We start from the raw sequence: 72089 nt of genomic DNA on the forward strand, positions 1-72089 counted from the left end.
AAGGGAGGAAGATGGGATGTTATATGAATTTAACATACATAATAGACAGTCCCTAGTGTAAATGTAAGAGATGATGATTTGCAGACTAAAGGGGTGGATAGTTTGTTTTAGCTGAGGTATATGTTCAAGATGGTTATTGAATAAAACATGTTGAAAACTCATGCCTGTTTCGTGTTATTAAAATACAAACAAAACATCTGCTAGATCATGTATTATATGCAGTTTTGTGTAACTGTTTTGTACCCTAATATACAGAAATAAAAATCAGCACATTATGGCATTAAACACAGATTTCTTGTTTTTTGTGTGTGTGTGTGTGTGTGTGCGTGTGTGTGTGTGTGTGTGTATAATCAAATTTTACAATAGAAGCAAAACAAAGTATTGAAATTACAGAGAAAATTGAAACAGGCTTTAATAAAGTCTACAGTAGTACTACAATGAAACTTCAGAGTGTTTTGGGAGATTCACTCCATTTGTTACGTGGATTATGCAAATTATGAAAAACCTTTCACCAAAACATTGACTCTATTTATTGTATTCATGCAGAATCCACCAACGTGTAGAAAACAACTGATAGATCAGCTGCTCAACATATAAAGTGAAGCCCTTCATTTACAGAAGAGAGCCCAACTGTAGCATTAACTACATAACCTTCGTTATTATTACATACACTGACCGCTGAGCTGCTAAATCTATTATATACACTGACCGCTGAGCTGCTAAATCTATTATATGCACTGACCGCTGAGCTGCTAAATCTATTATATGCACTGACCGCTGAGCTGCTAAATCTATTATATGCACTGACCGCTGAGCTGCTAAATCTATTATATGCACTGACCGCTGAGCTGCTAAATCTATTATATGCACTGACCGCTGAGCTGCTAAATCTATTATATGCACTGACCGCTGAGCTGCTAAATCTACTATATGCACTGACCGCTGAGCTGCTAAATCTACTATATGCACTGACCGCTGAGCTGCTAAATCTACTATATGCACTGACCGCTGAGCTGCTAAATCTACTATATGCACTGACCGCTGAGCTGCTAAATCTACTATATGCACTGACCGCTGAGCTGCTAAATCTACTATATGCACTGACCGCTGAGCTGCTAAATCTATTATATGCACTGACCGCTGAGCTGCTAAATCTACTATATGCACTGACCGCTGAGCTGCTAAATCTACTATATGCACTGACCGCTGAGCTGCTAAATCTACTATATGCACTGACCGCTGAGCTGCTAAATCTACTATATGCACTGACCGCTGAGCTGCTAAATCTACTATATACACTGACCGCTGAGCTGCTAAATCTACTATATACACTGACCGCTGAGCTGCTAAATCTACTATATACACTGACCGCTGAGCTGCTAAATCTACTATATACACTGACCGCTGAGCTGCTAAATCTACTATATACACTGACCGCTGAGCTGCTAAATCTACTATATACACTGACCGCTGAGCTGCTAAATCTACTATATACACTGACCGCTGAGCTGCTAAATCTACTATATACACTGACCGCTGAGCTGCTAAATCTACTATATACACTGACCGCTGAGCTGCTAAATCTACTATATACACTGACCGCTGAGCTGCTAAATCTATTATATACACTAACCGCTGAGCTGCTAAATCTATTATATACACTGACGCTGAGCTGCTAAATCTACACATATACCAGTTAATCTATAGATTTACTGATTTTACACATGAACTGTAACATCTACATTGATAACCGTGTGCTCCCCAAGATAGACAATAGAGTTAAAAAAATAACCCAAAAGTGTTCAAGTGACGACATCAGAAAGGGATAATATACAGAATGAATTTAGTTACATCATACAGTTTCATAATCATTTAGTAGTTTTAAACTGAACTTAAATCTGCACTTGTTGAAACTTGACACCCATAGTCTCCTTCCCTGAGTCACTGTCCCAAGAACGGGAAACTCTCCAGTTACCGAGGGATAGCTGCACAGGCCTCCAAAAACAGGATACTAGCTGCCGCTCCCACCTCCACCGCTAGAGGGAGATTACCCACTGCTTCCGCTTCCACCAGCGGCAGTTTCACTACAGGATTTTCTGTTGCCAGAGCCCAAGAGGGAGCCGCCGGCTACAGAGAGGGGGTGGGGGGTGAGGAGACCACCACCCCTGTGCCACAGCATGGCACCTGGGCGTTGGATCCCTCGACTTGGGCTCCAAAATATCCGACCTTCGTGTGACTCCCAGGTCGCAGCACCACCACTTGCCTAGTCTCCTGCTCTACTCCCCCTGGTAGCCCAGATGTCGCTGCACAGTCGCCCGGGCTTGCACTTCTGCCTAGGGCTGCAGTGAGCTGGTTGCCTGCTTGTGCTCCTGACGCCCCATCCACTGCGCCCAGGTTTTACCTTGGAGGTGCCAGACTGTGGATCAACCCTCCCTCAAGGATGAAAGAAGGACAGAGGACTTGAGGGGTGGTTGTGTTTTAAGGGAGGGGGGAGGTGGCCGTTTGGGCATGTGTTGTGTGGAGGGGGGGGGGGGGGGGGGGGGGGTATGTAGCTGGGCGGAAGTGGGCGGAAAGAGAGTGCACGTAATGACTGGGGCAGGGTAAAGACATTCTGGAAATGTAATTTACATAATTTAACCCTACATTATTTTTGTTAAAAAACACATTAATGTAACATATTATAAAAAATAAATGTATTTGTTTGGGGTTAAAAACTCGATGTATTGGTTGAGCTGATTAACATTTGCTTAACTTATGTAAAACACAAATAAAATTTTTGTATTGTAATCAAGCAGCGTGGAACCGTCGCAACTAAAGGAGGAAACAAAGCCAGTTAAAGTCCCTTCCCTCTAAACTCATGTGGAATGCTGCCATCTGCAGATTGGTTCATTTATTGCTAATCCAGAGATGGTCACATGTATAAAAAGCTGGTCGGTGGGTGTTTGAGAGGAGGAACGAAAGCAAGAGAAAGCAGGTTAAACAAGCAAAAAAGAAAACGAGATTATAGGGTCAGTGAAAGTGACTGCCCAGCCTGACCTTGTTTTGTTTCTGTGTTTGTGATTTGTTTTGTTTAATCAGTTTATTCAGCTCTGTGAGCAGTGTTTTTGTCACACTTTTTATTTATTATTGTTTGAATAAACAAACCCACAAGTACCTGCCCGTGTCTCTCTGTCAGCTTCCTGGTCCAGGGCCATCACCACTCAGCCATCCTGCCACAATCATATTTACAACCCTTTCTTTCTTCCAACAAACATAAAAACAAGTGAAATAAATATACAAATAACAACCTCAAATACTGACCCAAAACAGTGTGCAAGTATCTCACCCTGTGTGGCACAATGCTGTGGTAATCTCCTGGTTCCTGACCTCCTCCTTCCCCCATTGCTGCAGTACAGGTTGTGTTGCATAATAATGTGGGAGCATCAGAACACTTATGAGGGGAAGGTGAAAACATTTATAAATTATTAAAAAACAACAACAAAAAAAGGAAATACATAATTATAACATTTAGGCTAATAATACAACATATGAAAAAGTATGCATACATGGGAAATTGATGTGTGAATATGTATAAAACTCAATACTACATACCAATTAATGTATATTAAAATGTATTATTATTTGTTTACCCAAGGTGACTTACAGAGACTAGGGTGTGTGAACTATGCATCAGCTGCAGAGTCACTTACAACAACATCTCACCCGAAAGACAGAGCACAAGAAGGTTAAGTGACTTGCTCAGGGTCACAGTGAGGCAGTGTCCGAGCTGGGATTAGATACTGTAATCACTTACTACATGTTTACATTAACTAAATATTTTATTGGAAATCTGAACAATGATAATAATAAAAACAGAAGGTCATAGACCAGCGACCCTAGTCTAGATATATATTTTTTCAACCAAGTGCTAAATGAGTTCCAGGGAAAAATGTTGAGACCCATTGGTTTAGACTTCAAAAAAAAACCAAAAAAAAACCCCATAATCTTTCATAAAACATGAAACTCGCAAATTCTTCTGAGGCTGGATCATAGTAAATATTCTGGAAACTATTATCACGTCGAAGCTTCCCTCTGCCGCCGTGTCCTGAGTTGTATAGCTAGCTTTGATGACAGTGAGGATGACAGGTAAACGAGTCGAAGGTCAAGCCACCTCGCAGCCTGCCGTGGCTGTCCCATACACCAGCATTCAACAGAGCACGCCATGCGAGCTGAGAGATACCCGCAGGGCTGAACAAACCCACATTTCAATCCTGGGGGGACGCGCTGTCTAAACGTTACTCTGCAGCTCGACACAACCTACTCACTGCTGACTCGGGTACAATAACACAGAGGCAAGAAACGAGACGCACACGCAGAGCGCCGTGCAGCGCGCTGGCCGTGCGTGTGAGCGGGTAGGCGAGCCACGGCCAGACCTGCGAATCACGAAAGCGCAGATTCTAGTTGCCACTCTCGGCGACCAATGCCTTCATCAATTAGCAGTCCTGAGGGAGGAGAGACCGCATTTGGAGTTGTTGATTGGACGGCGTTGTTTGAGCGGCGGCCGCTCTGGCCAGTGAGAGCCTGTGAAGGGAGCAGGGCAGTGAGTTTTCGGTGGGTGTCGGGTTGGTTTGTTTGTTTTTAGTTTGCAGCTCAAGTGGCAGGGTTTGGTGCAGCATTAGCTGCTGTTTACGCGGAGGATTCTGATTTTATTTTGGGCTGGCGGTTGGTATCTTCGCGGTTCTTTTTTTAGGTGAGTTTGCATTTGTTTAGGTTGTCAATGAGAAGGCGGAGGAGAGAGCACGGAGACATTTTGTAGGACAGCTACAGTTTATAAAAAATATGATCCCACCAGACCAGACTTGCTACGCGAAACATAACATTTTAATGAATGACAAGAAACACTGGCATGCATATATTTCGCTTGGGTTGCTCCGCTATGGACAGTCGGGGCTGGATTGAACAGCGTGTGTGTGAGACATTTATTTACAGCCACGCGTGTGTTTGCGAGACCCAACTTGTGATGGTGGAGGCATGTGTAAGTGAATAACGCTGACGACCACATGACCTCCGTGTATTCAACAGAGAAAACGGAATCGTACACAGTAAATGCACACGTATAGTTAATCACGTTTTAGTTATGTGAGTTCAGACACACACACACACACATAATTACGCATCCATGTAGGGTTGTCATAGAGCTGGTTGTGCAAACAATTTCTGTTTTATATGTTTGTTTGTTTTTTTTCTTAAAATGGTTTGTAACGCTATTGTCCTTTAACTTTTTTGTGAGTGCCTCTGAAAAAATATTCTTTCAGACGTCTGTATTTACAGGGACTGTATTACTTTGTAACAGCGAGGCCCTGTGTGTGGTGTGTGCGTGAATGGCGGCATGGTCATTTTGTTCTGTCACGTTTTATAGGTTAACAGTTTAAAGGACACGTAACCTTGTGTAAATACTCATTTCGGTGGTACTGTACGCGCTGCACAGTTTCAGGGTTTCGAGTGAGCGACGTGTCCTTCTGGTGTTCGTGGCGTGGACCATACAACCCACAGCTCGTCTTACACGTGTGGGTGACTTCATTTGAATTCTCCCAACTTTATGAAAAGACAGCGTGAAATTTGGCTGTCATCTAGTATTTTGTCACAAAGAGGCCTCTTGTGGAAATTACACAACTCCGACACGTTTTAATTGACCACCTTGTTTGAACAGTAGACGGTATAACTTGATAACGCAGTAAGTACAGTGTATTTACTTAACCCCTTAGTAACACAGGTAATTGAGAGTCGCTTTTTTTGTTTTGTTTGAGAGACTCGATTATCGCGTGGAGGAAACGGATAGTTTGGGTGACCAGATGCAACCTATCTAAATGTTAAATCGTGTTTCTGCATCTCATTGCAAAAATGTTAGCCGCATGTATATTTGTGGGACGCATGCCCCATTCTATCTAAATGGTTACATTATGGTCTGTTAGTACGTGCAGAAAACGTAAACTACCGCGGGGCTGGTTGAGAGGCCAAATTAAATTATAACGTGGGAAACGTTACATTTGTTTACATTTTCTGATATTTTATAATATACTTTAAATGCATTTCTAGTCTGTTTTATAACACTTTTTTTTTTTTTTTTTTTTTTTTTAAACATTGGTTTTAGTGATGACCGAGGGGAATTAAGGATGATTACGTATTGTGTTACAGGAATTACTTCTTTCCCACTGTAAAGTATTTAGAAATATGTACTAGAGATTTAACAGTTAATCTTGTATCGGTGAATCATGACTGTACTTTCTTTAAATGATGTATCGCATCAAGAGCTATGTATGTGATCTTGGACCAGAACTCAATGTGTCTCACTTCAGTTGACCAAGTGGTTCTCGAATGAAGAATAAGTGTTATTTCATAGTTGGTATGGATGCATGTGACAGGGATAGGACCCTGCGCACCCCACAGAAGCAGTGTCTAAACCACAATGCAAAAGAGCAGAGATTTATAGCTTTTAATGTCATCTCACCGACAGAATCCGTAACGGCAGTGTATTACACATTACCCGTTAGGCACACTTTCCAGAAATGTAATTTGAATCTTAAGCTGCCATCATTAAGTAAGCAGTCGACCCTATTGTGCACCCTGTAAGTAGCCCACCATTACCATCACGTGCATTGTGGTGTATATGTTCTAAATGGATTAATTTAGCCAATTCAGTCTCTATCCAGGCCCTGAAGTAGTTCATTATCTCAATACCTGTTAAACCCGGAATGGGATTGGACACTGCAGCTGTACAGTATGGTCTGGCAAAACGAAGGACTGGGAATAATTAAGTAAAAGCCATTGTTTAGTTAGACACCAGCTTTTGATATCGGTCATTGTAGGGAATTTGTGTCTTGTGAACTGGTCCTGTGTTTGTGTATCCTGGCCTGTCATGTGTGCACCCTACCAGGTAATGCACATGGAACTACTATTTTCTTGTTATGGGAGAAATGTTTTGGTCGCAGGTGTATAAAGAGCCTTGGATTCTGCAATAGTGGAAGTAAAGGTATTTGTACAACAACAGGATTCATAAATGTCAAGAGGCTGCAACACGTGGCATGCTGGGACAGTAATTGGACAGCACTGCTGTATTGTCAGTTGTCACCCCACTCTCCTTTCTCTTTTTGAATCCTCCTCTAAAGTGGTCCTGTGCTTCACGTAACAGCCCCTGTTTCACACTATGAAACACACAGCGCAAAAGAAGCATGATGACTTTGAGAGTTTTTATAAAAATGTATTTTAACAGTACCTTATACCTCTTCTCCACTGGCACGTCCGACCCGTGAGGGCTCGGTACGGTACGGGTGCTTCTCCACTGGCACATCTGACTCGAGGGCTCGGTACAGTACGGTACGGGTGCTTCTCCACTGGCACATCCGACTCGTGAGGGCTCGGTACGGTACGGGTGCTTCTCCACTGGCACATCCGACTCGTGAGGGCTCGGTACGGTACGGGTGCTTCTCCACTGGCACATCCGACTCGTGAGGGCTCGGTACGGTACGGGTGCTTCTCCACTGGCACATCCGACTCGTGAGGGCTCGGTACGGTACGGGTGCTTCTCCACTGGCACATCTGACTCGAGGGCTCGGTACAGTACGGGTACGGGTGCTTCTCCACTGGCACACCTGACTCGTGAGGGCTCGGTACGGTACGGGTACGGGTGCTTCTCCACTGGCACAACCGACCCGTGAGGGCTGAGAACAGTGCGGGTGCTTCTCCACTGGCACACCTGACCCTTGAAGGCTCGTTATGGTACGAGCCGAGGCAGGGCTGGGTTAAGGCTTTCCGTAATTACGCAGCATCAATGTGATGAGAGAACAATACAGCCTTGGGACGCTGAAGAAGTGCAGGCTCTAGTTTCTCTGTGGACAGAGATCTGGAGTCGTGCGTCAGAAATAAAGTTTCTACTGAATTTCTGATGATTTGAAGCAATTGGACATAAACCTGGGTACGGTACACATCACAACATACTCAAACACAATTCTACCACATTTCCCATCCTTGACCTTTATTATGTTAATGTAAAGAAGAAAAAATGCAGAAAACAATTCTAAACTTATTTACAAATATAGTCAAAGTACTGTACAGCTGTACCATGCATACAACTACGACTCTCGTGTCTTTTTTGTTTTTTTAAAGCACTCAAACAAATATATAGATAGATATTTTTTTTAACCGTTCTTTTCCCTCTTTAACAGGAGTAACTGAACGTTATTAAGTCGATATAATCGGTACAATTTGTGGATTTTATAAAGAAATTCTAAATATATTTACAAGATATAGCAACACAAGATACAGCTGTACTGTTGGTCTATTCATTTTTGAACACGGCACTGTGGGAACTCTGTACGGTCCCGGTATGGCTAAATAATTCAATGTGAATCTAAAGTTAAACCATTTCAGTGACAGTCAGCAGGATTTAGAACAATCTGTAAAACTTGAAGCCTTGTACTGGCACCATATTACCACAGCCTGCTCGAAATGTCTGAACCCAGAAGATCTCATGGTAACAGGCAATGTTTTGCACAATTAACCTGGCTGTTTTAAATAATCCTCTTTCTGTTTGTGAGAGAGATATCACGGTATTGAGTTGATTTATCCATTTATTTTCCTTTTATTCTTCTGTATTGTACATTGTCTAATTGTATTTTTTCTAATTGTAGGTAGCGGTGGCCGATCAACATAAAATATATCCTGACATTTTAGATGTTCTGGAATGAGAAGTACTTTAAAAAGCTGCTTTTCTATAATGCTACAGGCCTGTGTAAATCAATAGTAAGTTACTTACTCTTTCACCATGGACTGTATAGAACAAAGTACGTTTAACATACAGCAACAGAAACGTTGGGCAAGTAAATTCATATTCAATGTTAAAAGTAAATGTATTTTTAATATAGCTAGTGTAACGAGGTGCACTCTGCAAGTGACAGCGAATTGACACAAGGCACTTTACTGCAACAAAATAGTAATACCAGTTAAACATACTCTAAATAACAGACAGGGACGTTCACACTGTTAATAAAATAAGGGCAGTTACTTACCAATACTAATACTAGAGTTGCTCTGGCTACTTTATTAAAGAGTATGATTATTTTCAGATGTTAACATTGCCAATTTTTTGTCATTATCATCCTGTAAGGTGATGTATAGTACATAACTATACATATGCACCAAAGAAAAGTGTTCCTTTTGTGGTCATGTCATAACAATATGTACCCAGGTGCTTGTCAGAGATACTGGGGGTTCATGTATAGAGGCTGTACACCTTTAAGAAAGGCATGATGGGATATCTGGTGCTATAACAGTGCTTTTATTTAATATCGAAAATATCAGAACGAACATTGCAATTTTTAAACTTGTTTTTACTGAACATTAAACGGTAACATGTAGTCAAAAGAGCTGCCTGTGTTACAGTGCATGTTGTGAGATCAGGACTTGACCGATGCTGAGCATAGGAGCTGCAGCATGCTGTTTCCATGTTACAGCTGGACACAGTCACCAGTTCCACTGTTGCAGGGGCCTTGATGCTCGTTGCACTTGATGCTCGTTGCTGTTGATGCTCTTGCCTAGCTATGAGCAGTCCTGAAATAAAGCTACTTCATTGCTGTAAGAGTACTTTGCAAGCAGACCGCTACTAGTCTAACACATGCTTAAACCACCCAACAGTGCACCAGAATGCACCATTAGAATGTATATATGTGTATCTGTGTGTCAATCAATCTATCTCTATCTGTCTCTAATAGATATAGAATAATAGAAGGGCTTCAGTGAGTTACAGGAGAATAATTCCATCTAGGGTATCTGTGACATCCGTTCATGGAGATGTTATTTATATTTGTTAGAGAACTTGAGTAATAAATTAGTGCTCAAGTAATTCTAATTGTTTAGAGTACTCTTACTCTAACCCAGGGGTCTCCAACCCTTGTCCTGGAGAGCTACTGTGGGTGCTGGTTTTCGTTTCAACCAATCTTTGTTAGTTAATTGAACCAATTATTGGCTTAATTAGTCGAGATTAACGGGTGTTCCAGATCTTTAGCCATTGATGATGTAAAGACGCCTATGAAACCTTCTGGATAGGGTCTCTCCAGGATTGGAGACCCCTGCTCTAACCCACCCCTAGTTTTACAACAGTCACACAAAAATAACACTTTGCATTTGTACTAGTAAAAACACTTCTGTAGAAAAAAAGATATAATGTGTCATTTAACTTTTATAGCCACGTACTGTCAAACATTGCGTATTATAACTTCGACCTATACTGTCTACAGTAGAAGAGAAACGTAGCCTACACAACGTCTACAACTTTTGTTGTAGTTTAAAAATACAGCACAACTTAAATTGTTCACTTAATAAAAAAGTCATAAAAATATTAAATTTCCGGTTTCCAAAATTCAGTCAAACGTTTTTTTTTACTTAACAAAAAACAGGACAGTAATCAATTCCTGCTTCAAAGTGCCACCGAATACACCCGCAAGCAAGATAAACAACAATTACAAAAAGTCATTTAAATACATTGTATTATTGTTATTATTGTTATTTTGTTGTTGTTATCATTTAACTTTAAACCCTCAGTGTTATTTAGGATTTAACCTACATTATGTATTTTTGTTTATTTGATTTTATTTTTTTAAGCATCAGAATGATATTCTACTCAGTTCATGGTTGGATGTAATGCAGCATCAAGCCTGTTTTGCTGCACACAACTCACCATCCTGTTCCGAACACCGCATGTTTCCTGCAGGTCGATCACACGTTACAAAGCACTGCAAGAAAATGACACTGTCTGTGTTCTTGTGTCATTAGTAAGCGCGCCTGACCAAACATTACATTCTGTGCTGGCAGGAAGTCAGTCATGAATATCGGTGTGCGTTATTGGCTGCAATAGCAAAAACTGCTGATTTAATCGATTGGTTTTTTTCTTATATTGTTGCCATGCCATGCCATGCTACAGCCATGCTACAGGTTATCAGTGCACCCCTACTTGTAATGCTCAAATCTGGATGGGTTTCATATTTAAGAAGGCTGTTAGCCTTTCCAGCCTTTTTCACTAATCGTCTGTGAAGGTGTTTCCTGTAGAATGTGCTCTGTGGGGGTGAGGACTAGCTTCCTGAGCTGTAACAAAGCCTAGAGATATACGACTCAAGTCACAAAGGCAACGCACCAGTGACAAGCAGGCTTGGAGGGGACAAGGCCCTCCCTTCCTGGAATGCAGCTGTAGCGATGACATGCTGCATTTGCACTTTTTCTGTTTGCACTGTGTGGTTAGAGTTTTCTTTAACTGTTCCTTTTATTTTTTGTAAAGGTCACCCCACATCCAAGCCTGTGATTTGTTTCTGTCCTCCTGGGCTGCCAGCAGTAGAAGCGTGTGAAACATTCTGGGGTCAGTTCTGACAGAGGGGTTCAGCAGTGACAATGAGCAGTGAGTATATCTGTACCGCCTTTTCATTTTCTCCTTTTAGTTTAGGGACCCCATGCATCGTTTTTTCAGAACGCAAAAGAAACATGTAACAGCAACCAGGATAGATGGGGGATTGGGGGATTGGGGGGGACGACAAAAAACGGGGAACACAAGAATAGTTGTTTACAAGTCCATCGTAACAAAGTCTGCTCTCTCCAGAACTTATTTTCTGTTTCTATTCACAAATATTAAGGCATCCACATTCTCCAGTTTCAAAGAATGGAGTTTGCTCACAAGCATCCCTGCTTTGCTGAACATGCGCTCGCTCGGGACCGATGTTGCAGGGATACTTGACATGCTCTTTGCCAAGGCTGCTAGGTTGGGAAAGCGTGTCTGCTTATTTTTCCACCAAATCAGGGGATCATCACTGATGTGTAATCGGTTGCTGGAAATTAAGCGGATTCCTCTGGCTATCGGCTGGCCAGTCAGTTTCCTGCAAGCTTCACTGACGGTTGCAAGAGTGATGTCATTAAAGCCGGAAAATGATAAAAACTGAATCGTACCTTAATCTGACGGGTTAAATGTGTTGAAGACTGACACTATGGGATTCTATACTAAAGTAATACAAAAATGACTACAAAAGGATTTAGAAGTGAGTAGTTTTTCGAGATTTACAATTACACTGTAAATTTACAGTATAATCGTACGTCTCGAGAAACTACTCGCTTCTGAATCTTTTGTAGTCATTTTTGTATTACTTTAGTATAACTACATGTTAATTTGGATTCATATGTTGTTTTTTTCTGACTTTATGTGAACGAAACGACACAAAAGCTCCCTTTTTCTCATTGGAAATAGTGATATTTTGAAATATCACTGTCCTGGTCACAAAAGCAAAGTTTGTGGGGAATAATAGCCATTTTCTATACTTTTGAGGCACAAGCAATTAGGAAATAACACTTACTACCCAGGAACAAAAAAAAAAAAAAAAAATTGTTACACGGTGTAATACAGGGCAGATTCACACCTGCAGTATTGCTCATGATAATACAGGACAGATTCACACCTGCAGTATTGCTCATGATAATACAGGACAGATTCACACCTGCAGTATTGCTCATGATAATACAGGACACATTCACACCTGCAATATTCCTAATGATAATACAGGACACATTCACACCTGCAATATTCCTAATGATAATACAGGACACATTCACACCTGCAATATTCCTCATGATAATACAGGACAGATTCACACCTGCAGTATTGCTCATGATAATACAGGACACATTCACACCTGCAATATTCCTCATGATAATACAGGACAGATTCACACCTGCAGTATTGCTCATGATAATACACCTGCAATATTCCTAATGATAATACAGGATACAGCACATTCACACCTGCAATATTCCTAATGATAATACAGGACAGATTCACACCTGCAGTATTGCTCATGATAATACAGGACACATTCACACCTGCAATATTCCTAATGATAATACAGGACACATTCACACCTGCAATATTCCTAATGATAATACAGGACACATTCACACCTGCAATATTCCTAATGATAATACAGGACAGATTCACACCTGCAGTATTCCCCATGATAATACAGGACAGATTCACACCTGCAGTATTCCTCATGATAATACAGGACACATTCACACCTGCAGTATTCCTCATGATAATACAGGACAGATTCACACCTGCAATATTCCTAATGATAATACAGGACACATTCACACCTGCAATATTCCTCATGATAATACAGGACAGATTCACACCTGCAATATTCCTCATGATAATACAGGACAGATTCACACCTGCAGTATTGCTCATGATAATACAGGACACATTCACACCTGCAGTATTCCTCATGATAATACAGGACACATTCACACCTGCAATATTCCTAATGATAATACAGGACAGCATTCACACCTGCAATATTCCTCATGATAATACAGGACACATTCACACCTGCAATATTCCTAATGATAATACAGGACACATTCACACCTGCAATATTCCTCATGATAATACAGGACAGATTCACACCTGCAATATTCCTCATGATAATACAGGACACATTCACACCTGCAATATTCCTCATGATAATACAGGACAGATTCACACCTGCAGTATTCCCCATGATAATACAGGACAGATTCACACCTGCAATATTCCTCATGATAATACAGGACACATTCACACCTGCGGTATGCCTCATGATAATACAGGACACATTCACACCTGCGATACAGTGCTCCCTCGCTGTAAGGCTCTCTATTTATAATGTGCCTCGTATGTAACGCTCCCCTAATTCCCTATACTAATGATTCATGCAATATTTCTACAGGAAATACAGTACCGGTGTTCAAACTGTAAACAACTTCTCGGTCTAACTTCCATTTCTGACTCTCCCTTTTGATACAGTATCTGAACTGAAGAACAGCTGCGCTGGCACTTCAACACAGACATCTTATTCAGCATTAATTTTATAACTAAATAAATATTAGGACTATTGCTTGGTTATCTTTCCTAATGTATGAGGAGCCGCAGCTTTCTCTGGGAGACGAGACGCTTCAGCCCCACTCCGGCAGCTGAACCTGGGGCAAGCCCATTCCCTCTTCCCCTCGCCTGACCAGATTCCCTTCTCGCACTTGGTTTGCTTGTCTGTTACTTCAAACTGAACTGAAATCATTAAAATGATCCACGAGTAGGAATGTTGGTGCTTTTATGCATGGTTAATTCACAGAAATTTACATTTTTGCTTCACTATACATGTGTTATAGAGAAGGAGATATTTTAGTGTGTTGTGTCCCGCGGCGCCCCCCCCCCCGTTTATAACACTCTTCTGTTGCAACGCTCATATTCTGTGTCTTTAGAGACCCGCGTTCTAGCGAGGGAGCTCTGTATTCCTCATGTGAACTGAACACAGGCCAGATTCATACCTGCCTTTTTTAACTCTACTTTCTCAAGTCCAATCCAGTGTTTTTGTTTTTACAGTGCTTTTCCCAATGGCCATCTGGCAGATGTAATTGCATCACAGCTTGCTGTTTCTTTGTGCCTTGTACAGGCGTAACGATTGTCATAGCAGCCACTGGACACGCATCTCTCTTGATAAATCTGAATAAAGATGAACCGCACAGTAGCTTCTGAAGTACCAGAACTGACAACTGCTATCCTTTCAGCGTGCATACAGTAATTGCATGCTGTGTCCGATCAGTACCGTCTCCAGGATCGATCCTGAGACCCTGTTCTGTGTGATTGATTCCCCCCCCCCTCCTTGTCTGACATCTACACGCTGGGACTGTGCCGTTCTTGTGAAAGAAGGATCTCTTGGTAAAATCCAGCTGCTTTTTTTTTTTTTGTTTTGTTTTCTTTGTATGTAGGTGTGAGGTGGGTGTAATTCTGTCTGCTTTTATTCTGATTTCACCAAGGGTGGGGTACCGTTCATTGTGAATTTTCTTAAAATAGTAATAATAATAATAATAATAATAATAATACATTTAAAAGACTTTCTTTTTTAAATCAACCAATACTTCTGACACTGCATTGAGTAGCCAGATCTGGCCAATGTGCAGTTGTCTGTGGGTGTTGGTGTTAAGTTTAACTTCTTAAGCATTTAAACTTAATTTAAATTGAACAAATTGTACTAATCAGAAAAGCCATCCTAAGAATCATTATTTATAAGTACTTTAACATGCATCTGTGTATAAGTCTGTGTTTAATTTTACATGGAAAATGCTCTGAAGAAATGCTGAATATTAAGAGAGAAATAAATAAATAAAGGTCATGTTGCACTGTAGGCTGGCTTAAGAAAATGTGACTATCTGGAGTTGCTGAACTGCGTGTATGCCTTGGTCACCTGATCATTAACTGCCAAAGTAAAGTTTGATGTTTGTGTGCGATGGGAGGGAGAATACCATACCATAAATGTATTCATACCAACAATTATAAATCTCACCCTGCCCAATGGTAATTTGATTGTCGGTCACAGCTTCTTTTATTGTTTTGTATGTTTTTTTGAATGCGTTCCCCGTACAGATGGTTTTTAATAGATACCCTCTACTCAAACCTGTTCAAACGGTCACCATTTGCCTTTTGATACAACGACAATCGGGGAGAGATTCCTAGAGTTCCCCTCCTGTCCCCACCTTTATTCTCCCTCCCCATGTGTTATCATCCGTTTCTCCTGATCTCCGGGTGGTCTGTCTCAGAGTGTGTGTTTTTTAAAGCTGGTTGTTTCTGTGGTGTGCAGATCCGTCGAAGATGAACGGTCCCAACGTAGCGAAGCTGACAGGGAGCAGCGCTCCGGGGAAGGAGGAGCCGGCAGCCAACAGACACGGGGAGGGCGATGCCAACCCGTTTGCAGACTACATGTGGATGGAGAACGAGGAGGAGTACAACCGACAGGTGAGCAGCTGATCACACACAAGTATACAGGGCTGGCTCTAATGAAACCCTGTATGTGCAGAACGCAGGATAACCTAACTGCGAAGCCTGATTAACCTTGTGATATAACAGAAACCAGGAGTGGAGATAAGAATCCCATTGTATAGCAGTTTGATTCATTCCCAGTTTCACTCTGAGATTTAAGACGACACACCTGCTCTTGTTATCTAGACAATATGGCTGATCAAGCTTGTAGCAAAACCTGGACTGGGTGAAACTGTTATGCAGTATGAGTCTTATTGCCATTCCTGTCATTGTGTGACAGTACCAATGTTTAACACGAAGTGTGCTGGATTCAGCACTCCCAAGCTGGCTGGATAAGCCACAGCATGTGTACCTATAAGCCACATTTCTAAATATTTAACCAGGACAGGGTCCAGGCCTAGCCCTACATTACAGAGAAATGGTGGCCCAATTACTGTGACCCTTGCTTTTAACACCAGCTATTGTTAGCAGAGTCAGGGGGTGTATGGAAGTGCATTGCTGTGACTCTTGCTTTTAACACCAGCTATTGTTAGCAGAGTCAGGGGGTTTATGGAAGCGCTTCATTTTTATTTTCCGTGCTTGATTCTGCCAAAGTTGCTGAAGTAATCGATTTAGTGTTTTTAATTTGACCAGTTGCATTTTAAACCGTGCATCTCAAAATGCAACATAGGTGACTTTGGGTTGGGGTCAATTCCTTTTTTTCAATTCCTGTTTAAAATCACAATCCCAACACATCACCGAGCATTACAATCAGCAGTGTTCTGTTAAAATGAGCTTTTCACAGTGACAACACCTTGCTGTTTGTTAGTGAATTACATTGGCTTCAAATAAACAGTTGAACAATTGTCAAATGTCAATTCCAGTTCCTTTTGATTTTAAACGGAATTGAGCCTTGCCCTGACTTGCACACACTCTGTACTTCGACACTCTTGTAAGAGTGCAGCCCATTTCATTGTCATTGCAGGGCAGTTTCTTCAAACACTGCATGCAGTGTACGGCACTCCACACTTGTTTCTAAATATTGGAAATACATTCGCCACACTGATGCCAACATTTTCTTTCATCGTGTACAAACTGCACTCTGCTCTTGTTCCAAATCCCTTGCCCTACAAACAGATTACTCAGGGTCTAAACTGCATGGGTTGACCTCTCTTCACAAAAGACCCTGCACACCACCGAGTAACATCTCGTATATCTCTTCACAAGAGAGCCTCTGCACACCACCGAGTAACATCTCGTATATCTCTTCACAAGAGACCCTGCACACCACCGAGTAACATCTCGTATATCTCTTCACAAGAGAGACTCTGCACACCACCGAGTAACATCTCGTATATCTCTTCACAAGAGAGACCCTCCACACCACCGAGTAACATCTCGTATATCTCTTCACAAGAGAGACCCTGCACACCACCGAGTAACATCTCGTATATCTCTTCACAAGAGACCCTCCACACCACCGAGTAACATCTCGTATATCTCTTCACAAGAGACCCTCCACACCACCGAGTAACATCTCGTATATCTCTTCACAAGAGACCCTCCACACCACCGAGTAACATCTCGTATATCTCTTCACAAGAGACCCTCCACACCACCGAGTAACATCTCGTATATCTCTTCACAAGAGACCCTCTCCACACCACCGAGTAACATCTCGTATATCTCTTCACAAGAGAGACCCTCCACACCACTGAGTAACATCTCGTATATCTCTTCACAAGAGAGACCCTCCACACCACCGAGTAACATCTCGTATATCTCTTCACAAGAGAGACCCTGCACACCACCGAGTAACATCTCGTATATCTCTTCACAAGAGAGACCCTGCACACCACCGAGTAACATCTCGTATATCTCTTCACAAGAGACCCTGCACACCACCGAGTAACATCTCGTATATCTCTTCACAAGAGAGACCCTGCACACCACCGAGTAACATCTCGTATATCTCTTCACAAGAGAGACTCTGCACACCACCGAGTAACATCTCGTATATCTCTTCACAAGAGACCCTCCACACCACCGAGTAACATCTCGTATATCTCTTCACAAGAGAGACCCTCCACACCACCGAGTAACATCTCGTATATCTCTTCACAAGAGACCCTCCACACCACTGAGTAACATCTCGTATATCTCTTCACAAGAGAGACCCTCCACACCACCGAGTAACATCTCGTATATCTCTTCACAAGAGAGACTCTCCACACCACCGAGTAACATCTCGTATATCTCTTCACAAGAGAGACTCTCCACACCACTGAGTAACATCTCGTATATCTCTTCACAAGAGAGACCCTCCACACCACCGAGTAACATCTCGTATATCTCTTCACAAGAGAGACTCTGCACACCACCGAGTAACATCTCGTATATCTCTTCACAAGAGAGACCCTGCACACCACCGAGTAACATCTCGTATATCTCTTCACAAGAGACCCTGCCACACCACCGAGTAACATCTCGTATATCTCTTCACAAGAGAGACCTGCACACCACCGAGTAACATCTCGTATATCTCTTCACAAGAGAGACCCTGCACACCACCGAGTAACATCTCGTATATCTCTTCACAAGAGAGACCCTCCACACCACCGAGTAACATCTCGTATATCTCTTCACAAGAGAGACCCTGCACACCACTGAGTAACATCTCGTATATCTCTTCACAAGAGAGACTCTGCACACCACCGAGTAACATCTCGTATATCTCTTCACAAGAGAGACCCTGCACACCACCGAGTAACATCTCGTATATCTCTTCACAAGAGAGACCCTGCACACCACCGAGTAACATCTCGTATATCTCTTCACAAGAGAGACTCTGCACACCACCGAGTAACATCTCGTATATCTCTTCACAAGAGAGACCCTCCACACCACTGAGTAACATCTCGTATATCTCTTCACAAGAGAGCCTCTGCACACCACCGAGTAACATCTCGTATATCTCTACACAAGAGACCCTCCACACCACCGAGTAACATCTCGTATATCTCTTCACAAGAGAGACTCTGCACACCACCGAGTAACATCTCGTATATCTCTTCACAAGAGACCCTCCACACCACTGAGTAACATCTCGTATATCTCTTCACAAGAGACCCTCCACACCACCGAGTAACATCTCGTATATCTCTTCACAAGAGACCCTCCACACCACCGAGTAACATCTCGTATATCTCTTCACAAGAGAGACCCTGCACACCACCGAGTAACATCTCGTATATCTCTTCACAAGAGAGACTCTGCACACCACCGAGTAACATCTCGTATATCTCTTCACAAGAGAGACCCTCCACACCACCGAGTAACATCTCGTATATCTCTTCACAAGAGACCCTCCACACCACCGAGTAACATCTCGTATATCTCTTCACAAGAGAGACCCTGCACACCACTGAGTAACATCTCGTATATCTCTTCACAAGAGAGACCCTCCACACCACTGAGTAACATCTCGTATATCTCTTCACAAGAGAGACCCTCCACACCACCGAGTAACATCTCGTATATCTCTTCACAAGAGACCCTGCACACCACCGAGTAACATCTCGTATATCTCTTCACAAGAGACCCTCCACACCACCGAGTAACATCTCGTATATCTCTTCACAAGAGAGACCCTCCACACCACCGAGTAACATCTCGTATATCTCTTCACAAGAGAGACCCTCCACACCACCGAGTAACATCTCGTATATCTCTTCACAAGAGAGACCCTCCACACCACCGAGTAACATCTCGTATATCTCTTCACAAGAGAGACTCTGCACACCACCGAGTAACATCTCGTATATCTCTTCACAAGAGACCCTCCACACCACTGAGTAACATCTCGTATATCTCTTCACAAGAGACCCTCCACACCACCGAGTAACATCTCGTATATCTCTTCACAAGAGAGACTCTGCACACCACCGAGTAACATCTCGTATATCTCTTCACAAGAGAGACCCTCCACACCACCGAGTAACATCTCGTATATCTCTTCACAAGAGAGACTCTGCACACCACCGAGTAACATCTCGTATATCTCTTCACAAGAGAGACCCTCCACACCACCGAGTAACATCTCGTATATCTCTTCACAAGAGAGACCCTCCACACCACCGAGTAACATCTCGTATATCTCTTCACAAGAGAGACCCTCCACACCACCGAGTAACATCTCGTATATCTCTTCACAAGAGAGACCCTCCACACCACCGAGTAACATCTCGTATATCTCTTCACAAGAGACCCTCCACACCACCGAGTAACATCTCGTATATCTCTTCACAAGAGAGACTCTGCACACCACCGAGTAACATCTCGTATATCTCTTCACAAGAGACCCTCCACACCACCGAGTAACATCTCGTATATCTCTTCACAAGAGACCCTCCACACCACTGAGTAACATCTCGTATATCTCTTCACAAGAGACCCTCCACACCACCGAGTAACATCTCGTATATCTCTTCACAAGAGAGACCCTCCACACCACTGAGTAACATCTCGTATATCTCTTCACAAGAGAGACTCTGCACACCACCGAGTAACATCTCGTATATCTCTTCACAAGAGAGACTCTGCACACCACCGAGTAACATCTCGTATATCTCTTCACAAGAGAGACCCTGCACACCACTGAGTAACATCTCGTATATCTCTTCACAAGAGACCCTCCACACCACTGAGTAACATCTCGTATATCTCTTCACAAGAGAGACCCTCCACACCACCGAGTAACATCTCGTATATCTCTTCACAAGAGAGACCCTGCACACCACCGAGTAACATCTCGTATATCTCTTCACAAGAGACCCTCCACACCACCGAGTAACATCTCGTATATCTCTTCACAAGAGACCCTCCACACCACTGAGTAACATCTCGTATATCTCTTCACAAGAGAGACCCTCCACACCACCGAGTAACATCTCGTATATCTCTTCACAAGAGAGACTCTGCACACCACCGAGTAACATCTCGTATATCTCTTCACAAGAGAGACTCTGCACACCACCGAGTAACATCTCGTATATCTCTTCACAAGAGAGACTCTGCACACCACCGAGTAACATCTCGTATATCTCTTCACAAGAGACCCTCCACACCACCGAGTAACATCTCGTATATCTCTTCACAAGAGAGACCCTGCACACCACTGAGTAACATCTCGTATATCTCTTCACAAGAGAGACCCTCCACACCACTGAGTAACATCTCGTATATCTCTTCACAAGAGACCCTCCACACCACCGAGTAACATCTCTTTGCCCCCTCTGTAGAGCTAAATTCTCTGCCTGGCATCACAACGTTTCAAAGGGTTTGATCTGAAAGTGCGTTTGTAGAAATAAGGAATTAAAACAACAACATGTTTGTTAATGTTCTTTTTCCTTTGTGCATCTGTGTTCTGAACTCTGTTGTAGATTTCAACAAAAATATTTTTACAGTACAGCAACTGGGTACCCTATTTTCCTTAAGCACAAGTCGGAATAGAATCAAAGCTAGATAGACATGCTTGTAATAATATAGCCTCCCATATGACATTACCCCTTTCTTCTTAACCTAACAAAAGACAATTGCATACTGATGCAAGTTTTACAAGCCTCCTATCAACCAATAATATTACTGATCACATGGGGCCCACTTTTATAAGTTAACACAACTTCAGAACATCCAAAGGTGTTTCTCTCACAAGGCAATAAAACTATAGTTGAAAGGGGAAGAAGAAAGATGGAATCAGCTTTTTGCCTATTTCCTTTTGAAGTTAAAACTGTGGGACAGGATGTTTAGCCAAAGGTGTCATTTCCCTAAAACACTGAATACAGTGCAATCCCCTTTTAAGTTGTCATAACATTTAGGAACACTAAAACTTCTCTGCTGTCTGGCTGCTTCACTTAATATTAAACCCACATTGTCTTCAGATTAGCTGAGTGTATGAAATCTAGCTCATTTTTAAACTTTCCGGTTTCTCTAAAGTATGTTTATCCAACATTGACCCTAGCAGGTAAGTAACTCGAACAGGAAGCACAGTCTGTGACTCTGTGTGCATTCTGGCCTTGATCTGGTGTAACTTTGCAGGGACTCCTGTTACAAACAGTTATTGTATAGAAACAGTCATTCACATACTGTGAGTGTTGGAGTCATATAGCAGGCTTCAGAGGTTCTGACCATTAGTTTTGGACTACTTTATTCTCCATTTGACATGGTAGCTAATGGGCTTCAGTGAACCCTGCCAACGGAACAGCCGGTATCAAGCGGTGGTCGGAATAGTTATCAAGTTTCAGTCTTCCCAGCGACAGCGAGTGGAAGCGACAGCGAGTGGGAGAAGTACAGGCGTGGAAAAGTACAGAGCAGTTTCGAAGCAGAAAGGAGAAATTGCATCTTGAATTGCTTTAATCGGAAAACAGAGGACATTGGGGAAACACAGCCGCGTGTGTTTTTCTGATAACAAACAAGCTGAAACTCGGAGCAGCTGATTCAAATTCAGCGCCGTTCTGAGACACGGGCGAGGGGAGGAGCCAACAGCACAGCAGAACAACGCAGTTAAACGAGGCAGTCTTCCCAGCGACAGCGAGTGGAAGCGACAGCGAGTGGGAGAAGTACAGCGTGGAAAAGTACAGAGCAGTTTCGAAGCAGAAAGGAGAAATTGCATCTTGAATTGCTTTAATCGGAAAACAGAGGACATTGGGGAAACACAGCCGCGCGTGTGTTTTTCTGATAACAAACAAGCTGAAACTCGGAGCAGCTGATTCAAATTCAGCGCCGTTCTGAGACACGGGCGAGGGGAGGAGCCGACAGCACAGCAGAACAACGCAGTTAAACGAGGCAGTCTTCCCAGCGACAGCGAGTGGAAGCGACAGCGAGTGGGAGAAGTACAGGCGTGGAAAAGTACAGAGCAGTTTCGAAGCAGTTTGAAAGCAGGTTGACGGCTGCAGAAGAAACTAAACTTCAAAAAAAAAAAAAAAAACCCTCAACATGGTCTTCAAGCCAGTAATCTGTGACACCTGCTTGATGTGGGAAATCCGAGAAAACCCAGCGGAGCTAAACCAAGTGTGCGTAAAGTGCCGCGCGATCCAGGATTTGCATAAACTAGTAAGCATGCTAGAAATGGAGCTGGAAGAAGTGAGACAGCAACAAGATCTTGAGGAACTGGCACACCCACAATTCATGGAAGTCTGCATCACCCCTAACAGACTGAAAGCCACCAGGGAGATAGAAGGTCAGAACAGCTGGGTTCAGGTAGGCAGAAGCAGGGAAAAAAAGAAACTTCGTCAAACACAACCACCAGAAATCAAAACAACCAACAGATTTGAGTCACTTCAGAATTGTGATGAGCAGAACCAACAACAAGAGAATGAAAGGAACAACATCCAGGACCCCATTGACAGTGGTGACCAGACAGCAAAAAGAAGGGAGGTCATGATTGTTGGGGACTCCATATTGAGAAACACAGCAAGTTCAGTTCGCAGTTTGGACCCCCTTACTACAACAGTGTGCTGCCTTCCGGGAGCCTCGGTCAAGCACATCACTGAGAACGTGGACAGGCTCCTAGAACGAACAGGAGACGACCCGGTAGTAGTCGTCCACATCGGTACAAACAACATTGGAAGAGACAGACCAAAATCCCTGCAAAACAAATTCAGAGAGCTAGGAAGGAAATTAAAAGAGAAAACCAAAACTGTGGTATTTTCTGGTATACTACCCGCACCTTGCAAAGGACCATATGGACAGCTGGAAATAATAAATCAAAACCAATGGTTGAAGACGTGGTGCACACGGGAAGGCTTCACCTATCTTGATCATTGGACCACTTTCTACAACGAGGACTATCTGTATAGACGGGACGGACTGCACTTAAATAACAAGGGAACTAGTCTACTTGGAGAAAAGATCCTCGAGCAGGTTCGGAAGCATTTAAACTAGAAAGGAAGGGGGGAGAAATCAACAAAAAAACAGAAGGGAGACCGCATCAAAACAAGAACAACAACTCAGGTAAGACAACCATTAAATGTATTTATCTAAATGCTAGAAGTATCAGAAACAAAATTCTAGAACTTGAAGCTACTGCACTAACAGGTAACTATGATGTGATAGGTGTTACAGAAACGTGGTTATCTGAGAGTGATGGGGACGAATATAATATTTGTGGGTATACACTGTATAGGAAAGACAGGCAGGACAGAAGAGGAGGAGGGGTAGCGCTATACATAAGAAACAGTCTTGAAGCCCAGGTGTTAAACCTGGACAAAGAAAATAAAACCGAATCAATATGGGTCAGAATAACAGACAAAAATTCAAAAGGCATAATAATAGGAGCATGCTATAGACCGCCAGATTCAGACGGTGAGCAAAATAATCTGTTATACAATGACATTAGAAATGTGTGTAGCAAAGGAGAAGCCATACTAATGGGGGATTTCAACTTCCCCCAAATAAAATGGGAAAACCCGGTGGGTAGCGCGAAGGATGAAATAGAAATGGTGGAAATGACAAATGACTGCTTCCTAACACAATTTGTGAAGGCACCCACTAGAGGGGAGGCATGCCTTGATTTAGTCTTTTCAAATAACGAAGATAGAATAACTAAAACAGAGGTCAGAGAACCACTGGCAAACTCAGACCACAACATGGTCTCATTTGAAGTGTTTTTTAAAACCTCAAAAGTAATGACTAAAGCTAAGGTTTACAATTTTAGAAAAGCAAACTATGAAGGCATGAAACAGAGACTAACAGAAGTAGATTGGAGTAAAATAGAGAAAACACCCACAGAAGAAGGATGGTTGTTCTTCAAAAATGTAGTACTAGAGGCGCAAAACAATTATATCCCTAAAGTAGACAAATCTAAATGTAAAACTAAATTGCCAAAATGGTTTAATAGATCAATTAAAAAAAATATTCAGCGAAAAAAGGCACTTTACAGAGCATTAAAAAAGGACCAAAAAGAAAGTACACAGAAAGAGTACACAGAACTGCAAACGCAAGTCAAAAAGGAAGTTAGAAAGGCCAAGAGAGAAATAGAAATGAACATTGCTAAGGGAGCTAAAACCAATTCCAAAATGTTTTTCCAATATTACAACAGCAAGAGAACATTCAAAGAGGAGATTAAATGTTTAAGAGATACAAATGGCAAAATCGTAGAGGAAGAAAAAAAAATAGCAAATATGTTAAATGATTACTTTTCACAAGTTTTTACAAAGGAAGATACTGACAACATGCCCCACATGTCATCCAGTTCCTATCCAGTTTTAAATAACTTTAGCATAACTGAGGCAGAAGTGTTAAAGGGACTAGGAGCTCTTAAAATAAACAAATCCCCTGGGCCGGATGAGATCCTCCCAGTAGTACTCAAAGAAATGAAAGAAGTAATTTACAAACCGCTAACCAAGATCATGCAGCAGTCTCTTGACACAGGGGTGGTACCGACAGACTGGAAAATTGCAAACGTAATACCGATCCACAAAAAGGGAAACAAAACTGAACCAGGTAACTACAGACCAGTAAGCCTGACTTCTATTATATGCAAACTTATGGAAACTATAATAAGATCCAAAATGGAAAATTACCTATATGGTAACAGGGTACTGGGAGACAGTCAACATGGTTTTAGGAAAGGGAGATCGTGCCTAACTAACTTGCTTGATTTTTTTTTGAGGATGCAACATCGATAATGGATAATTGCAAAGCATATGACATGGTTTATTTAGATTTCCAGAAAGCTTTTGACAAAGTCCCGCACAAAAGATTAATTCTCAAACTGAACGCAGTTGGGATTCAGGGAAACACATGTACATGGATTAGGGAGTGGTTAACATGTAGAAAACAGAAAGTACTGATTAGAGGAAAAACCTCAGAATGGAGTGTGGTAACCAGCGGTGTACCACAGGGATCAGTATTAGGTCCTCTGCTATTCCTAATCTACATTAATGATTTAGATTCTGGTATAGTAAGCAAACTTGTTAAATTTGCAGACGACACAAAAGTAGGAGGAGTGGCAAACACTGTTGCAGCAGCAAAGGTCATTCAAAATGATCTAGACAAGATTCAGAACTGGGCAGACACATGGCAAATGACATTTAATAGAGAAAAGTGTAAGGTACTGCACGCAGGAAATAAAAATGTACATTATAAATATCATATGGGAGATACTGAAATTGGAGAAGGAATCTATGAAAAAGACCTAGGAGTTTTTGTTGACTCAGAAATGTCTTCATCTAGACAATGTGGGGAAGCTATAAAAAAAGGCTAACAAGATGCTCGGATACATTGTGAAAAGTGTTGAATTTAAATCAAGGGAAGTAATGTTAAAACTGTACAATGCACTAGTAAGACCTCATCTTGAATATTGTGTGCAGTTCTGGTCACCTCGCTATAAAAAAGATATTGCTGCTCTAGAAAGAGTGCAAAGAAGAGCGACCAGAATTATTCCGGGCTTAAAAGGCATGTCATATGCAGACAGGCTAAAAGAATTGAATCTGTTCAGTCTTGAACAAAGAAGACTACGTGGCGACCTAATTCAAGCATTCAAAATTCTAAAAGGTATTGACAGTGTCGACCCAAGGGACTTTTTCAGCCTGAAAAAAGAAACAAGGACCAGGGGTCACAAATGGAGTTTAGAAAAAGGGGCATTCAGAACAGAAAATAGGAGACACTTTTTTACACAGAGAATTGTGAGGGTCTGGAATCAACTCCCCAGTAATGTTGTTGAAGCTGACACCCTGGGATCCTTCAAGAAGCTGCTTGATGAGATTTTGGGATCAATAAGCTACTAACAACCAAACGAGCAAGATGGGCCGAATGGCCTCCTCTCGTTTGTAAACTTTCTTATGTTCTATCATGCTTGTTTCTATTAAAGGATACTACAGAGTCGCTGTTAATACCAAACCTGTGTAGATCTGGATTGACACAGCTGAACTGAACAGATATAATATTTCTCCTTTTTAAAAGGATACATAAATAATTACCATGCAGGGCAAAAGCGTGAGGGCATGTTTGTCGTATTTGTGTTCAAAGTCTACCTCTACTCGTGTTGAGTGTGCTTCTTGTGTGTGTGTGTGTCTCTGCACTGCTGTAAGCGTGCTTTGACTGTGTCTCTGCACTGCTGTAAGCGTGCTTTGACTGTGTCTCTGCACTGCTGTAAGCGTGCTCTGTGTGTGTGTCTGCACTGCTGTAAGCGTGCTCTGTGTGTGTATGCTGTAAGCGTGCTCTGTGTGTGTGTCTGCACTGCTGTAAGCGTTCTCTGTGTGTGTGTCTGCACTGCTGTAAGCGTGCTCTGTGTGTGGGGTTGTGGGGATAGATGCGGTTGCAGTACTGTAACTCCTTTGTCCACTCTGCAGGTGGAAGAGGAGCTGCTGGAGCAGGAGTTCTTGGAACGCTGTTTCCAGGAGATGCTGGATGAGGAGGATCAGGATTGGTTCATTCCGTCGCGGGACCTCCCCTCGGGGGTGGGGCCGCTCCAGCAGCAGCTCAACGGGCTCACAGTCAACGACAACAACAACGCCGACGAGATTGCGGTGAGTGGCTGGCGCAGAGACTTTCGGGGTGCTTGCTCCCTGCTCCTGTCCTTCTCCAGAAAAACACCATGTTCTCCCTCACCTGTTCTTATATTTAACGCTTTGCCCATGTGCATTCGTTACTTTGTGCGATTTAGGCTTTATTTTAATTTATTACTTGCATCCTAACCTCTCTACTATTTGCAACCACGTTTTTGGAAGCTTTGCCCAGCATGGAACCAATCAACAGAACCTAAACCATTGAATCCTTGCATCCTCCCACCTTGAGATGCTTGTGAATTGTGCTGTACCTGGATTACTATAGAAATGAACTGTGCTGTACTGGGATTACCGTAGAAATGAACTGTGCTGTACCCCAGGATTACTGTCAAAATGAACTGTACTGTATGGGATAAGAATCCCCCCCCCCACTAAATTAAAAAATTGTTGGTTTAGAACTAAATGCATCTGAAACTGATATTAAAAATAATCGCTAGTTTTGAGTTACGAATCGCAAAAACACTCCTGACTAGTTTTAAAAACTGTGTTTTTTTTTCCTGCTTTGTCTTTTTACAGCGGAAGAGCAGTTTAAACCCAGAGGCAAAGGAGTTTGTGCCGGGAGTGAAGTACTGAAAAGAGACTCTGTCCGATGCCACGTCAGACACGCTGCTCTCACTCGGGACTGTGAATCGAGGGAAATTTATTATATAAGCTTTTTTTTTTTTTTTTTTTTTTTTTTTTTTTTTTTTTTTTTTGATGGAGGGGCAGTATTCTTAAATACTGTAGTTACTTTCAAAAAACAAAAAGATGCAATTTACACACAGACTATAAATGCTTTTTATGGACAGCGAGTGAATAATGATGCATCATGGGGAAACGCTGGATGACTGCAGTCCAGTAGTGTGCAACCTCTAAGGATAATCGGATCATTTTTCTTTTTCTGGGGGGGGGGGGGGTGGATTTACAGGAAATCTGTGATTTAAATGTCAATCCTAAACTTGGAGTTGAATTGGTTTAAAAAGAATAAAAAATAGTTTGTAGAAAGGTACTTCTTGGTGCTCTCTCTCTCTCACACACTTTGAATTGCAGTTGCAGGAGATAGCATTAAGCCCTGGGTGTGTTCGTTTGGTCTCGCTGGAGGAGACAGCGATCCACTTTGACACAATCAGTCAGAGGTATTCAACACATTTCCCGCAGCGCACTTTTTCAGTTTGCTGCAATGTCATTGGTGCTGAAGCTGATTTATATTTTCAGCTGTCTGGGGATCTGAATGGTCAAACCCTTGTGTTTTCCAAGTTCAAATCAGATTTAGGGTCTTTGGTTTTTATTTAATGCACAGCTTGGACGGGTCAGTTAGTGCCAGAGATCCAAACCACAGTAACTCGGCCCACCCTACATGTGCAGTGTTGCCCATGCCAGCTATTCAGGTTTCTGCAGAATCTCGTCGGTGGACTCCTGTGTAAATGGTGTTTTAGAACCCAAAAGAGGGCGTGGCTTCATCTCCTAGATTACAAAGGGTCACTGTAAAGTGGATTGAGTTCTATCTTTATTTTTTGTTCTCCACATGGGAATGGACCTCAGTGTGAATTTCTTACAATAGAAAAGAAAATATTGTAATATTTCAATGAAATGTTTAAGTAACGTATGGTTACATTTATTACCTTCAAATAATGGTGTTAAGTTGGCATATGGATTGCTAGTGGTGAAGTCCTCCTGGCAATGTGTTTATTTTTTGAATGGGTGAGTGTAGAGACATGGTTCGCACAGGTCCTCATTCTGCTTCGAAGGCGCTTGCACTTTTTGATTATTATTTTTTTGCCGTGATTATTGTCATTTTAAGTTGTGATGTTTTTATTATCATTCTGTGTATATCATTTTACCCTTGGTATCTCGGATTCCATTGTTGACAGCTCTCTTAGCCCAAGTTCAGGAAGTCCAGATCTGAAACAAGGCTACATGTTTCATGTTTTTACAAGTTCACATTGTTAACAAGAGAACAAGTTTAAAAAAAAAAAAAAAAAAAAAGCAAAAAGACTCTTTCCCCACCTCATAATCACAGACACAGTGTCACAGTTCAAGCAGTGTTCAGTGGAGTCACTGTTCACAATAGCGCAATGCAGGTAATGTCTCAGTCCCGTGAACTGAAACATTACTGTAGTGAGATTTTGGGGTTAGGGCCGATCTTACTCAGTCCTGGACTGCCACATGCCTTGAACAGAGGAAGGAAGGTGCAGTATGTAATGTGGAAAGACATCGCGGGAAATCACGAAAGGAGGGCAAAGGCCAGCCCTGCAGATGTCTGCTCTGAGCTCAGTGGGTGCCTGGCGAGCAGGGTTTGCTGTAGAGCAATAAGGAGAAGCAGACAGTTTTACTTACTTTAACCCACCGGAGCCCCCAGCGCAGACGGCCTACTGCTTTAAAATGATGTATTGCTCTACCATATTTTTCTTTCAAAACAACAGGTCTGAGGTATATGTAGCTAATAGAAGTGCAAAGTAAGACTTGTGGAATTATTTTGTTAGCTACAGTTGCTTTAGGCATCCTCTCTAGTAGGACATGGGTTAGGATTCAATAGAAGCTCCCATGTGTTACTAATCACAGTACACATTATGATGCAAAACTTCCCTTGATAAATGGTCCTGATGTGTAGTAAGATTAAAAAATACCCTTTCACTGCTCTTCAACCAATTCCCACCCTGAACAAAGTATAGGACAAAACTGCTGTTTATTCCTGTGGGTTAGCTGTTATTACACTGGTGGTAGTCTGTTTAAAAAAAATAAAAAATAAAAAGGTATTCAGATGTTGTTCTTATGAAAGTGAGTTCACAGTATGGAAATTACACCTGAGAAAAGGGTAAAACAGTAAAGCTTTGAAAACTGACACGTGATCTGTGAGGGAGTTTGACTTTAACCTAATGTGTCAGAGGCCCTGATCAGTACTACATAATGTAGGGGACTACTGTAACAAGCAATGAACAATGGGACAGACCTCTATAACAACTGAATCCCATGTATTCATCATTCCACAGAATCATCTGTGGTGCAGTTATTTTGGTTGCACTTGGTCTGTATAATCTAAGAAAGCAGCACGATGCAGCGACTCGTTTCACCCCGTCTTATGAAAACAGCACCCATGCTGCAATAAGTTATAAGAAATGAAGAGGTAAACGTGCAGGGTTTTGTCTTTCTACAAGGTTTGTTAGGCAGTAATGTGTATTGAGGTTTAGAGATACTGCTGTAACGGGTCTGTCTCAAGAAGCAGTGTGCTGGTATCAGATCAGTGGAATATACTGGGATGGGTCCTGCTGTCATGCTTCAGGCATTTGGCAGCAACAGTTAAGCTGAAAGCAGACAGACACCAGATCCAGCATAAACCAGAAAGAGTTCAGCTGCCCCTTTGAATGGAATGTAGAGTAGCTGTTGCTGTGGGATTATATGGAAGTGTGCTCGGGTGACAAGCAGCTGTCATGTACTGCACAACCTTCCTTTTTCTTTATTGTTTGATGCATGTGAGATTATTGAGGAACAATTGCACTGGCTACAGCCAGCATCATAACTGCTTCCCGGCACACTTCTCGGAATAGACCATCATTAAGCATTCCGTCGCTAATATCTCACAGCATTTAAGCTGCCAACTTCATGTTGACTGCTATAGAAATCTAACAGCACCCTTCAGTCTGACTTGATACTGTGACTTCGTTAGAGTTTACACACTGGAACGCTGTGTGTATTAACACTCCATTAGAACGTTCAACATATACATAGCTGACTCCCCAGCCCGCCACTGTAGCTTTCAAATGCTCACTTAATAACATGCTGGTTACCCTTACCGAAACAAACAACTAAAGAATCATACTTTTCATTTAAATTTCATTTATGTTTTGATTTCAATCAGATTTCTACTGACACCACTGAGATGTACTTGTGGTCTGATTCTGTGAAGTTTATATTTTTTCCTATTCATTTTTTTCAATAAGTAAAACAACCAGTGCACTGCATATCTGGAGTGCTGTTGGCAGTTATCCACGAAAGAGCTGCCAAGCACTCGCCAAACACTGAAAATCATGCTTTCATATTTCACTCACAAATTTGTTTGGCTGGAAAGTTTGAAATGGGCTCTATACAAAAAAAGGAGACAACTCCAGGTCAAAGCAAAAGTGCTGCAGCCACAGACCTGCCTATCTTTTAACTATTAAAGGGAATTCCCACAATGCACTGCAGAGAGGCAGCACACAGTGGGAGATGGACGCATTTCTATGGAAACAAGCAGGTAGTGTAAGAAAAACGATTTTAATATGAAAACATAAAATAAAGGTAAGAGTAATAGTCTCAGACTGAAACGAAGGGGTTTTAGTTTTTGGTTCACAACAGGTTCTGGATTACAATACCTGGCAGATTTGTATTGGCTGGTACTCAGCAATCCTGTAGATGAGCGAAGGTTTTGTCTCCGGTAATTAACACGTTTTTAATTTGTATTCCATTTTAATTAACCCCTTAAGGTAAACAAGGAATCACGCGGTTTCTTCTTAAAATGCATTTGCGAAACAACTCAAGTATCACGAGAAGGAAACCGACAACCAGATCCAACCAAACCCTGTTCCGTGCAGCTCATTGCTAAAAGAACATTCAGCATCATTTTATTTGTGGGACACATATGTTCTTAATGGGTTAATACATAACACTTGAAAACATGTTAAAGGGAATTACGCAGAAATTCTGAGTAGCTGCACACTCTCATTAACCATGCATCCTGGGATAGAGTTTGGTCAGTCGCCATCCTTAGGGATGTAAAACTGAAAGAGCAGACAGCAGCCTCCACACAACACTCAATATACAGGTTCATACTGCCGAGTGAACTTCACAAGTTCTTACAAAGGAGGATACGGACAACATGCCCCACATGTCATCCAGTTCCTATCCAGTTTTAAATAACTTTAGCATAATCGAGGCAGAAGTGTTAAAGGGAGTAGGAGCTCTTAAAATAAACAAATCCCCTGGGCCGGATGAGAGCCTCCCAATAGTACTCAAAGAAATGAAAGAAGTTATTTACAAACTGCTAACCAAGATCATGCAACAGTCTCTTGACACGGGTTGTACCAACAGACTGGAAAATTGCAAACGTAATACCGATCCACTAAAAGGGAAACAAAACTGACCAATAAGCCTGACTTCTATTATATGCAAACTTATGAAAACTATAATAAGATCCAAAATGGAAAATGACCTATATGGTAACAGTATCCTGGGAGACAGTCAACATGGTTTTAGGAAAGGGAGATCGTATCTAACTAACCTGCTTGATTTTTTTGAGGATGCAACATGGATAATTGCAAAGCATATGACATGGTTTATTTAGATTTCCAAAAAGCTTTTGACAAAGTCCTGCATAAAAGATTAATTCTCAAACTGAACGCAGTAGGGATTCAATCAAACACATGCACATGGATTAGGGAGTGGTTAAGATGTAGAAGACAGAAAGTACTGATTAGAGGAGAAACCTCAGAATGGAGTGTGGTAACCAGTGGAGTACCACAGGGATCAGTATTAGGTCCTCTGCTATTCCTAATCTACATTAATGATTTAGATTCTGGTATAGTAAGCAAACTTGTTAAATTCGCAGATGACACAAAAATAGGTGGAGTGGCAAAGGTCCAGCAAAAGGTCATTCAAAATGATCTAGACTAGATTCAAAACTGGGCAGACACATGGCAAATGCCATTTAATAGAGAAAAGTATAAGGTACTGCATGCAGGAAATAAAAATGTGCATTATAAATATCATATGGGAGATACTGAAATTGGAGAAGGAATCTATGAAAAAGATCTAGGAGTTTTTGTTGACTCAGAAATGTCTTCGTCTAGACAATGTGGGGAAGCTATAAAAAAGGCCAACGAGAAGCTTGGATACATTGTGAAAAGTGTTGGATTTAAATCAAGGGAAGTAATGTTAAAACTGTACAATGCACTAGTAAGTTCTCATCTTGAATACTGTGTTCAGTTCTGGTCACCTCGCTATAAAAAAGATATTGCTGCTCTAGAAAGAGTGCAAAGAAGAGCGACCAGAATTATTCCGGGTTTAAAAGGCATGTCATATGCAAACAGGCTAAAAGAACCGAATCTATTCAGTCTTGAACAAAGAAAACTACGCAGCGACCTAATTCAAGCATTCAAAATTCTAAAAGGTATTGACAATGTCGACCCAAGGGACTTTTTCGACCTGAAAAAAGAAACAAGGACCAGGGCTCACAAATGGAGTTTAGACAAAGGGGCATTCAGAACAGAAAATAGGAGGCACTTTTTACACAGAGAATCATGAGGGTCTGGAATCAACTCCCCAGTAATGTTGTTGAAGCTGAAACCCTGGGATCCTTCAAGAAGCTGCTTGATGAGATTCTGGGATCAATAAGCTACTAACAACCAAACGAGCAAGATGGGCCAAATGGCCTCCTCTCGTTTGTAAACTTTTTTATGTTCTTATGTCATTCTGAAATCAGTCTTTAAATCCAGTGACCGAATGACTGGGCAGATTATACTGTGCTGCTACACCGATGTGGAGCTTGACCCAAGGACAGTCTTCCAAACCCAACCATTTAATTTAGGGTTACACAGATTTTTATTTCCATACATTGCACTTGCTATATAAACAGACCAGTCTGTGTTTGTTTATCATCAATTGCTTTTCTTCTGGTATTCAGGGCAGCTCTGCAACCTCAGCATGGTGGCCTGAAGGAAGATACAGATTAGTGTTCACTGCAGTTCGGACAGTATAGACAAACAAACAATAGCTAACAAAAAAATCTCATGCACTTTCATTCCTTGTGTTGGCCTCAAAGTAGGGCTAGCCATGTTCTGGCTCCAGGACCCTGGAGACAGCTCCAGAGCAGGAGCAGTGCTGGAGCTGGGTTACTGGAGTGCTCCGGAGCATGGAGCCGGAGCGAAGCTTGCCAGATTTCTGAGCTGAGCCCCGGAGCCAGAGCAGTGCTGGAGCTGGGTCACTGGAGCTCTCCGGAGCATGGAGCCGGAGCGGAGCTTGCCAGATTTCTGAGCTGAGCCCTGGAGCCGGAGCAGTGCTGGAGCTGGGTCACTGGAGCGCTCCAGAGCATGGAGCCGGAGCAGAGCTTGCCAGCTTTCTGAGCTGAGCCCTGGAGCCAGAGCAGTGCTGGAGCTGGGTCACTGGAGCGCTCCGGAGCATGGAGCCAGAGCGGAGCTTGCCAGATTTCTGAGCTGAGCCCCAGAGTCGGAGCAATGCTGGAGCTGGGTCACCGGAGCGCTCCGGAGCATGGAGCCAGAGAGGAGCTAGCCAGATTTCTGAGCTGAGACCCAGAGACGGAGCAGTGCTGGAGCTCCGGAGCATGGAGCCGGAGCGGAGGTAACAGAGCAGCTCCACTATTTTATGCCTTTCACATTTAAAAATATCCTTCCTAAATTATTCAGTTCTACAGAACCCCTAAAGCAGGGGTGTTCAGTCTCGGTCCTGGAGGGCCATTCCACTCCAGATTTAACAGATAACGAGATAATTAACTACTTCAGGGTCTGGACAAAGGTTGAATTGGCTCAATTAAACAATTTAGAACAGGGTTGGAACAAAGACCAGGAGTGGGCAGGCCAACGTTGGACACTCCTGCCTTAAATGGACAGTAAGAATACAATTTGATGCAATAAATAATACCGTGAATCTAAAAGCACACCAGTTTTGCATAGTTTTTATGCCAAGAGGAGAATACGGTGATTGTCTCCTAACCTATCCATCGAGAACACCTGGTGTCTGCTGCAGCCAGGAAGACATGAACTTGTGCCCACAAGATAGTAACAGGTGAGAATGAGATAGTAACTGGGTTCTGTACAGTTCAAAACATTTGAATGAACAAAATAAATAAGTATATAAAATACCTAAATGCAACCCCACACCCCCATACCTCCTCCACCCACACCCCCATACCTCCTCCACCACCACCCCCATACCTCCTCCACCCACACCCCATACCTCCTCCACCACCAGCTCCTCCTCCACCCACACCCCCATACCTCCTCCACCACCAGCCCCAGACCTACTCCACCCACACCCCCATACCTCCTCCACCACCACCCCCATACCTCCTCCACCCACACCCCATACCTCCTCCACCACCAGCTCCTCCTCCACCCACACCCCCATACCTCCTCCACCACCAGCCCCAGACCAACTCCACCCACACCCCCTACCTCCTCCACCACCCCCATACCTCCTCCACCCACCAGCTCCTCCTCCACCACCACCCCCATACCTCCTCCACCACCACCCCCATACCTCCTCCACCACCACCCCCATACCTCCTCCACCCACACCCCATACCTCCTCCACCACCAGCTCCTCCTCCACCCACACCCCCATACCTCCTCCACCACCAGCCCCAGAACAACTCCACCCACACCTCCTCCACCACCACCCCCATACCTCCTCCACCCCACCCCCATACCTCCTCCACCCACACCCCCATACCTCCTCCACCCACACCCCCATACCTCCTCCACCACCACCCCCCCCATACCTCCTCCACCCACCACCCCCATACCTCCTCCACCACCACCCCCATACCTCCTCCACCACCACCCCCTACCTCCTCCACCACCACCCCCTCCTGGGAGGAGCCGCGGAGGTCAGGGTGGTGGGCATCTGGAGGTGGTGGTGGGGTATGTGGGGGAGGTGTGGCCCCCATACCTCCTCCACCACCACCCCCATACCTCCTCCACCCACACCCCCATACCTCCTCCACCACCACCCCCATACCTCCTCCACCCACACCCCCATACCTCCTCCACCACCACCCCCATACCTCCTCCACCCACACCCCCATACCTCCTCCACCACCACCCCCATACCTCCTCCACCACCACGCCATACCTCCTCCACCACCAGCTCCTCCTCCACCCACACCCCCATACCTCCTCCACCACCAGCCCCAGACCTACTCCACCCACACCCCCATACCTCCTCCACCACGAGCCCTTAAAACCAGATTACACATTATCATCTCTCAAAAATAAATGTAACCCGATTGACAATTAAAAGAAAATGTAAACAGGTTGTTACACACCTACCTGGGTCACAATCTGGCTCAGTATGAAACCACATAATTGGGTCGTTACTGGGTTGACCCAGATCGCAGCGACCCACCTCAGGATGTTGGTCGACACGCTTTGACCCAGGTTGAGTGAGACAAAAAAGGCCGTTCGTAAGCTGACGAAATAGCAAACAGTCAGGTGAGGGTTTCACTTCCACAAGAAACATTTCTGTTCCTCCCCCTTAGTGACCAGCTACAACATTCTTGTGGACTGTCTTGGACTCTTTCAATCTATCAACATTCCCACTCACACCCAAGGACACACCCTGGATCTGCTCATCACCAGGGGCCTTGATAGCTCCAATCTCTCAGTCTCAGATATCTCTCTCTGACCATTTCTTAATCACTGCTAATATTAATCTCCGTGCTCCTTCCTCTGCTACCGATACTGTTATCTCCTTCCATCCCAAGAATCTGCTGAATCCTCTGAAACTCTCTGCATCCCCTCTAACTGGTACTCTGCTGTCCTCAGTTGATGATGCAGTGACCCTCTACAATGCCACCCTTACTCATATCATCGACACTGTTGCCCTGCTTACAACCAGAATCATCAAGATCTAAACTGCCCATGGTACACCCTCGATTTTCGAGTGCTTAAGTCTGCCTGCCGCAAGTGGAGGTAGTCTGAACTAACAGTTCACAGAGAGATCTGGACTAACCATCTCATGGCCAGGGACTATGGGACACGGTAAACCCAATGCTCTCTTTAAGACCATTGACCAAATCTTACATCCAGCCACCAACAGATCAATCTCCCGTTCATCCTCCTCTCTTACCTGCCATGATTTCTCCTCTTTGGAACAAAATTGAAAACATCTATTCTATGCTCTCCCACCACAAACCCAGTCTACTATTTGACCACCTTGACGCTCCTCCAGTTGCTCCTCCTACCCTCTCCTCCTCCTCTCTTCTCTCCGTTGCTGATCTCTCCGGTTTACTGTTGAAATCAACTACTGCCACATGCACCCGGGGTCCCTGGCCTACTAACCGTGTCCGTCTCTGTGCTTCTGATCTTGCTCCCTCCATTATGCTCACTCTCAACCTGTCCCTGGACTCTGGCTCCGTTGCTGTTGCCCTTAAGCTTGCCCAAGTTACGCCGGTACTCAAAACCCTCCCTCGACCCGGCTGACTTATTTAAATTCCATCCCATGTCCAATCTCCCTTTTCTCTCCTAAACTCTCGACAGGGCTGTAGCCAGGCTGATAAAACATCTCACGGATAACAATCGGCTTGAGTCTCTGCAGTCTGGCTTCCGGCCGCATCACAGTACTGAAACTGCTCTGCTCCGGATTGTGAATGATCTCCTGCTTAATGAAGATGCTGGTGCTCCCTCTGTGCTTGTCTTCCTTGACCTAACAGCTGCCTTTGACACCATAGATCATTCTTCTTGACCGCCTTCAGAAGTATTTTGGAATCTCTGGAACCTGTCTTTCCTGGGTGTCCTCTTACCTATCTGGACATGCAGTCTGTTTTCTATGCTGGATGTGGTAGTGGTACAAACCCAGTCACTTGTGGTATCCCCCAAGGATCTGTTCTTGAGCCCCTTCTCTTCAAGATCTCCCATGTTTCACTCCTATGCTTAAAACTCGATCCTGGAAGCTCTTCTGCCATGGTCCTGCTCTCAGCTTGCATTCAAGACATCAAGGCCTGGACGACTGCCAATTTTCTACAGCTGAACCCTAGCAAATCTGAACTCCTTCTAGTAGGATCTAAAACTCAACTTAAGAATCTCAATATAGCTGCCCTGAACCTCAGAAACTGCTGCTGCCTTCCACCACAGTACGAAGCCTTGGTGTACTTCTTGACAGCATCCTCTCCTTTGATGCCCACATCTCCTCCGTGGTCATATCTTCCTTCTACCATCTTCAAAACATCTCCAAAGTCCATCCCTACCTTTCCCTCCTGGATGCGGAGATACTTTTCATGCATTTGTCTCTTCTTGACTCGACTACTGCAACTCTCTATATGGTGGTCTCCTGGCACTCACCATAAACTGACTGCAGCTAGTTCAGAATGCTGCTGCCAGGATCCTTACCAGATGTAAAAAACGTGATCACATCACACACACACCTCTACTTTCAAAACACTCTTGCTCACCTACAATGCCCTTCATCACATGTTTAGCTTCACGGCTCAGACTCTTTGGAACTCTCTCCCAGCTGTGGTGCTGCTGGAGCCAGCCTGAGGCTGGAACAGAGCTGCTGGAGCAAGTGGTGCTGGAGCCAGCCTGGAGCTGGAACACTGTCTGCTGGAGCTGGAGCAGGGGCTGCTGGAGCCAGTCCAGAGCTGGAGCAGGGGCTGCTGGAGCCAACCCGGAGCTGGAGCAGGGGCTGGAGCAGGGGCTGCTGGAGCCAGCCTGGGGCTGGAGCAGGAGATGCTGGCGCTGGCGCTGGAGCCAGCCCGGAGCTGGAGCAGGAACTGCTGGAGCCAGCCTGGGGCTGGAGCAAGCCTGGGGCTGGAGCAGGGGCTTCTAGAGTCAGTCTGGAGCTGGAGCAGGGGGTCTCCATTAGCTCTGGAGCCAGCCCAGAGCTGGAGCAGGGGCTGCTGGAGCTGGAGCAGGAGCTGCTGGAGTCAGCCCGGAGCTGGAACAGGGGCTGCTGGAGCTGGAGCAGGAGCTGCTGGAGCCAGCCCAGAGCTGGAGTAGGGGCTGCTGGAGCCAGCCTGGGGCTGGAGCTGCTAGTGTTAGCCTGCAGCTGGAGCAGGGAGTCTCCATCAGCTCTGGAGCCAGCCTGGGGCTGGAGATGAGCTATCAGAACTGACAAAGCCAGAGCACCACCAAATGAGTAGTTTGTAAGAAATAAATGCAGTATGTTTATAAAGCATGACACCTGGTGCTACACTAGGTTAAATAAAGCTCTGAGTTTCTGAGAATTGTTACACTTGCCTGCAGTAAGTTATTTGATCTCAGCAAAGCATATTAATCAGGGATCAGTAGTTAATAGAGGAAGCAGCTTGGTTGGTTAATGACAGACAGGAAAGAAGCTGTTGAAGGGGTGGGAACAAGGTGATATGATCACGGCAGTGCAACACCATCTGAAAGCAAGCTTTGCAAACAGATTTCTTTAACCAAGTGTAGTAGCAGACATTTCTATGCCACGTGTTTCTTTCACAACTCCACAGTTGAAATCTATGTAAAATAGACAATGGAAGTGCACAACAGGGGAGGTGTATGGAAATATTTATACTACAGCTACAACAGCTCTTAATAACTCCTGGTGGTTTGTTTGTGAAGCGAGCGGTGCTGCCAGCATGTCTGTGTGCAGTCCTTACCCTGGGGTCTGTGTAGGCCTGGCGGTACTCCGTCTGGTATTGTTGCTTGATTTGAGAGTAGCTGTGGGCCGGCGGGGGGTGAGAGATGTACAGGACGGAGCGCTTTGAGGGATCTCTCTGGGCAGGCGTGTGTCTGTGATGTCCAGAGAAGGACCGGAAGAGGGCACCATAAGAATCGTTGTACTCCGATATCCAGGGTCTCCTGCAGGACTGTGCGAGCCTTGCAGAGGCAGGCTGGAGATGGGTCTCTTTGCTGTGATGTGATTGTGAAGGTTCTGACCTGTGTGAGCCTTGCAGAGGCAGGCTGGAGATGGGTCTCTTTGCTGTGATGTGGTTGTGAAGGTTCTGACCTGTGTGAGCCTTGCAGAGGCAGGCTGGAGATGGGTCTCTTTGCTGTGATGTGGTTGTTAAGTACTGACCTGTGTGAGCCTTGCAGAGGCAGGCTGGAGATGGGTCTCTTTGCTGTGATGTGGTTGTGAAGGTTCTGACCTGTGCGAGCCTTGCAGAGGCAGGTTGGAGATGGGTCTCTTTGCTGTGATGTGGTTGTGAAGTACTGACCTGTGCGAGCCTTGCAGAGGCAGGCTGGAGATGACTGGGGACTTGGCTGTGGTTGCAGCTTGTAGAACACCATCAAAGGATTTATAGGATTTCTTGTAAGTTGTAGAACCCTCAAAAGGCATTCCTGAAGAGACAAAGACCCACGTAAGAATACAGGTCCTTAAGAAACCTGAAGATAAATGAAACAGAACTCCATAACCCTGCAGTCCCTGGCGATACCAGGCCTACCTTCACTGAAGACAGCCGAGTGCTCCATGAAACGTCTGTTGAGATGAACCTGCAGCTTGGCTGCCCGGAAGAAGTCCTTGATGAACGATTCATACGAATCCCAGAGGTCACACTGGCCCATTTTATGAGGTCGCGATCCATACGCTGTACGAAATAAAGTAAATGATAATCACTATTATAATAATAATTATAAATCATAATCTCACTCATCGGCAATCAACCGCTTTTACCTTCTCCGCTGGGCACTTGTGGGAGTTTGCAGGCCTCTTCAGTGGCTGAATCGACATCAACGTCCATCTTCCCCCCAGGCTGGATATTAGGGGGCACCATCCAGGCCAGGGGGATCTCTTTCCTGGGGGGCGGCTCGAAGGGATCCTTCTCTAAGCTGACCCCTGCCAGTGTTGGCATGGCAACGGGGCTGACCCTGCTGACTCCCTCCTTTAGACCCCCCGACACCTGGCAGACAGGGGGCCCGCTTCCACAAGCACCCAGGAGAGCCGCCATTCTGGATTTTGTCATCTGTGGTGGAGCAAAAAATAAATAACAAACAGTGACACTTTCAGACAAAATCAATCACAAATATTTGGGACTTCTTCAGTTAATAAATGCAGGCTGGTCCACTGACCAAACGAAACACAAACATGTCTATTATTATTTCTTAGCAGGAGCCCTTATCCATAGAGACTTACAATTGTTACAAAATATCACAGTACAAAGTATCACATTACAGAATATCACATTGTGAAGAATCACATTTCAGAATATCACATTTTAAAATATTGCAGCGATCTGTGTAATTGTGGTTGTGTATTGTAATGCTGCTCTTTCTACTGTGTCTTGTGTACTGTAATTCCCACTGTATTGTGTTACCTTCCTTGTTTGCTTGTCTGTGTTTGTGTGTGGTGCCTCCTGTGTCTCCGCTGTAATTGACTGTTGTTTGTCTGTGCCCTTTGATCCTGGTGTGCGGCTAAGGACCAATGGGATATGTGTAAGCTCTGGTACCCAATTAGCATAAAGGGGCGGGGCTAAGTTATAAAAGGTGCTGCATTGCCAAATATGTTGTTGTTGTTACAGAAAGCAGTGAAGCAGTCAGAGCAGTGGTCTGTGAGTGGAAGCTAGAGCTAGTGTCCTGAATAAAAGAATTAAACTTCAGCCAAGAGTGTCTTCACCGTTCCTCTGCCTGCCTGCGAAATTCTACAATATCACATCTCAGATAACAGCAGTAAAGCGCAATCCAATTAGCAGCAAAATTCAAATAAGAGCAAAAACAGAGAATACAGGAAATAATTACATGTAACAGCAGTAGGAGTCCAGTAAGAGCACATTGTAACTAGGATGAATGGATGAGAATGAATTCAAATAAGAGCAATTACAAAAAATGTGAATACAGATACCTATAGGAGTAAAATCAAATGCAAGATACAGGAAGTAGTTATAACGAAGAACAGTAGTAGAATGTGGCAAGCTATGGAGCAGTTCAGTGCAGGTACAAGCTGATGCAAGTACTGGTAGAATAGGGTGCCATATAGTCCAGTATAATGGAGAGTTGTGAGGTTTACAGATGCTGTCTGAACTATCAATGACTTCAGTCCACGTCAAACAACTGATCGCTTTGGCTTGCTGTTTGTTTGTTGCAAAGCACCCTGGGATGCTTGCACATGAAGGATGTTGTATAAATGAAATCGCTATGGTGTGGCAAAAGGACACACCCAAAGAAATGAACTGCATGCACTAAACTAGTTCAACCCAATTAAGAAATGAACTGCACGCACTAAACTAACTGTTAAACCCTAATTAAGAAATGAACTGCACGCACTAAACTAACTGTTAAACCCTAATTAAGAAATGAACTACACGCACTAAAGTAACTGTTAAACCCTAATTAAGAAATGAACTGCATGCACTAAACTAACTGTTAAACCCAATTAAGAAATGAACTGCATGCACTAAACTACTTGTTAAACCCTAATTAAGAAATGAACTGCATGCACTAAACTAACTGTTAAACCCTAATTAAGAAATGAACTGCACGCACTAAACTAACTGTTAAACCCTAATTAAGAAATGAACTGCACGCACTAAACTAACTGTTAAACCCAATTAAGAAATGAACTGCACGCACTAAACTAACTGTTAAACCCAATTAAGAAATGAACTGCACGCACTAAACTAACTGTTAAACCCAATTAAGAAATGAACTGCACGCACTAAACTAACTGTTAAACCCTAATTAAGAAATGAACTGCACGCACTAAACTAACTGTTAAACCCTAATTAAGAAATGAACTGCACGCACTAAACTAACTGTTAAACCCAATTAAGAAATGAACTGCACGCACTAAACTAACTGTTAAACCCAATTAAGAAATGAACTGCATGCACTAAACTAACTGTTAAACCCAATTAAGAAATGAACTGCACGCACTAAACTAACTGTTAAACCCTAATTAAGAAATGAACTGCACGCACTAAACTAACTGTTAAACCCTAATTAAGAAATGAACTGCATGCACTAAACTAACTGTTAAACCCTAATTAAGAAATGAACTGCATGCACTAAACTAACTGTTAAACCCTAATTAAGAAATGAACTGCACGCACTAAACTAACTTGTTAAACCCTAATTAAGAAATGAACTGCACGCACTAAACTAACTGTTAAACCCTAATTAAGAAATGAACTGCACGCACTAAACTAACTGTTAAACCCAATTAAGAAATGAACTGCACGCACTAAACTAACTGTTAAACCCAATTAAGAAATGAACTGCACGCACTAAACTAACTTTTAAACCCAATTAAGAAATGAACTGCACGCACTAAACTAACTTTTAAACCCAATTAAGAAATGAACTGCACGCACTAAACTAACTGTTAAACCCAATTAAGAAATGAACTGCACGCACTAAACTAACTGTTAAACCCAATTAAGAAATGAACTGCATGCACTAAACTACTTGTTAAACCCTAATTAAGAAATGAACTGCATGCACTAAACTACTTGTTAAACCCTAATTAAGAAATGAACTGCACGCACTAAACTAACTTTTAAACCCAATTAAGAAATGAACTGCATGCACTAAACTAACTGTTAAACCCAATTAAGAAATGAACTGCACGCACTAAACTAACTGTTAAACCCAATTAAGAAATGAACTGCATGCACTAAACTAACTGTTAAACCCAATTAAGAAATGAACTGCACGCACTAAACTAACTGTTAAACCCTAATTAAGAAATGAACTGCACGCACTAAACTAACTGTTAAACCCAATTAAGAAATGAACTGCATGCACTAAACTAACTGTTAAACCCAATTAAGAAATGAACTGCACGCACTAAACTAACTGTTAAACCCTAATTAAGAAATGAACTGCACGCACTAAACTAACTGTTAAACCCAATTAAGAAATGAACTGCATGCACTAAACTAACTGTTAAACCCTAATTAAGAAATGAACTGCACGCACTAAACTAACTGTTAAACCCAATTAAGAAATGAACTGCACGCACTAAACTAACTGTTAAACCCAATTAAGAAATGAACTGCACGCACTAAACTAACTGTTAAACCCAATTAAGAAATGAACTGCACGCACTAAACTAACTGTTAAACCCAATTAAGAAATGAACTGCACGCACTAAACTAACTGTTAAACCCTAATTAAGAAATGAACTGCACGCACTAAACTAACTGTTAAACCCAATTAAGAAATGAACTGCACGCACTAAACTAACTGTTAAACCCTAATTAAGAAATGAACTGCACGCACTAAACTAACTGTTAAACCCAATTAAGAAATGAACTGCATGCACTAAACTAAGTTTTAAACCCAATTAAGAAATGAACTGCATGCACTAAACTAAGTTTTAAACCCAATTAAGAAATGAACTGCATGCACTAAACTAACTGTTAAACCCAATTAAGAAATGAACTGCACGCACTAAACTAACTGTTAAACCCTAATTAAGAAATGAACTGCATGCACTAAACTAGTTCAACCCAATTAAGACACTAAACATAATATTAATTTTATAAAACCTCAGGTGCAAAATCTTGTAAAATCTCTGCTTAACTGTGTAAATACAGGGTTCATACCATTTTTCTAATACAAACTTTCAAGGACCATTTTCAAAGGCCTAATTTAAGGAGTTTGACATGATTTGCAATGTTGATAACTAATAACCAACTGTAAAAATAGAGCTTTTGCATTAACAGTTGAGTTAATTGTATAATAACACAAATCTAAATTACACTCACTTTAAGTACAGATGTGCTCAGGACCAGTAACCTTTCTTATTCAGTAACACAGAGTCAGTTTTTGGTACCTATCTCTGTTTCATTCAAAAAACAGTACAGCCTTCAGTGTTTTAATCCATGTCACAAGCAACAGTCACCAGCAAGAATTTTGTGTCAATCCTAGGCACCTAACTCTGTTAAAAAGTGGGGGGCTAACTCAAGAACTAACTAACCTTGCTGTTGTGAAGTTACATTTTTAGTAATTGCAAAGCAACACAATTTGGCAGGTGCTTCAGTATAGTATGTTCAATGTGTACTTACTGAGCACACATTAATTACAAACACATGCCAGCAGCACCACATGGCAGATCTATCTATCTAGCTATCTAGATAGATAGATAGATAGATAGATAGATAGATAGATAGATAGATAGATAGATAGATAGATATACTTTTTCTGAATAATGAAACAATTTCAACAGTCACAAGGAGGACCAGTCAAGAGTTGTTTCTTGTTTTCTACCATTAGCATTGTCTCATTCCTCTAAGAAAAGGTGTCTTAGAATTTGTGCTTGCTTCTATACATGCAGTGCAGTCTCGAGTTAGCCTCTAGAGACACCTAGCGGATGGGAGAGTGAATTAGATGAGAACTAAAGATGGCGACTACCATGTAAGCAACGTGGCTATGCTTCCTAAAAACACCGCATTGGTGACGAGTTAATAAACTCTGATTAATACAAACTCAGTGAGCGGCTTATTCAACACATCACAATTGAGTTAGGAGGGCACAGTCTGCCCATAATAAAATCACTTAAAACAATAATGGAACTGATGCGAATATTTAAAGTTTTTTTTTTTTTTTTACTTTAAATATTGGGGCACGTTTTGCATATCTTCAGATCGAGTATGAATTATTTTATGTATTTAACAGGCTGACATTGCGATGAATGCGTGTTTGTGGTTTATTTATTTATTTATTTAAATTATATTTGAAACCTTTTTAAAGGCAAACCCATAACAAAACATAGAATAACAGTGTGTTTACACAACAAAAAAAAGTACAGGGGTAAATAAATATATCAAAATACTATGCGTTAGAGCCCTACGGTCTCCATCAAGTGACAGTTGAACAGGACAAAAAAAAAAAAATCGAAAAAGTTTTATAAAAATAAATCATGTGCAAAAACATGTTAGTTTTCCACGTTATATGTTACATCAAATTTGATTTATTTCTGCAGTTTCTCATATTCCAGCAGTTTATACAGGTTTACATATGTACTACTAATTATAATATTGATAATACACTGAAACACACTCCCACACCTAACATATAATAATAATAATAATAATAATAATAATAATAATAATAGCTGATTACCATACTAGTGGTTAATGAATGCATTACATTAAAAAAAGCTAGTAGTGGATTAGTTTCAGCTGAATCCTCTCCCCAACAGTATTGGATTAATTCTTAGAAGTAATGTCGATTCTTTGTCTTGCAGTTATAATATTCATACCCTTAAAATGAAAGTGTTAAGCCACAGAAAAAATAAAAAGCTGATTAGTTTTGTAACTTTGAATAGGAATGGATAGGGATGAGGGAATCATAATGTTTGTATCAAGCTTTGGAATGATGTCACAAAGTATAGAACCATGGGGCTCTATGACATTCTAGGGATCTAAAGGTGTCATTCAACAGCCAAGCCACAGGGGGGCAGAAGCACAACAGTTCACCTGAGTGAACCCTGAGGAGACCCAGACAGGGAACAGGACTTCAAGTCATTCCTATGATTAAAAATAAAAGTAGAATGTGAGGCTATGTTGCAAAAAGCATGGAATCACATCTAGAGAGGTGATGCTAGGATTATACAATGCCCTTGTTAGACCCCAACTAGAATACTGTGTGCAGTTCTGGTCTCCTCACTACAAAAAATACATCATGGCACTCGAGAAGGTACAGAGAAGGGCAGCGAGGCTGATCCCAGGACTGAATGACATGAGCTATGAGGACAGGCTAAAATAATAGAGCCTAGAAAAAAGAAGAGAAAGACATGATTTAAGTCTATAAAATCACACATGGAATTGATAGTGAGCCCAAGACAGGACTTCAAATTCAGCAAAGAGAAGAACAAGAGGGTATAAATGGAATTGATAGTGAGCCCAAGACAGGACTTCAAATTCAGCAAAGAGAAGAACAAGAGGGTATAAATGGAATAGATAAAGTGAGCCCAAGACAGGACTTCAAATTCAGCAAAGAGAAGAACAAGAGGGTATAAATGGAATAGATAAAGTGAGCCCAAGACAGACTTCCTTCAGACAGAGAAGAGCAAGAGGGTATCAATGGAATAGATAAAGAGAGCCCAAGACAACAAGAGGAAGAACAAGAGGGTATAAATGGAATAGATAAAGTGAGCCCAAGACAGGACATTCTCCTGAGCTTTTGGATTATGGTCTTACAAAGAGAAGATTACTTTACAAGAGGGTATGGAACAGTTTACAAGGGAATGGAGGAGAGCGCACTGGAACACACCCCAACCTGGAACACACTCCCACACCTGGAACAGTTTACAAGAGACCTCCTGAAACAGAGGAGAGGTAAACTGGAACACACTCCCACACCTGGAACAGTTTACAAGAGACCTCCTGAAACGAGAGGAGAGCGCACTGGAACACACTCCCACACCTGGAACAGTTTACAAGAGAGAATGTGGTATCCTGCAGAGTCACACTCCCACAACTGGAACAGTTTACAAGGGACCTCCTGAAACGAGAGGAGAGCACACTGGAACACACTCCCACACCTGGAACAGTTTACAAGAGACCTCCTGAAACAAGAGAGGAGAGCACACTGGAACACACTCCCACACCTGGAACAGTTTACAAGAGACCTCCTGAAACAAGAGAGGAGAGCACACTGGAACAAACCTCAGCCAAAGTGTAGCAGTCAGACCTCCTGAATTGATAGTGAGAACCCAAGAACAGGACTTCAGCAGTGTGAGCGCAGGAACACACTCCCACACCTGGAAGAGAAACCCAAGCCAGGTGACAAGAGACCTCCTGAAACAAGAGGGTAGAGCGCATGGAACACACTCCCACAATGGAACAGTGAGCCCAAGACAGGACTTCTCCTGAAACAGAGAGAAACCCAAGCAACAGGAGAGAGCAAGTAACACACTCCCACAACTGGAACAGTTTACAAGAGACAGAGAGGAGAGCTGCTGGAACTGCAGAGAGAAACCCAAGAACAGGTGTGCAAGAGAGTGAGAGGAGAGCGCACTGGAACACACTCCCAGGAACAGTATACATGGAATAGAAACCCAAGACAGGACTTCAAATTCAGCAAAGAGAAGAACAAGAGGGTATAAACCTGGAATAGATAAAGAGACCCCAAGACAGGACTTCCCACAATTGGAACAGTTTACAAGAGAAGAAACAAGAGAGGAGAAACTGGAACACACTCCCAGATGTGAAAGTGAGCCCAAGACAGGACTTCCCACAATTCAGCACAGAGACCTCCTGAAACAAGAGGGAGAGCATAACATGGAAGCAGAGTAAAAGAGGTCACACTGGCTCCTGCTAAACCTCCTGAAACAGAGAGAGCACACAAGGCAGGTGTGCAGCAGTGTGAGCGGTTTTGCTTCTCTCCACAGAGAGAAACCCAAGCCAGGTGTGCATGGAATCAGCAATGATTTGGTAGGTGAGAGAAACCCAAGCCAGGTGGAACAGCAGTGTGAACACTGGGAACAGCTTTAAAAAGAGACCCAAGCCAGATTATGTGAGTGCACTGGAGAGCATACTGGAACTGGAACAGACAAGAGACCTCCTGAAACAAGGAGAATGGTGAGCTAACAAGGAACTTGACTGGACTTTTTTCATTCTCAGAATTATTTTATGTTCTTATAGATTGACTAGATTACTTTATCTGCCCTCCTGCAAGGGGAGGACAGCTAGAACACACTCCCACAACTGGAACAGTTTACAAGGGACCTCCTGAAACGAGAGGAGAGCCAGGTGTGCACTGGAACACACTCCCACACCTGGAACAGTTTACAAGAGACCTCCTGAAACAAGAGAGGAGAGCCAGGTGTGCACTGGAACACACTCCCACACCTGGAACAGTTTACAAGAGACCTCCTGAAACAAGAGAGGAGAGCACACTGGAACACACTCCCACACCTGGAACAGTTTACAAGAGACCTCCTGAAACAAGAGAGGAGAGCACACTGGAACACACTCCCACACCTGGAACAGTTTACAAGAGACCTCCTGAAACAAGAGAGGAGAGCACACTGGAACACACTCCCACACCTGGAACAGTTTACAGAGAGACCTCCTGCAAATGTTAAAGGCCATACATCCAAAAATAAGAGGCCCTGTTTCTCTCCAGCTGCTGAGTTACAGTGACTCAAGAAGGGTTTGCACCCACTGCTGGGTCACAGTGCTTGAATGTGGTATTTGGTAGTCACCAGAGCAGAAACCCATTCTGCATAATCAATATGACCACTGCCCTACATTTGTCTTTGATCAGACACTCCTGGCCTCTTATAGAGCTTTTGTGATTGGATACACTGCAATCCCAAACGGCTGATTTCATACACATTTTACAAATATTACGTACACTAGTGCTGCATGAACCGATGACTCAATTATTCAGATCGAGCTCTCCTTAGAAATCAAATCCTGACAATCAGGTAAGGGCCATTGGTATTGATTGGGCTAATTTACCATTCAAACAAGTGAAGCAGCAGCTGCTTGTGTTTATGGTGATCGTTGCTTTTCTTAGACTCTTTGTAGAACAGAGATTCACACAAACCCAAGCAGCTGCTTTTTCACTTGGATTGGTAAATTAGCCCAATCAACAGCAATGACCAATTGGGGAGAAACCCAAGCCAGGTGTGCAGCAGTGTGAGCGGTTAGACTCCTGCTAAACCTGCAGAGAGAAACCCAAGCCAGGTGTGCAGCAGTGTGAGCGGTTAGACTCCTGCTAAACCTGCAGAGAGAAACCCAAGCCAGGTGTGCAGCAGTGTGAGCGGTCAGACTCCTGCTAAACCTGCAGAGAGAAACCCAAGCCAGGTGTGCAGCAGTGTGAGCGGTCAGGCTCCTGCTAAACCTGCAGAGAGAAACCCAAGCCAGGTGTGCAGCAGTGTGAGCGGTTAGACTCCTGCTAAACCTGCAGAGAGAAACCCAAGCCAGGTGTGCAGCAGTGTGAGCGGTCAGACTCCTGCTAAACCTGCAGAGAGAAACCCAAGCCAGGTGTGCAGCAGTGTGAGCGGTCAGACTCCTGCTAAACCTGCAGAGAGAAACCCAAGCCAGGTGTGCAGCAGTGTGAGCGGTCAGACTCCTGCTAAACCTGCAGAGAGAAACCCAAGCCAGGTGTGCAGCAGTGTGAGCGGTCAGACTCCTGCTAGCAGTGTGAGCGGTGAGCAGACTCCTGCTAAACCTGCAGAGAGAAACCCAAGCCAGGTGTGCAGCAGTGTGAGCGGTCAGACTCCTGCTAAACCTGCAGAGAGAAACCCAAGCCAGGTGTGCAGCAGTGTGAGCGGTCAGACTCCTGCTAAACCTGCAGAGAGAAACCCAAGCCAGGTGTGCAGCAGTGTGAGCGGTTAGACTCCTGCTAAACCTGCAGAGAGAAACCCAAGCCAGGTGTGCAGCAGTGTGAGCGGTCAGACTCCTGCTAAACCTGCAGAGAGAAACCCAAGCCAGGTGTGCAGCAGTGTGAGCGGTCAGGCTCCTGCTAAACCTGCAGAGAGAAACCCAAGCCAGGTGTGCAGCAGTGTGAGCGGTCAGGCTCCTGCTAAACCTGCAGAGAGAAACCCAAGCCAGGTGTGCAGCAGTGTGAGCGGTCAGACTCCTGCTAAACCTGCAGAGAGAAACCCAAGCCAGGTGTGCAGCAGTGTGAGCGGTCAGACTCCTGCTAAACCTGCAGAGAGAAACCCAAGCCAGGTGTGCAGCAGTGTGAGCGGTCAGGCTCCTGCTAAACCTGCAGAGAGAAACCCAAGCCAGGTGTGCAGCAGTGTGAGCGGTCAGGCTCCTGCTAAACCTGCAGAGAGAAACCCAAGCCAGGTGTGCAGCAGTGTGAGCGGTCAGGCTCCTGCTAAACCTGCAGAGAGAAACCCAAGCCAGGTGTGCAGCAGTGTGAGCGGTCAGACTCCTGCTAAACCTGCAGAGAGAAACCCAAGCCAGGTGTGCAGCAGTGTGAGTGGTCATGCTCCTGCTAAACCTGCAGAGAGAAACCCAAGCCAGGTGTGCAGCAGTGTGAGCGGTAATAAGGAAGCTCGGGTCGGTTTTCATAGAGTTTTCATGTGCAGCAGTGTGTCAAGAGGAAGCTCGGGTCGGTTTTCATGTGTCGGTTTGTAATAAGGAAGCTCGGGTCGGTTTTCATGTCAACGTGTCGGTTTGTAAGGAAGCTCGGGTCGGTTTTCATGTCAACGTGTCGGTTTGTAATAAGGAAGCTCGGGTCGGTTTTCATGTAAATGTGTCGGTTTGTAATAAGGAAGCTCGGGTCGGTTTTCATGTAAATGTGTCGGTTTGTATTAAGGAAGCTCGGGTCGGTTTTCATGTCAACGTGTTGGTTTGTAACAAGGAAGCTCAGGTCGGTTTTCATGTAAATGTGTCGGTTTGTAATAAGGAAGCTCGGGTCGGTTTTCATGTCAACGTGTCGGTTTGTAATAAGGAAGCTCGGGTCGGTTTTCATGTCAACGTGTCGGTTTGTAATAAGGAAGCTCGGGTCGGTTTTCATGTCAATGTGTCTGTTTGTAATAAGGAAGCTCGGGTCGCTTTTCATGTCAATGTGTCGGTTTGTAATAAGGAAGCTCGGGTCGGTTTTCATGTCAATGTGTCGGTTTGTAATAAGGAAGCTCGGGTCGGTTTTCATGTAAATGTGTCGGTTTGTAATAAGGAAGCTCGGGTCGGTTTTCATGTCAATGTGTCGGTTTGTAATAAGGAAGCTCGGGTCGGTTTTCATGTCAATGTGTCGGTTTGTAATAAGGAAGCTCGGGTCGGTTTTCATGTCAATGTGTCGGTTTGTAATAAGGAAGCTCGGGTCGGTTTTCATGTAAATGTGTCGGTTTGTAAAGGAAGCTCGGGTCGGTTTTCATGTCAATGTGTCGGTTTGTAATAAGGAAGCTCGGGTCGGTTTTCATGTCAATGTGTCTGTTTGTAATAAGGAAGCTCGGGTCGGTTTTCATGTCAATGTGTCTGTTTGTAATAAGGAAGCTCGGGTCGGTTTGCTAAAGGAAATGAAATGCAATGCAGGGTTTCACGTGTTTTCCAGGTCATCCCTGTTTAATCTCCATGATCACAGGACACACTGAGAACACACATGGCATTCATTTAGTGCATCTTCAACGTACTTATTTATTTACAGTCATTAAAGCTGCTGCATTGTTTTTACATACAAGTCTGTGCATGGACTTTGTTTTCAATCCGCTTATAAATTGTTTAATTTAACCAAATAAACCTCCATCCAGTGACTGTGGAGGAATACCCGCCCCAGGTCTAGAATTATCCAGATTTCGTCTGTACCATTATACAAGTTTTCCATAATAAAAGCACAGCAAAGTATAAAAGTGCAGTGAAAGAATGGTGAAACACATGTAAGTATTCTAAAGTACAGAGAGGTATGATAATAAAACATGTCAAACCATGGTAAACTATGGTATATGCATAGCAGAATCAAGGGAAAGTTTTAAAATGACAACATTAATCTTTGCTAAGGGCACCCATATGAGCCAGGGGGGTATATTGTAGCCCTTAAGCGAAGCAAGTCTCCACAACAACACATAGGAGGATGTGATTAAGAATGCTATGCCCTTGTTTTTTTTTTTTTTTTTTTTTAAAAAAAGGAATACAGTAATATAAAACGCAGGAAACAACTTAGTTCCAGGTAGAACGAGTAAATGATTTGTTTCTCAGAGAACAGCGTTCAGTTTGCCCTTCCGTTCTCCTTTCTTAGCAGGCTAGTGTGCTACCCTCTACACACAGGGAAGGAGTTCTGGAGCCCCTATATACTACTCAGCACTCTGTCCCATCTAAGCACTCACTCACTCCCACGCATGGGTGTAACTAGCTATGTGGACACCAAGGTCAAGACTTTTTTTTTTTTTTTTTTTTTCCAATGCTGTAAAAATTACAAAAGATTCAACCCCCTCTTAATTTTCCAGCACCAATCCCACCAACCCCCTGGGGTCAGACTGGAAAGGCTCTTTGAGGAGAGCCCAGGGCAGTGTGGCTTTATGGAGTCCCTGTCCTCCTGCAGGGGACAGACAGCCATGTCCAGATCCACATGCTCCGGGGAGGAGACAAAACCTTGCCCTGGAGATGCTGAAGAAGCATGCATGCCTTGGAGCACTGCTTCTCCAACGTTCGACACAGCCAGCGTTTCACCAACCTTCAACACAGAGCCAGCATTTCACCAACCTGACCCAGAGACAGTGTTTCACGAACCTGACCCAGAGCCAGCGTTTCACCAACCTGACCCAGAGCCAGTGTTTCACCAACCTTCAACACAGAGCCAGCGTTTCACCAACCTTCAACAGAGCCAGCGTTTCACCAACCTTCAACAGAGCCAGTGTTTCACCAACCTTCAACACAGAGCCAGCGTTTCACCAACCTGACCCAGAGGCAGTGTTTCACCAACCTTCAACACAGACAGCGTTTCACCAACCTTCAACACAGAGCCAGCGTTTCACCAACCTGACCCAGAGCCAGTGTTTCACCAACCTTCAACAGAGCCAGCGTTTCACCAACCTGACCCAGAGCCAGTGTTTCACCAACCTTCAACACAGAGCCAGTGTTTCACCAACCTTCAACAGAGACAGTGTTTCACCAACCTGACCCAGAGCCAGTGTTTCACCAACCTTCAACACAGAGCCAGCGTTTCACCAACCTTCAACAGAGCCAGCGTTTCACCAACCTTCAACACAGAGCCAGCGTTTCACCAACCTTCAACACAGAGCCAGCGTTTCACCAACCTGACTCAGAGCCAGTGTTTCACCAACCTGACCCAGAGCCAGCGTTTCACCAACCTGACTCAGAGCCAGTGTTTCACCAACCTGACCCAGAGCCAGTGTTTCACCAACCTGACTCAGAGCCAGCGTTTCACCAACCTGACCCAGAGCCAGCGTTTCACCAACCTGCAACACAGAGCCAGCGTTTCACCAACCTTCAACAAGAGCCAGCGTTTCACCAACCTTCAACAAAGCCAGCGTTTCACCAACCTTCAACATAGACCCAGTGCGTCTCTAACCTTTGACAGAGCCCACCCTTCATTACACACAGGCTCCCTATGTGTGAAGTAACTATGCGCACTACAATTGGTGTGTTTTTGTTTTTTTTTAGAGCTTATTTTGATTGTTGTTAAAGAAACAAAAACAAATGTTCATATTTGTGTAATATAAACTCATGAATAAAAAGAAAGCAGAGCTATACTTTTGAAAAATGTACCCCCTCCAACAATGTGAATGTTACATTCATTGAAGACTTCAACTTTAGGGTAAAGTCTGCAAATGGCTTTGATTTTACTGAGGCTCTCATATTGGGAAACATTTTCTAACAGATACAAGTGATAGAAACATTTTACAGTAGACACGGGTGGGTCTATAAGGTGGGAAACTGGACACCCGAAATGTTGAAAAACATATTTTAGTGGAGTCAAAACTTTTAGTTTAATGGTTAACAGCCTTTCATTGTCGCAGCTTGATGGCATTATTTCAAAGCAAGTCTAATATACCCAACACTGAAACTGTAAAATTAATTTACTGTGATCAGTCCCAATGTGGCACATTTCCAGTAATATCAAATCTACCACTGACACCAAAGCAACAAATCCAGACATTTCTCCAGGGACCTCCACTCAGAATGTGACAGTGAGCAGGGCTTAGCAGACTATAACCATCAATCCCCAATCATTCTGTCATCTTTAGAGTGAAGCTAAACCCCAAAGCCAAAGCCAAATCTCACATCCACAGTATCAGTTCCTGCTTTTCAATTCCAATTTAAGATCAATTCATAATTCAAACTCCTTCAAAAGGAATTGGAATTGATATTTAAGAAACAGAATTTCAGTGACTGTTCAACTGCTTTCAATTGAAGTAATGTGTTGACACTGTTGTGAGAAGCTCATTTTAACCAAATGCTGCAGATTGCAATTTTGATCAGTGATGTGCTGGAATTGATTGAAAGGGAATGGGAAATGGATATGGAATGGACTCTAACCCTGGTCCAAAATGAATGTAAAAAATACATATTAAAAAAATACAGATAAGAAATAAATTCATACCAAACAGACAAACACACTGACTTAATTTTCATTCCTTGTTTGTCTTTTTTAGAATTTTTTTTATTATTATTTGCTAACAGCGCCTTGTCTATTCCTTCGGATTTTTAACAGATCTGCTTTTTCATTTCCATCAGTAAAGCAGAGATCCCCCCATGGGACTGCAAGAACAGGGATACAAAACAAACTAAAGAAACAATGACAGTTATTCCCAAATCATTCATGAGGAGACGCACTGGTGGGCAGCGGGTCTGCTCCTTACTCCTCTCTGCTCTGGATTCTCAAAGTGACAGGATTCCTATTCAAATAAAAAAAAAGGAAAAGTCCAAAGCCAACAACCAGGGTCCTTTTTATTCTTCTTTCTCCTTCCCTTAAATTCTTCTTCTCTTCATGGAGCGCAGATGTGCAAAAAGCAATGTGGTGTTTTTTTTTTTTCTTCCTTGTTTCTTATACCTGCCCTCCCCTCCCCTCCTCTCCTCTCCTCTCAGTACATTTTCTGCCGGCTGGGCAGCACTGCCTCTTTCAGGAATGAGAATATGACCAGTATTCCAGAGCGCTTGCCTCTCTTTCCTTTGGTGAAGTAGTTTGACACCACGTCATCTGCAAGGTGTTGGGGAGAAAAAGTGTAAGCAGATTAATGTAGAAATAAACAAGTACCTCAGTAAAGCAACTTCAGAAATAGAGCTGAATTGAGGAGTGTCCTGAAAAAAAATTGATAACCAATCATTTCTTCCTATTTTATGTTTGTGGGTTATTTTGTATTGCAGAATTAAATAAGGTGCATCTGAAACTGTGAGAAAGCTTTCCCAGAACATCCCTCAATTCAAAACACATCATAATCATTATCACAATAGTCACAAGTATCTCAGTGACTTGCTTACAATATAATTCACATCTTTGACCAAAAAAAACTATTCTGCACTTTTTCAGGTAGCTTCAACATTTCGGCTTTGCCTGTCAAGTGTTTGAAAGTTTGGAAATGTACACTGGCAAGGTGTGTCAACACACACACACACACTGCCACCCCCAGACACATGAACAGGGTTCCATTGCTCTTACCCCCGTGCTGCACTGTGGAAGGAAGCACATTCTCCCCGGCTGACAGCGACACGAAGAAAGAGAAGGGTATTACCCACAGGCAGATCGTGAAGTACGCCAGGACCTGAAACAGCACAAGAGCACAATTTAAAAACAGCACCAACTCTACACTCTGCTTGGATACCGTACATTATATTAAATGTGTGGGTCTGGGGTGAGTTTCACACAGCAGTTCTAGGCAGCAGTCTGATAAATCCAATTCACTTCCATAAAATAAATAAGAAAAAGAAATAACATTTATCTGTTAATCACTGCAGAGTGGATTTCTACTAAACGTTATCACCATCTTAAAAATATTGTTTTTTGAAACAGGTAGAAAAAAATCACTTGTTAGCAGCCTGCTAAGTGCTGTAAGAATGAATGCAGTTCCAGAAGCGAGAGGGGATTGTAAGAATGAATGCAGTTCCAGAAGCGAGAGGGGATTGCGAGAGGGGATTGTATGAATGAATGCAGTTCCAGAAGCGAGAGGGGATTGTATGAATGAATGCAGTTCCAGAAGCGAGAGGGGACTGTATGAATGAATGCAGTTCCAGAAGCGAGAGGGGACTGTATGAATGAATGCAGTTCCAGAAGCGAGAGGGGACTGTATGAATGAATGCAGTTCCAGAAGCGAGAGGGGACTGTATGAATGAATGCAGTTCCAGAAGCGAGAGGGGACTGTATGAATGAATGCAGTTCCAGAAGCGAGAGGGGACTGTATGAATGAATGCAGTTCCAGAAGCGAGAGGGGACTGTATGAATGAATGCAGTTCCAGAAGCGAGAGGGGACTGTATGAATGAATGCAGTTCCAGAAGCGAGAGGGGATTGTATGAATGAATGCAGTTCCAGAAGCGAGAGGGGACTGTATGAATGAATGCAGTTCCAGAAGCGAGAGGGGACTGTATGAATGAATGCAGTTCCAGAAGCGAGAGGGGATTGTATGAATGAATGCAGTTCCAGAAGTGAGAGGGGACTGTAAGAATGAATGCAGTTCCAGAAGTGAGAGGGGACTGTAAGAATTAATGCAGTTCCAGAAGCGAGAGGGGATTGTAAGAATGGAACGTTGGGAGCATACTGTATTACTACAATATTAATGCAAGACAGTTTGACGGGCAGATAAAGTAACTGTACAGAGAGCTTCCTTACCTCAGAGAAAGGGTAGTATTCCTCTGCGAAGAACTGGAATGTCATATAGTGATTGACAACGACCAGCACTGTGAGTGAGAGACACACACACACATTACAATACCATATAAGCGATGGTCCTAATGGGCTACTTGTAACATGCAGAATGAGATCAACATTTACAGACAGACTATTTTGTTAAGAGACACTCACCGCAGGATAGTATGAAGTTGGGCGAGGTGAGCAAGATGTAGGGGAAGGTCTGCAGCAGGCCAAAGTAGACAAGGTTTGTGAAGAGCCCCACACCGATCATCACTGCTGGGAATCCCTCGAACAGGTAGAGCCCGACCAGCACCGCCGTGGAGAACTGCAGCACAGCAAGTCAGAACCTTCATTAACAAACAGCAGTCCCTGTATAATACTGCTGCAGTACACTGTCATTAGGGCTGCATGCTTATTTCACAGTCTACAAAGAGTTTCATTCAAGATATTCCACAATTAAACATAATGGGGGGCATGTATCAAGATCGACCACCGCAGCGCTAAATTGGCAGAGTTTAAAGTAGCGCTCTGCCGCGGAACAAATCTGACCCCATCCCAAATGTATTAACTGGTCCAAAATTATATCACGGACAAATTAGTTCATGTGCTGGGATTCAAATGAATAATTTATTAGTAACTGAATCCCAGCACAGCAGTATCTATAGATGCACGTTTCACTCACTCGGGGTAGGGTGCTCCGTGAGTGCAGAACGGGTGTGGAGAAGGAGAAAACAAAAAAAGAAAGTAAATAATTGATTTGACTCACCGTGTTTGTCTGTCTATTCATTCACTTTTTGTTTTGTGTTAGTCCATTTTGTTTGTCTGTTTTGGCCAACGCGCCGTTTTCTGTTTAAACTTTTTATTTTGCATTAAACGCACTGAGCGCCGCAGCGTCTCGGCTTCACCTGCCAGTACTGCCTGTCTCTGTGTACTCCTTTCTGGCCTGACGTCATCCTACAGCCCACCTGTTCATACGCAGACAGTACTGGCAGTGAAACTGAGACACTGCAGCAAAAACTGTGACTTGGTATAATTTAATTAAAACACAATTTATAATACATTTAAAGTGACATATTAGCTACAGTGGGGTCACCACTAGATTAAAGTCCTTCTAAGGCTCTGAGGTTCAGAGTCTGTCCTCCTTTCATGAGACTTACCCATATACCGTCACCAACTGGAGGGGAATGACAGATGTAAAGCAACTTTTAATTGGATAATTTATTACACGTACCATATTCTTTAGATTCATTAGTTCTCATTTCATTTTCAGTGATCTGATTGGCCAAATTAGTGCGCATAGTATTAGAATCACAACACATACTAAAGTCAAATGAGAATGTGTACTAAATATTTGAAAGGCGTACTAAATAACGTGTTTTTTGACATAGTTTGCTTCTAAATGTTTTTTAAACCTCATTCCGTTTAGAAAAACGTCTTCGATCACACATGTGCCAGCAGAGGAAGTTGAATTGATCACAACAAGCGATCATATACCGTATATGCAAAAAAAAAAAAAAAAAAAAAAAAAAAAAAAAACACACACTGGGGAAAAACCAGCACTCTACTACAGCAGGCAGTTCTCAGAAATCCTGCTACGATGTCAACACAAAATGTTCTGCCTGTAAGTGGAAACAGTGGTCAAACATGATGGACTGAATGGGCTAACACTGCGTCTAAAACACAGAGTAACTAAGAGGAGGCACACAGACATAGAGAACAGTTCAGAATTCCTACAAACTGATTTCTTGTAGAAAAATCGGCGTGCTGACTGAGCGACCTTTATCCGGGTGCTTTTTGCTGCATATGATTCATTATATCTTCATATTTTTCCGGAAAACATGCTACAGTGCCCTCCAGATTTATTCACACCCGCGATTCAATGTTACAAAAAGTTGGTTTTAGCAATAACAAAAAGGGTACTTTCTTTTTTTTGGATAAATCCACGCAAACATGAAACACTGTCAGACTCTTGTTCTATAGCGCAAAAAACATTTGTATCCACAGTTATTGAATTTTAATAATTAGGGCTGTGAATAATTTTGAACCTTCAGTTTTTTAAATAACATGAAAATATGCTAGATAAATATATTTTTATGAAGTCCAATACTGAATGTCTGAAAATACTAATGTTTTCATTCACTTATGCAACCAATACTGAATGTACACTTATTTTGCCAAAACCCATTCTAGTCTATGACGGGTGTGAATAGTACTGGAGGCAGCTGTATTTTTTGTTTTGTTTCAAAGAACAGAAATGTTTTAAAGCTAGTAAAATGAAAGGTCGCTATATTCGTTTTCCATACAAGTCTTAAAACAGAGGACGTGTTTCTTATTTTTTTTGACAATTATTTGTGCTTTTCTTTGATGTGTATGCAAAAAAAAATGAGGTCTTTCAAAAGTCCACAAAACAAAATTCAATGTACACGTACTGCAAAACGTATCGGTCTCCCTAAAATACATTACTCTGAATTTTGACCTTTGACAATTTTTTGGTCCCAGAATGCATATAAAATGACCCAATCTTAATGAATTGTTAGCAATTTACTTTAGACATTTTAAATAATGATTGGTGAGAAAATGGGGGGGGAAGAGCAGTCTCAACTTTTCAAAACTATACATTAAAAACAACAGTCCTACAGTAGGAGGGCCTGGTTTCAATGTGTCCAAACTCAGGGCTGTATTACTGCAACTGCATGCTTAAACTGAGGGATAGCAGCTACTACATCCATTCATTACAGACTCCACTGCTTCCTTTATAGTTTCCTTTCCTTTGAGCTGCATTCTGTTTCTAACTAAATGGGGAGCCCTGCAGAGCTGGTTTCTGAGTTTCAGTTTGACTGAAACCATTCACAAGGATAAAGGAACCAGTCACAATACTACAAATGTTTATAGGAGGTAAAGCGATGGATATTAAAGCCTGTTATGCCCTGTTTCCACTGTCTCTCTCCAGGTACAGCTGAGCTGGCTGGTCTGGGTGAGGTGTGGCTGGAGGGTGTTTCCACTGTCTCTCTCCAGGTACAGCTGAGCTGGCTGGTCTGGGTGAGGTGTGGCTGGAGGGTGTTTCCACTGTCTCTCTCCAGGTACAGCTGAGCTGGCTGGTCTGGGTGAGGTGTGGCTGGAGGGTGTTTCCACTGTCTCTCTCCAGGTACAGCTGAGCTGGCTGGTCTGGGTGAGGTGTGGCTGGAGGGTGTTTCCACTGTCTCTCTCCAGGTACAGCTGAGCTGGCTGGTCTGGGTGAGGTGTGGCTGGAGGGTGTTTCCACTGTCTGTCTCCAGGTACAGCTGAGCTGGCTGGTCTGGGTGAGGTGTGGCTGGAGGGTGTTTCCACTGTCTCTCTCCAGGTACAGCTGAGCTGGCTGGTCTGGGTGAGTTGTCGCTGGAGGGTGTTTCCACTGTCTCTCTCCAGGTACAGCTGAACTGACTGGCCAGCTAGCTATACCTGGGGAGAGACTGTGGAAACACCCTCCAGCCACACCTCACCCAGACCGGCATTATATTTAAAGGAAGCATTATAGTTAAAGTGTCTCTGGTTCTGGTAACTTACCCATATCATGTACTTGATGATTCTGCTGGTTGCTACAGTGTATTCCTCTATTAGCTCTGCCAGGTAGTACAGACCTGCCGCTGTGAAAGAGGAGAGTAGTTATAACGGATCTCTGTGGTCGTTTAGGGCGTCCCACACTAAGGTCTGGCTGCAGGACTACAGCCAGTTTCTATCCCTTCATAAGCATTGCACACATGCCAGGCAAAAGCAATCTCACATTATTACCAGTTCATTCCAATGCAGTTAAAAGTAAAAACGTGTGTTTCACACTGTCACTGGTACTGTTTACAGGAAGTTTTATGTGAACATGTATAATATCTGAATATGTTCTATTATCAGGGAGCCCAGAAAAAGCTTTTAATCTCAGCATTCATTATTGTGCATAAGAACCCTATCAGGAGATGAGAAAGCCTGCCTAGGGTTTTGTTTATTGGTGGAATGCTTTATGTCTAAGTACATACAATTATATTGGGTGAAAGGAACCCTCTGTACACAGAATCAATAGACACAGTATATTAACTATTTCAAGTTTTTCAATCGCTTTGACTTGTAGATTTTTTGGCAGAAATTATTGTGGAAGTCTTATTAACATTATAATTTTAATAAAACAATGTATGACAACAATTAAAGGTCATGAGAGTTTGACATGTGAAATACACAGCGCGGCTGCTAATGTAAAGTTTGTTGAACATGATCATGAGCAAGCATTAATATTTGCCCTAATATAACAGGAACGAGTTAGTTATTTGCTGCATCGTTCAAGGATTATAATGATATTGTTTTTGCAATAAACCGCATTTTATGAGCATCTACGTATTTGCAACAACCTATTACGCAAAAGTGGAACCCTATAACGCATGGGCTAGTGCAGTTATTATTAAAACCGAACGACAGGGCTAAGGTCACAAAGTTACCGTATGAAAAATTACAAAAATATAAAATGCCTTAAACTGGAACTGAGAAAGAACTCATATCTATGATCCGTCTCTAATTGGTGCGTGAATTATTATAATAGATAATAATAATAATAATAATAATAATAATAATAATATATAATAAAAAAAAAAAAAATTCAAAGCTGTTGATTTTTTTAGTCATCCTCCCTGAAAAACGACACACACAGTAAGTTACAAATAATAACTATGGACTGATTGAAGGGCCAACACATTAACTGTATAAATCAATGGCAAATAGAAAAAAGCGTGCAATAGAGAAATGTAACATACAAGGTTATGGTTATTATTATTATCAACATCATCTCTGGGTCGGGAGAACAATCGGATTACGTGCTCACATTGGTGCGTGTGTACGTGGACAGGCTGCTAATTGATAACCCTTAGGGAAATGTCCTATAGGATCCCGTAGTGGTACTATAGGACATTATATGGGACTAAAAAGGTTTTAGAGAAATCCTATAGGATATTCTATAGGTCTTGATAAATTTACTATATGATTTTCTATAGGTAAGGGAAGTTTTACACGTGCAGAACAGTTAAATAGAAACGATACAATCCAGTCTAATTGCATTCTTTTTAAACCACATAAAAGATTCTGTCGTGCAAATATACTTTATTGTTTAAGCCCCAGAAGGATGCATCTACGACACATTTTACACATTCTAGTCTCCTTACATTTTTATTTACCGATTCCACTTGATTTGACCCAAAATAATAATAAATTCAAAAGATAGCTTTTATACTTGCAACACAAATGTCCACTCCCTTCCGCGCCACCGCACCTCGATTAGACCTTATACCCGTGCACTCACTCAAACTCGGCATTCATCACCAAGAACTACCGAGGCCGCACAGAAAACGAGCGGAGCGACAGTGGACAGATTGCACTTTGATTTTTCTCTTTTTAAAGAAATGTAATTGCAATCAACTCACCAATTGCTAATGTGACAAATGTGATTTGTATCACCAGGGACAGCCAACTGAGCAAATACATAAACCACATTTCTTATATAAAACTATTAAAAAAATTGTGTTAAAATATAATGAAATAGAACAACGTTCCTCCCACCCAGAACCGGAGGCAAGAGCGAAGACAATGCGCTGCAAAAGGTGGATTGAAATACTCCTTGAAAACGACGGCGACACCTGCAGGCTAGGATGTCGGTGTGGTCCAATAAATAAATACAAATCGTGGCTTCTGTAAGAGCCTCTCCAGTGCTCACTGAAGCAGTTCAGTGCTAATGCACCCTGCCACAGTCTCCAGCTCAAAGTGACAATGTGACCCGGCTATGCGCACTGACCACACCTTGACCCCGCTCCGCAGAGACACAGCAAGGCGGGGATGGGGAGACAGAGAGAAAGAGACTGTCCTGCTTCAGAAGAGGGGCTGAGGAGAGCAAGAGTGACAGAGAGTGCTGTTGTGAGAGGAAAGTGGGGGGCGGGAATGGGAACATGACACGATGAACACACCGAGTACGAGCAAGATGGGCCGTATGGCCTCCTCTCGTGTGTAAACTTTCTCAACACAGTAAGTCATCCCTTACACAAGTTTCCCAAAGTAAAATCATAGAAAAGTGTAAGAAGCACAATGAAAGCATGGTAAAGCATGCAAAGCCCAGAGAAGTATGGCAAAGCATATTGGTAAAACCTGGGTAAACTATGGGAAATGCAATGTGTAGACATGGGAAAAGCATGTGAAAACTGCAAAAGTACAGTGTAAACTTTTATAAGGGTATGATAAAGAGAGAAAGCATCAATGTTGTAAATCTCCCTCCCAACCAGAAGGGGCGCTGTGAAAGGATAGTGGTGCGCTGCCTCCTAGATGGACAACCTTGATGGTGGGTGGAAACCATCCACTATTGCAATCAGCTGCAATGGGACGGCCCTCTATTGGAGAAACCATGGTGATGGGTTGATTGCAGGGAGGAGCTTGTGGGCACAAAGGGGAAGCAGCTACGTCAGTACGCCGCCTTGCGCTGAGAACGTAACCTCCAGCCGTAGCGGTTTGTTTTCTTTTGTTATGTGCTGTTTTGTTTTGTGTTTTAGAGGAGGAGTAAGAAGCCAGGGGCTGCAGCCACGGAGCCAGCCCACATCACCAGAGCACTACCCTCACCTCACGACACCAGCGCCCCCATGTGGATTGAAGAGCACACTTTCGTGTCGTGTGGCTGAGGAGTGGGGATTATCAAATAACATTTGTTTTGTTTTTGGTCTGCACACCAGCCATGTTCCCCCGATACCATTGCTAGTAGAGGGGTGGTTCTTTTTGTTTACATTTAATAGACATGGATGTTTTTGGGAGAAATCACTGTCTGGTCTGTCAGTCTAGTCACCACACCTCTCACACCTGTCACAAAGGGATTCTACAAGTGTAGCAAGTTTTACAATATGAAGAGATAATATAATAGTCTGACAATGCCAGAGTGGGAGCACCCCTCGTTGGTGGTGTTTACCTGCACAAGTCATGACAGTTTCCTCATGACCTGTTTGCTGTACTTTTCAGGAAATGCGTTGCTATGCAGTTCTGATTTAGGAAAAAAAAAAAAAAAGTCAGCCGTAGCAATGCAGATTACTCAACTCAGCCACTGGGGGGGGAGGGGGGGGGGGGTGGGGTATTTACATGTCCGTGTCTGCTTACTAAGTATGAAAAGAATGACTCTGAATATTGTGAGAGTTTCATGCGCTGCCATGAAGAAAAAAACATTTAACAAGAGAAATGAATTCACGTGTTGTTGCGCACATTTGAATTACGCTGCGCATTAGCTACTTGTTTGTCTGGTTATCTTTCCAATACATACACACACGCACACATGCACACGCACACATGTGTTTGTGGAAATGTGACAGAGATCGAATGATTTTTGGTGTTAGATCTCCTTCCCGATCTGTGTGTGCTGAGTAAAGGGAACAGAGTACCATAGACTATAGACTATATGACCTGACAGTTCATTCCCAAGGTAAGGCGGAAATCGGCCCTCTAGAAAGGGGACTGAGCAATCATTGACCCAGGAGGTTAACTGTGTGGCATCCACGGATTGGAGGAGTGGGTGTGCTCGTTAACCAAGGGGTCATGGTTGACGGTATACAATATAAAGGGGACGTAGTGAGGTGATCTGTGCCTTTGTGAATGGTTAGAACAAATCTAAAAGGAGGCTGGTGAAAACGTGAGTGTTTTGTTTGTTTGTACTGTTCTGTCTAAAAACTGTTTGTTTATTGTGATTAGACAGCTAACACGATCCTGAGGTGTATAAAGAACTAGACTATTATTTTGGGACAAACCTGGGGGTGATAAATAAAGTAATACACACCGCTGTATTACTTAGCATCATTTATTGTTTACCGTTTGTTTTGCCGTCAAGCTCTGGAATTACAAATCATTAAACAACATTGTACCTGGATTATAATTGTCTGTCTGTTTACTGATCACCTGCACCTGCACACTGTTAACCACTTTGCCACACGTGGTGTCAGAACATGGGATGGATTATGCTTCACTTGCAGCGCTGGACAGCAGACGGGAGGTTGCGGAAAGACGGAGTGAGGAGCGGTACATGGCACTGATCGAGAGGATCAGGCTGGCGCTACCGTCCACGGTGCCAGCAGGACCTGTGATGACGGCCCCAGAGGCAAGGGCACAAAAGGTGGTGGTGGAGGACGACCCAAAGGCTTACCTGGTTGCTTTTGATCGGATTTCTACCACCACATCATAGCCCAAGAAGTTCTGAGCAATCCAGAACAGAACCCTGCCTGATCAGGGAGGCTCAGGCAGCCTACGAGGCCTTGATAGACACAGAAGCCGATCAGTAGGACCTAGTAAAGCAAGCCATTCTGCGCTGTTTGAACATCACGGGGGGAACGCACAGAGGAAACACACAGAGGACGGCTCCAGGAGTACAAGAGGTCCCCGGAAACACGCCCCAGGGTTGTTGCACAAAAATTGGGTGATCACATGGTGCACTGGCTCAACCCCGCCCAGAAAACAAGCCTACAGATGGGAGAGGCTATTGTGGTTGAGCAATTTTGCCATGTGGTCGGTGCCAATACACAAACGTGGATACAGCGCCACAACCGCGACATCCTAGAAAAGACAATGAAACTCGCTGAGGATTTTGAAGACTCCCTGGTTTCTACCCAGACCTACTCACCACTCCAGCACAAGAGAGCAGCCGAGTACCACCTCCTCTCTCCGCTCCACCATCACCGGGACTGGGTCCGAGACCTTCTTGACCACCAACCCCAATGGGAAACCATGCCACCACTCCATGGAGGCCAAGGTTGACCCCCAGCTGGGGTAGAGTTGCTGACCCTGCCCCTTTGCCATACTAGCAAAGGAACAGACATTTAACCTCTGCTCCCTCCTTCCCCCCTACCTGCTTTACATGCCAACAGCCGGGATACCAGGCCAAGTCATGCCCATCTGTGATGGAGTGTGACGTGATGATGTGCAATTGGGCATCAGAAGCAGGTAAGCGAGGGGAAAATGGTCAGGGGGGGTCTTGTATTGTTGATGTGGTTTTGAGAAATGTGAAAACCCACACATTAGTGGACATAGTGTGTGAGCAGACCTTAATTCGGACAGCTCTCTTGGGTGGTGTGTTTTGGCAGCCACAAGGTCAGGTGGCTATCTCCTGTATCCATGGAGACATGACAACATATCCCACGGGCAAAGCATACTTATCGGTAGGACTGATAAAATGTCACCTAGTAGTTGGGATGGCGGAAAGGCTACTACACCCACTAATTCTGGGCTGAGACTGGACAAACTATAAGGCAATTAATAGCAGTTGACCACATCTGTAAATGTGGCAGAAAAGAAAGGGAAACATCTTGTAATATTTTTCCCTTTCAAACTGAAATGTTTTCCTCCCTTTTTGTCCAAGAAAAAACAAATAAAGAGAGACCGATAAGAAAATGGGAGGTAGCATTAATGAGACAAGGCTGGGGTTCGGTGGGAGAATGCTCCAATGATAACAAACGCCAGTCAAAGGGGGTCAGGACGCAGTGTGACCGAGAGGGCGAGGTTACTGGGCCATCTAGGGCAGATGTTACTCTAGCCCCTCTCAATATACCGGACATGTGGCACTCAAGCGCAAATATAATTTGGGGCCAAAATAACAACCCCTCACTAGTGCACGCTTGGGGACAGGTCCGGTCTATTGAAGCTAAGTTCCTCCTGTTTTGTCGACCCGAGGTTATGAGGCTGGTGCATGATATCCCTTTTGCAGGCACCTCGGAGTTCACAAAACAAGGGAACAAATATTGGCTCGATATTATTGGGTAGGACTTCATACTGATGTGTCGAAATATGTAGCCATATGCCCAGACTGCCAGCGAGTAGCACCGGGTCGAGTGCGAGAGGGGTCGAGAGGGGTGGGAGGAGCACAAAGGCTTGTTCAAAAATGTAGTGCAGCATGTGCGCCTACTCAGAGATCGCCTGGATTTGGTTGGTCATTTGGCCCAGGAGAACCTCAAATTGGCTCAGCACCGGCAACAGCAGAATGCACGAATTCGAACCTTTCGACCTAGAGACAAGATAATGCTGCTGCTTCCCTCCTCAGAATCGAAACTATGTGCTAAATGGCAGGGGCAATAGGAAAGGTGAATTATGAAATTAGACAGCCTGATAGCCGTAATAACAGAGAAATTGATCACATACATTTATTAAAGCCCTGGCAGGCAAGGGAGGCTTTATTTATAGCCCCAGGCGAAGTAGAGGATGATTTAGGCTCGGGTCTAGAGACCTCTAACGCTAAAGACATTTCGACTGGGGAGCAGTTACTTCTTGATCAGCAATGAGAGCTGCGCATGTTAATTGAGAAGCTCAGTGATGTTTTTCTGACGTGCCGGTAGAACTAACCTTGTTGAATAGACCATTATTTCTCCCCCCGGGTGTTATGGTGTGAGAGAGACCTTACCGGATCCCAAAAAGTCAACAAAGTGATGTTAGAAATGAGGTATGGGCGATGCTCGTACTTGGAGTGATTGAGCCTTCCAGGAGCGAGTGGTGCAGTCCGATTGTAATAGTGGCCAAAAAAGATGACACCAACCGCTTCTGCTTTGATTTCTGCAAGATAAATGCTATTGCCAAGTTCGATGCCTACCCCATGCATCCGGTTGACGCGCTTCTCGATAGACTGGGAATGACTAGGTTTATCTCCACTCTGGACCTGACAAAGGGATACTGGCAGATCCCATTAACCCGCAGTTCTAGAGCTAAAAACACATTTTAAATGTGGTTATTTACAGCTCGACATGGCGAGAGCATTTGGCTAGGATCACAGCCATCCTTCAGTCTCTAAGGGCAGCCCGGCTGACAGCTAGCTTGCGAAAATGTGCATTTGCCAATACAGAGACGGAATATTTGGGATTTATAATGGTGAATGGAAGGGTGAAACCCGTTGTCACCAAGGTTCAGACTTTGGTGGACGCCGCAATCCCCAAAACCAGGGTTCAGGTGAGGTCTCTACTGGGGTTAGCCTGTTATTACTGAAGATTCATCCCCGAGTATGCCACAGTGGTCAATCCCTTAGTTGACCTCACCAAAAAAAGCGCACCAAATTCAATTAAGTGGTCAGCAGAATGTCAGGGGGTGTTTGATACCATTAAGCAGATACTCTGCCAGGATCCCACTCTCATCACTCCAGACTTCACTAAGAGATTCATCCTCCACACCGATGCGTCGGATGTTGGTTTGGGTGCAGTCTTGTCCCAAACGGTAGATGGAGTAGAACATCCCATCCTGTACCTCAGTGAAAAGATGCTCCCTCTGAAGTGCAACTACTCTGTGGTCGAAAAGGAGTGTTTGACCATTAACATGGATGTCAAGTTTCAAGGTTTACCCATGAAATTCACAGGTTTTTCACAATTTTGACTTTTGGCCGCAGAATGGATTCTCTGCTTGTGCATAAGTTTGCTATTGTTTGCGAGGCTGCAAAACCCTTTGTACATATTACAGCGGTAAATCCAATACAACTGTCCACGCGGATTATTTTATTTGGGGGGGGGGGTCTCCATGAAGAGGTGTACATTACCATTCTATATTCCTGTAGCTGCTATACAAACTCCCCCCCTTACTCCAAAGACAGAAGGAGAGGATATCAGACTGTCACTCTCTCGTTCATGCAGAAATTACCACAGAAATGGACAACAATGGGAATGTAATTATTAAAGTTGAAAAATATAATGTTCTTTATGATGCCAGTGTCAGTGGTTATAAAGATAATACAAAGCATTATGCCATATGGTAAGAAATAGCAGAACAATTAGAAATTGACAGTATGTCTATCTCTCTTTATTTCACCTTAATTTTAGTGACTGGGAGCGCCACACACTGGTTTCATATTTCTGTAAAATGACACTTCTTTATTTTAATAATGTTCACCAATAATAATAATGACATTCACACACAATACTGAGAAGATTTTATTAAAACTGAAAAATCAATAAAACTATATTATATTAAACAAATGTTCTCAGTATTTGCAAAGAAATGTGTAGATGTATTCTTTTTTAATGATTTACATGTTAAACCAGATCACATATAAACATTCACTGTTAAAGGTCATTTTTTTAGTGTGTGTTGTTTCCAGACTATTCCTTTGTTTTATTTATTGTATTTCTTCTCCACAAAGGGAGCAAAAGCAGACAGTTTCTTTTCATGACTGGCAGTTTGTTTTTTCTATGTGCTGAATTTGTTTCGTTTGCTTTCCTTAGCCTAGGTCAGTGGCGTCGCTGTCAGCCATGTGCAACAACCTGGATCCCCCAGCTGCACTTCATTGATATGCAGGTAACCATTTGCTGGCGCTTAGCTGCATGTTAATATACAGTCAACAGATATGCCTTGCATGTGTGTGCCTATCATTAGACTACCATTGGAGCTCATATTTCATAGGTATGCTTTGTTTATGGTGTTGGTTTTACTGAGGCATACAAAGACGTGTGTGTAGGTGAGGGTCCATCTGCTCTTCCAAATAAAATAACCTTTGTGTGTGGAACTCCTTTATTCTGCTTTGCCTTTATACTTGTGGGAAATTAATTAAAACATTCCAGGGGATCTCTCACCTCTATATAAAAACTAAAGAGTGGCGTAGTTGAGACTACAATTATTACCTGCCGTTGACTGTATTAGAGATGAAATAAGTGACTTAATCCAATATAGTTTTTGTCATGTTTTGGTAGCAGGGTGGGCTGTGCCATCCTTGCCTCACGCTGGCCCCCTTTTTAACAATGGAACTTTAAGACCTCAAATTGACCCAACATCAGAAAATCTGCTCTTTTTTGTCAGAGATATTTTGGTGCACTTGTTTAAATTGAATCCTGTTATATTAAAGTAGCCAATAATATCAGTCTTGAAATAGATGCCCCCCTTTTGACACAGAACATACTTAGTGCGCAGGAGTGCACTGAAATCATTCAAACTGGAAGCAACAGCAGGAACAACATCAAGTCAAAAAGGTTCGTTAACCGATTAAGTACCAAATACATTTCTTTGAAAAAATGAGAACACAAGCTGTATTTATGTAATTTGAAACATTACATTTAGACTTGATAAACACATACACACATGCATAGTGAAAATGCATGTTTTTTAAATAAGGAAATGAACAACCTTGAAAGTTTTTTGTTTTGAAGATTGAAAAAGGAAATGCGCGTTGTTTTTTTGGCTGCGCCCCCTGGTCGTGGTTCTAATCGAATCCCTGCCAGTCGCTCTGCTCAGAGTCGTACTCCAGTTCAGCACCAATGCACCGCACTCCTTCCAGCAGCATGGGCGTGCCGTGGCGCCAGTCTAAACAATGACACCACACACAGGCGGGTTAACGCTGCACGGGGGTGCAGGGACTTGTTGCTTCTGTTTGACACCTGTCAGCAATGCAAATGTGCAAGAATACATACTGGAAAGATTTTCTGCCCTGCAGATTTCCACTGTTCCTACAGCTTTTATTGGTTCCTAAATGTTTTTGTTGGTTATGATCATATCTGAAACCCTGTTAAAGAGACGATCTCTGGGGTGGATGATGAAACAGGGTTAGAGTTCCTTCAATCGCCATTCTGAAGTTGCTCAGGTTTTCGCCAACAGATGGCAGCACCTGCTCATTCAGTGTGCAAATCTGCATGGCAGAAATAGAGCGTATGTCAAGAAAATGAACAACACGCAGTATTTCTGTTTTGGGAGTTTGTCTTGAGATATCTTGCTTATTGCACTGTTGTTTACATTTGCTATCCTAAATCGCCTTTTTTTTAAATTGTAATTCCTCTATGAAGATTAAAATTTAGATCACATTTTACTTTCATCTTAAAATATTTGGCATGTTCAACATTTTGCAGATCAAGTTGGTTTTACATTACAGGCAGTGTGCTTCGCAATAGAAAGCATTTGCATTGCAGTATGTCACAATGAAAAAAAGAAATGTGGCTACAGCAGTGGTAGAAGGCTCTTTAGTGTAATCCTTACTCACCCAGGACCCTCGCTTGCACAATCACTTTCACACAGGCATTCTCACTGGTCTCACTGATCAGGGACACCTCCTCCTTCAGGACCCCTTCCTGGTGGGCTATGTACTCACATGTGATTCTGTAGCCGCCTGTTGGGAGCAACCACACAAAAATGTGCTACACCTGGAGTAAACAATGTGGAATATCACTCTGCACCTTACAGGAATCACTGCTGTGTTGTCTGTTGAATAAGCTCTCTGCAAATACAGGGCGTCATAAGCATTGGCACCAGCTCATTTGTAGACCATTTTCTGGTTTCCTTTGGAATTTACTGACCTGTTCCCGCATCAGTGTATCGATAAGGATCCAATACAGTTATGCAATGGATTGTTCCCTAGGTCTCAATAACTCATGCAATGAGTTATAGCCAGTATTCCTAAGACTCCCTCTTGCTTGCTGGGTTACACCCAGATGCAACCAGAAATGTCTGACGGAGGCAAAGAATTGGAAGGTAAAAGTTTGGAGGAGACTCAAGTCAGTTTTTTTGTTCAAATGAGAACTTTAGAAATGTTGGGTTTTCATTCACACACCTGCCAGAACTCTCCATTGCTCTCCCCACCCCATACTGTACCACGTGCACTGAAGAGACGAGACCTGTCAGACTGGATGGGCAGCAATGAATTGAAACACATTGAATATGAATGAAATTGTCCCACAACTTTTACTGAGCTCTTCAAAACTTCAACGTTCCTGGGGATATCATACCCTGATCACTGTGAAGCAAGACCAGCTCTCCTGGGAACACCCCACACTGACCTGAGCTAAAATCAATGCCTGCGTTCAACGCCCAGCTCAGCCCCTACACAGGTCATGCCTCTGTGGGTGGAACTCGGCTGA

At 43.2% G+C, this 72089-nt stretch overlaps 3 protein-coding genes across 8 annotated transcripts in view; 1 reads left to right on the top strand and 2 right to left on the bottom strand.

Moving 5' to 3' along the window:
• Positions 1-4586: 4586 nt before the first annotated feature.
• On the top strand, positions 4587-28393 carry paip2b (poly(A) binding protein interacting protein 2B). 6 transcript variants are annotated; one of them, XM_041246665.1, is made up of 6 exons: positions 4587-4729; positions 11306-11422; positions 14646-14761; positions 15681-15835; positions 27190-27366; positions 27922-28393. In XM_041246665.1, the coding sequence occupies exons 4-6, from the start codon at positions 15692-15694 to the stop codon at positions 27976-27978; spliced, it is 378 nt and encodes a 125-aa protein (XP_041102599.1). In that variant the 5' UTR covers positions 4587-4729; positions 11306-11422; positions 14646-14761; positions 15681-15691; the 3' UTR covers positions 27979-28393. The 6 variants fall into 6 exon arrangements, with proteins under 6 accessions (XP_041102599.1, XP_041102652.1, XP_041102421.1 ...); XM_041246487.1 differs by lacking the exon at positions 14646-14761 and adding an exon at positions 8667-8778 and having other exon boundaries at positions 4588-4729; XM_041246552.1 differs by lacking the exons at positions 4587-4729; positions 14646-14761 and adding exons at positions 5498-5713; positions 8667-8778.
• A 24159-nt stretch (positions 28394-52552) lies between these two features.
• On the bottom strand, positions 52553-62856 carry LOC121314013 (protein TEX261). Its single transcript, XM_041246816.1, has 6 exons — positions 62694-62856; positions 60805-60884; positions 57433-57586; positions 57241-57308; positions 56076-56178; positions 52553-55616 (listed from the first exon to the last, which is right to left on the bottom strand). Exons 1-6 carry the CDS (start codon positions 62761-62763, stop codon positions 55501-55503), a joined length of 591 nt encoding a protein of 196 aa, XP_041102750.1. The 5' UTR covers positions 62764-62856; the 3' UTR covers positions 52553-55500.
• A 7464-nt stretch (positions 62857-70320) lies between these two features.
• LOC121314077 (UPF0687 protein C20orf27 homolog) overlaps positions 70321-72089 on the bottom strand; it is a 14545-nt gene continuing 12776 nt past the window's right edge. The window contains exons 4-5 of the mRNA XM_041246951.1: positions 71216-71341; positions 70321-70545 (exon numbers count right to left, since the gene is read on the bottom strand). Coding sequence (XP_041102885.1) covers positions 70445-70545; positions 71216-71341 — 227 coding nt within the window. The 3' untranslated portion in view covers positions 70321-70444. The remainder of the gene's footprint in view (positions 70546-71215; positions 71342-72089) is intronic.

The sequence above is a fragment of the Polyodon spathula genome, chromosome 1 (assembly GCF_017654505.1).
Source record: "Polyodon spathula isolate WHYD16114869_AA chromosome 1, ASM1765450v1, whole genome shotgun sequence".
In the NCBI taxonomy this organism is placed as follows: domain Eukaryota; kingdom Metazoa; phylum Chordata; class Actinopteri; order Acipenseriformes; family Polyodontidae; genus Polyodon; species Polyodon spathula.

What these genes read in the sequence shown, in the direction of transcription:
- paip2b (XM_041246487.1), top strand. An exon ending in AGGAGGAGTACAACCGACAG is followed by an intron (nt 15,836 to 27,189) that starts GTGAGCAGCTGA and finishes TCCACTCTGCAG; the next exon opens with GTGGAAGAGGAGCTGCTGGA. An exon ending in ACAACGCCGACGAGATTGCG is followed by an intron (nt 27,367 to 27,921) that starts GTGAGTGGCTGG and finishes GTCTTTTTACAG; the next exon opens with CGGAAGAGCAGTTTAAACCC.
- LOC121314013 (XM_041246816.1), bottom strand. Translation starts at nt 62,763, where the DNA reads ATGTGGTTTATGTATTTGCTCAGTTGGCTGTCCCTGGTGATACAAATC. An exon ending in ATTTGTCACATTAGCAATTG is followed by an intron (nt 60,885 to 62,693) that starts GTGAGTTGATTG and finishes CCTCTTTCACAG; the next exon opens with CGGCAGGTCTGTACTACCTG. An exon ending in TCATCAAGTACATGATATGG is followed by an intron (nt 57,587 to 60,804) that starts GTAAGTTACCAG and finishes GCTGTGCTGCAG; the next exon opens with TTCTCCACGGCGGTGCTGGT.